At 44.7% G+C, this 60,948-nt stretch overlaps 1 protein-coding gene across 4 annotated transcripts; it reads left to right on the forward strand.

Moving 5' to 3' along the window:
• Positions 1-17,951: 17,951 nt before the first annotated feature.
• LOC117039365 (pre-B-cell leukemia transcription factor 3-like) lies at positions 17,952-57,623 on the forward strand. 4 transcript variants are annotated; one of them, XM_033136461.1, is made up of 9 exons: positions 17,952-18,160; positions 32,136-32,209; positions 47,640-47,881; positions 49,270-49,460; positions 50,699-50,834; positions 52,465-52,621; positions 54,488-54,594; positions 55,834-55,920; positions 56,799-57,623. In XM_033136461.1, the coding sequence occupies exons 1-9, from the start codon at positions 17,967-17,969 to the stop codon at positions 56,889-56,891; spliced, it is 1,281 nt and encodes a 426-aa protein (XP_032992352.1). In that variant the 5' UTR covers positions 17,952-17,966; the 3' UTR covers positions 56,892-57,623. The 4 variants fall into 4 exon arrangements, with proteins under 4 accessions (XP_032992352.1, XP_032992354.1, XP_032992359.1 ...); XM_033136463.1 differs by lacking the exon at positions 56,799-57,623 and adding an exon at positions 56,501-56,666; XM_033136468.1 differs by lacking the exon at positions 54,488-54,594.
• Positions 57,624-60,948: the final 3,325 nt, after the last annotated feature.

Consider the following 60,948-nt stretch of genomic DNA (forward strand, 5'->3'; position numbering starts at 1 on the left):
CCCACGAGCTCCATACACACTGCCCAGGTTTGTGCCCCAGGGAGGTCACTTTGGTGGTGCTGCTAACACAGCAGTTCAACTTCACCCCCAGAGGCTCACTCCACTGTTTGTCTAGACAGACAGATACCAACATCAACATTCAATATTGTGTGACTGAAAGTGTAGGAATATTTATATAATTAAGCAGAGTTTAAACGATCCCCTGTTTGAGTATATACAGCGACAAGCAGGTTGCTAACTCGTTTGAGTCCTATCCATAATTATACCTTCCTGGTTGATAATCCCTTTCTGTCCCTCTTAAAGAAAACAGACATGAATCTGAATCATATTAACATAAACTACTTTACTATCAGATTCAGGTTTACATAGTTGTTCCTGAAGGCAGGCTGAGGCTCAGGTTACATAACAGATAATCTATATACTAGATAGTAGTGAATCATGAGAAGACTGCATCCGAGCAGTTACTAGGTTAACACTCCTTGCAGCAACTGACCAACCAACCAACTGACAAAACTGCCTGCCACGTAGAGGCAATTAGTCCTCTCAGAATGTTGGACTTGACTGACAGCTTTATATCACACAGAAAGCTAGGTTGGCAAATTGGGTGATGGGTGGGGGACACTCCTCCTCTCTGCCTCTTGGAGCCATCTCTGTGCTTCAGTCTCCTCATGTAAATGGCTTGGAAGGGATCATTAAGTATATTCTTTTATTCTTAGCTCAAAGTCTCCAGCTTGTTTCGCGAATGCACCTGGAAACCTCTGACTTCAAAGCTGGAAACCAGGCAGTAGCTTATCTGTGCAACCAGTTCTGTTTGCTAGCCAGTGCTTGGATCTGAAAAGCCAGGAAGCTCCCCCCTGACTTCCCAGATAGTGCTGAGCTCCATCCCCAGGTTCTCCCCATTTCTGCCCTCAACCTGCCAGATTCCGTATTGGCTTCACCTGACTTGACAGGTTCTGGGCACTTCCAGGACTGTTGGTATTTCGGGTGGGATTCAATCACATACTGTACTGGTACATTCAGGTTGCACAGTTGAAAGTAGTTTGGGCACAACAAGCAAACACAACTTTTCCCAATGAGAAAGTGATGGGCCAAGCACTGAAAGTACAGGATAACAACTGGGTGACACAGCATCGTATCAGCTCTCCTCAAAGAAATCAGTAATCAGGCTGCAGCCTCAACCTCCCTGCAAACATTGTGCAAATAATTAAATGTGAAGGCTCAGTAAACAGGTCATCTGGAGGCTATCTCAGTTTTACTTCTTCCTGTCCTTTCTCTGCCTCCAGTTCCTGCCTAAGGGACAGTGTTTTTTTGCATCAAATGTTGGCAGTTCTACTCTGGGCAGCTGTGACCAAACCAGTTCAAGGTGTGATGGCTTTAGATCATGGAATTTTCTGGTAAATGTGTGTTTCTTCTTTTTCTGTCTTGTCAATGATTGTCCCTAACCCATTCCCTGCTAAGAAACAGAGAAGTTGAAGCTAAGAGCTGTTGTGCATTACTTAAAAAATAAAATCCTTTGACCTTACTTGGTTTTTCTTTCAATAAATGACACTTTTGTCTTACATAATCTGGGAAGGGCACATGGAACTAGATTTCTCTGCTTCTAAAGCCAGACACTCATCCAGTAATTCAAGAGATGCTTTAGCTGAAACCTTCATCACATTCTTGAGGATGAGTACATGGGAAAGATGTGGTCATAGAATCATAGAATCATAGAGTTGGAAGAGACCATAAGGGCCATCCAGTCCAACCCCCTGCCAAGCAGGAAACACCATCAAAGCATTCCTGACAGATGGCTGTCAAGCCTCTTTTATCAGTTCTGGGCACCAAAGCTAAGGATCCATAGAGCCTTCCCAGAGGATTGCTTTCTAACCTTTTTCCCTGTTATGCTGTGATAGTGCTACCCCTGATTCTGCAACATGAGTTAAAAAACCCTGCAAACATTGTCACAATGGGGATGGCATCTCAGCCTTTTAGGAACTATCTGCATACAGAAAGTCCCAAGCTCAGTTCCTGACATCTTCAGTTAAAAGGACCAGAAACATTTGAGAGTCACTGCCAAGACAAAGCAGACAACATCGGACGAGCTGAAGAACTATAGGCTGACTTGGTATAAGGCAGCTCCAGATAGGTTCAGCCCTAAAGGTAGAGAGAGGAAGTCCCCCCAAGAAAGTCTGAACACACAGCACACATTTAAAGTACATATATACTCAAGTATAAGCCGACCTGAATATAAGCCAAGGCACCTAATTTCACCACAAAAAACTGGGAAAACTTATTGACTCGAGTATAAGCCGAGGGTGGGAAATGCCAACAGCAGCAAAGGAGGAGGAGGAGGAAGGAGCAACCCAAAATGAGATTAAACAAATTAATATACAAGGTTTTCTGCCATTGCGGCCCCGCAAAACAGTGGATGTGTGATTTGTTTGGTGCAGGCTGTAGCCATGGATATGCTGTGTGAGCTGTTGGTGAATTTGGAGTGACCCAATGCAAAAATCCTGAGGATCCATGTGGCTCCGTGCTTTGTAACCCTGTTTCTGCACCATTGCGGCCCCGCAAAACAGTGGATGCGTGATTTTTTGGTGCAGGCTGTAGCCATGGACATGCTATATGATCTGATGGTGAATTTGGGGTGACCCAATGCAAAAGTCCTGAGGATCGATGGCCCAGGCAGCCTCCTTTATTGCTAGTCCCTTATCTTCCTCCAATCTCTTGCAATCAGCTGCTGAGCTGGACGCAGCCTCTCTCTCTCCGCTCAGGCAGCAGCAGCAGTGAGGAAAGCATGGAGGGTGGAAAGGGCAAGCGAGAGCCATGCTCGCTCCTCTCCACAGCTCCCCCTGCTTCTTCTGCTGCTGCTTCTCCGCCACGCGCTCCGATCCCTGCCCTTGCGAGAGAGGCAGGCGGTGGTGGTGGGATCAGCGGCCCAAAACGGGCTCCTCCTCCCTCCCTCTGCCCCCTGCCTCACTCGAGTATAAGATGAGGGCGGCTTTTCAGTACAAAAATGTGCTGAAAAACTCGGCTTATACTTGAGTATATACGGTCCATGGGGATGGGGTCAACTACTTAGTCCTGCCAGCAGAATCCCATGCAAGGACCTCTGCTAGTGCACAGAGCCTTTCCCCATTTCCCCCTGCACACCTCCCAAATTGGCTCTGGAACAAGGGAGGAGAAGGCAGATTTTTTTTGTCAGGCAAGCAGAAATGATTGCACTGATGGGGCCATCTGCTGAGTGCTACATTGAACTCCCCCCATGAGTTTCTCCAAATAATCCTGGCAGAGGCTAATGGTACTGGAAATTGTAGCTCTGTGAGGGGAAAACTAGAGTTACCAGGGTTCTTGGAGGAAATAATTTGCTTTAAACGTATGCCGTGTACACTTTGTAATGTAAGAAAAGTTTATTTGAATAGTTAAGCATTGCCATTGTGGGAATATGTAGGCTTTAAAGTTCTGGATCTTAATTTATTTTTTAGTTTCATGAACATTCTCAAAAGCACGGGTATTCCTTCTTTGCTGAATTTCACTCTCTCTGTGCTTTGATCCAACTCTTGTTGCAAGTTGTTGCAGGCACCTAGTGGCCTTGAATGGGAAATGACAAGCCCATCTGCATCCAATGTGCTCATTGCATTCAGTGGGATTAGATTAATTTATGCATCTGCACCTGATCAGATGTGTCTGGGTATCTTCCTTTGCCAGAATGTTTCAGAAGACATTCCCAAACTGCACAGGGAGCTCCTGCATCCCGTCATCTCTGATGATGTTAAGCCCCTATTCAATAGTGACACTCACACTGCCTGCGTGGAACAGCAGCAGGCAAGGAGCATACAAAAGGAACTAGAGAAAATGGGCAATTAAGCAACAGGTAGTCCTGAATGTCTCCAGTTACAGGTGGGTAGCCGTGTTGGTCTGCCATAGTCGAAAAAAAATAGGAAATTCTTTCCAGTAGCACCTTAGAGACCAACTGAGTTCGTTCTTGGTATGAGCTTTTGTGTGCATGCACACTTCTTCAGATACACTGAAACAGAAGTCACCAGATCCTTAAAAGGATCTGGTGACTTCTGTTTCAGTGTATCTGAAGAAGTCTGAATGTCTCCTTCATGGATCACTGCCTTGTCGTGGTGAAGGGGCTTGAATAACTCAGGGAAGCTATGAGCTATGCCATGCAGGGCCACCCAAGATGGACAGGTCATAGTGGAGAGTTTAGACTAAATGTGATCCACCTGGAGGAGGAGCTGGCAAGCCACTCCAGTATCCCTGCCAAGAAAACTCCATGGACAAAGACAACAGGCATATAAAAGTTATGACGCTGGAAGATGAGCCCCTCAGGTCGGAAGACGTCCAACATGCTACTGAGGAAGAGCAGAGGACAAGTACAAGTAGACTCAGAGCTGATGAAGCGGCTGGGCCAAAGCCGAAAGGACGCTCAGTTGCGGAAATGCCTGGAATCGAAAGGAAAGTCCAATGCTGTAAAGAAAAATATTGCATAGGAACCTGGAATGTAAGAACCATGAACCTTAGTAAGCTGGGTGTGGTCAAAAATGAGATAGCAAGAATAAACATTGACATAGAATCATAGAGTTGGAAGAGACCCCAAGGGCCATCCAGTCCAACCCCCTGCCAAGCAGGAAACACCATCAAAGCATTCTTGACAGATGGCTGTCAAGCCTCTGCTTAAAGACCTCCAAAGGAGACTCCATCACACTCCTTGGTAGCAAATTCCACTGCCGAACTGCTCTCACTGTCAGGAAGTTCTTCCTAATGTTTAGGTGGAATCTTCTTTCTTGTAGTTTGAATCCATTGCTCCGTGTCCGCTTCTCTGGAGCAGCAGAAAACAACCTTTCACCCTCCTCTATATGACATCCTTTTATATATTTGAACATGGCTATCATATCACCCCTTAACCTTCTCTTCTCCAGGCTAAACATACCCAGCTCCCTAAGCCGTTCCTCATAAGGCATCGTTTCCAGGCCTTTGACCATTTTGGTTGCCCTCTTCTGGACACGTTCCAGCTTGTCAGTATCCTTCTTGAACTTTGGTGCCCAGAACTGGACACAGTATTCCAGGTGAGGTCTGACCAGAGCAGAATACAGTGGTACTATTACCTCCCTTGATCTAGACGCTATACTCCTATTGATGCAGCCCAGAATTGCATTGGCTTTTTTAGCTGCTGCATCACACTGTTGACTCATGTCAAGTTTATGGTCTACCAAGACTCCTAGATCCTTTTCACATGTACTGCTCTCAAGCCAGGTGTCACCCATCCTGTATTTGTGCCTTTCATATTTTTTTGCCCAAGTGGAGTACTTTACATTTCTCCCTGTTAAAATTCATCTTGTTTGCTTTGGCCCAGTTGTCTAATCTGTTAAAGTCATTTTGAAGTGTGATCCTGTCCTCTGGGGTATTAGCCACCCCTCCCAATTTGGTGTCATCTGCAAACTTGATCAGGATGCCCTCAAGCCCATCATCCAAGTCATTGATGAAGATGTTGAATAAGACTGGGCCCAAGACAGAACCCTGTGGCACCCCACTAGTCACTTCTCTCCAGGATGAAGAGGAGCCATTGATGAGCACCCTTTGGGTTCGGTCAGTCAGCCAGTTACAAATCCACTGACATCCTGGGCATCAGTGAACTAAAATGGATGGGAATGGGCAAATTCAGTTCAGATGACTATCATATCTACTACTGTGGGCAGGAATCCCGTAAAAGAAATGGAGTGGCCCTCATAGTCAACAAAAGAGTGGCAAAAGCTGTACTGGGAAGCAATCTCAAAAATGATAGAATGATCTCGATACGAATCTAAGGCAGACCTTTTAACATCACAGTAATCCAAGTTTATGCACCAAATATAGGTGCTGAAGAAACTGAAATTGATCAATTCTATGAAGACTTACAACACCTTATAGCAGGGGTGGCCAACTCCCAAGAGACTGTGATCTACTTTCAGAATTAAAATCTGGCAGTGATCTACCCCCGTTTTTTTGGGTTCAGCTCAAAGTTGTTGACCTTTTTGGGGGGAGCACTGCCCAAATACCTTTCTTACGGGAGACAACAGAAACTTTTAGAGATTTCTTTGGAGACAGTTGCATAAAAGCACTCACAAATCTGTACGCCGCACAAACTCCTTTACCCACTCCTTTAACCTACCTATCAAGATTTCTTTTAAAATACATGCCTTCATCCTTTGTTAGTGTGACACCTGCATCACCATTTCAGTAACCAACTGTTCGATATCAGGCGAGTACTGTGTCAGGGCCAGCTTCAGGGAATCCTTAAGGTGCTCATCTGTCATGTTTGAACGTTGCTTACTCTCCGTCATTTTTAAATATGAAAATGCAGATTCACACAAATAAGTAGAACCAAAACATGAGTGTTTAAATTTCACTGCATCTTCTCAAATTTGGAAATTTCTGTCTAGGCACAAACTTCCAGAATGATTATTCTTCTGCACGGGCCCTCAGAAAAATGTCATGTTTTTCAGAGTTAATATCTCATTTTCAATAGATGTTTTGCACAATGTGTAATTTGTACTGATAATGACTACAATTTTTTAAATGTCCAAATCAGATTTGAATGGAAATGACATGTACTCTACAATTAATTCAATTTTTTGGAAGACGCCAAATCTTTTTTCTAACTCCAGAATACCAGAATCAATTTCGGCCACATACCATATTTTTCGCTCCATTAGGTGCACCTGACCGTAAGACGCAACTAATTTTTAGAGAAGGAAAACAAGAAAAAAAATATTCTGAATCAAATGTTGTACTAACTATTTAATAAACTACCAGTATATCAGAATAATATTTCAACAATGTAAAGTGAACAGTAGTCAGCGGTGGCATTAAGAACCACCATCACTGTCATTAACAAATGAGGAGAGTCTTTATCCCCTAAGGGGGGGCAGGCAATGGAAATATATGAGCTTCCCACATTGAGTCCCTTAGCTTTAAGGACTGTATGGTTTGGACCTACACAATTATTTTAATAAAGGCAAAAGAAGTGGGACTTTCTTCTTTTTTGTTCATTGCAGAGAGCTCTGGGGGCTTTCATATGAGGGAGGAATGAGGGAGAAATCTGATTCAATTTCCATTGAAAGTCAAACCCTTACTAGTAATTCACACCTTCCCCAAATGTTCATCTTGCTGCTGCATCCTCCTCCTCCTGAGTAGTAATAAATGCTACCGTACTTTCACAGAGGGAGGACTGGGGTGCGGGGTCAGGGAGGGAGATGCTCAGGCCCGTCTTAGAGGGATCGGCCGCCCTGGCGCAGCGATCCCTCAGCGCCCCCAGCCTGCCGCCTCTCTGCCCACCTCCCTCCCGCGCTGGCCGCCCCTCGGGAGGGGGGGTGTGCGAGCAGGGGATGAGGGGTGTGGCGTTGGAGCGGGCGCTCGCGCGCCGGCGGGCGAACGGATGGGCGCTCGCGCGCCGGCGGGCGAACGGATGGGCGCTCGCGCACCGGCGGGCGCGCGGGCTGCAAGCCGGCCACCCTCGCCTCCTGGAGCCCCAGCTGGAGTGCTGGAAGGTCGCGCAAAGCCCCGCACCGCTCCAGCGCTCCAGCTGGGGGTCCGGGAGGCGAGGGCGGGTGGCTTACAGCCCGCCCGCGCGCGAGTGCCCGCCTGCCCGTGGGGGCGGGGGCGGGGGCGGGTTGGGGAGGGGGAGCCCGGTACGTCGGCGGGCTCGCGGGGGCGCCCCTGGGGCGCCCAGCGCCCTGGTGCGCCGCGCCACCGGCCTCTATGGATGAGACGGCTCTGGAGATGCTGCCTGCACGGAGGGATGTCTGGGGTGCGGGGTCAGGGAGGGAGATGCTGCCAGCACGGAGGGAAGACTGCGGGGTGGGGTGGGGGAGGGAGGGAGGCTTGGGAAGGAAGCTTCAGGCTTCCATCCTAAGCCTCTGCAGGGATCGCTCTCCTCCTGCGGTGGCTTGGGAGCCATCTGGCAGGCGTGCAGGGAAAAGGGAGGCCACTGGCTTTAAAGCAGCAAAGGGACAGGAGCCGGCTTAAGAACTCTTTGCCAGCAAGAGGGAGGCGGGACCATCCTGCGTCACACACACACACACACACACACAGACACACAGAGAGAGAGAGAGAGAGAGAGAGAGAGAGGCCAGCTGTGTGTCGGCAAGAGGAAGGAGCTCTCCCTGGAGAGCTTTTTTCCCCTTTTTGGCTGCCGATCGCTAAGGAACCCAAGATCTACCTGCGATCGACCAGGAACTTCCTCACGATCGACAGGTAGATCGCAATCGACCTGTTGGCCACTCCTGCCTTATAGAAATGACACCAAAGAAGGATGTTCTTCTCATTATAGGGGATTGGAATGCTAAAGTAGGGAGTCAAGAGATAAAAGGAACAACTGGTAAGTTTGGCTTTGGAGTTCAAAACGTAGCAGGGCAAAGAGTTCTGTCAAGAGAACAAGCTGGTCATCACAAACACTCTTTTCCAACAACACAAGAGACGACTCTACACATGGACATCACCAGATGGGCAACATCGAAATCAGATTGATTATATTCTCTGCAGCCAAAGATGGAGAAGCTCTATACAGTCAACAAAAACAAGACCTGGAACTGACTGTGGCTCAGACCATCAGCTTCTTATAGCAAAATTCCAGCTTAAACAGAAGAAAGTAGGAAAAACCACTGAGCCATTAAGATACAATCTAAATCTAATCCCTTATGAATACACAGTGGAAGTGAGGAACAGGTTTAAGGATTTAGATTTGGTGGACAGAGTGCCTGAAGAACTATGGATGGAGGCTCGTAACATTATACAGGAGGCAGCAACGAAAACCATCCCAATGAAAAGGAAATGCAAGAAAGCAAAGTGACTGTCCAATGAGGCCTTACAAATAGCGGAGGAGAGAAGGCAAGCAAAATGCGAGGGAGATAGTGAAAGATACAGGAAACTGAATGCAGATTTCAAAAAAAAAAAATAGCAAGGAGAGACAAGAGGGCCTTCTTAAACAAGCAATGCAAAGAAATAGAGGAAAACAACAGAATGGGAAAAAATTCAGAGATCTATTCAAGAAAATCGGAGATATGAAAGGAACATTTTGTCCAAAGATTACCATAATAAAGGACAAAAGTGGGAAGGACCTAACAGAAGCAGAAGACATCAAGAAGAGGTGGCAAGAATACACAGAGGAATTATAACAGAAAGATATGGAGGTCTTATACACCCTAGGTAGTGTGGTTGCTGACCTGGAGCCAAACATCCTGGAGAGTGAAGTCAAACAGGCCTTAGAAAGCACTGCTAATAACAAGGCCAGTGGAAGTGATGATATTCCAGCTGAATTAATTAAAATTTTAAAGGATGATGCTGTTAAGGTGCTACATTCAATATGCCAGCAAGTTTGGAAAACTCAGCAGTGGCCAGAGGACTGGAGTAGATCGGTCTACATCCCAATCCCAAAGAAGGGCAGTGCCAAAGAATGCTCCAACTACCACACAATTGCGCTTATTTCACACGCTAGCAAGGTTATGCTTAAAATTCTACAAGGCAGGCTTAAGCAGTATGTGGACCGAGAACTCCCAGAAGTGCAAGCTGGATTTCGAATCGGCAGAGGAACCAGAGACCAAATTGTGAACACGCGCTGGATTACGGAGAAAGCTAGAGAGTTCCAGAAAAACATCTACTTCTGCTTCATTGACTATGCAAAAGCATTTGACTGTGTCGACCACAGCAAACTATGGCAAGTTCTTAAAGAAATGGGAGTGCCGGATCACCTCATTTGTCTCCTGAGAAATCTCTATGTGGGACAAGAAGCTACAGTTAGAACTGGATATGGAACAACTGATTGGTTCAAAATTGGGAAAGGAGTATGACAAGGCTGTATATTGTCTCCCTGCTTATTTAACGTATATGCAGAATTCATCATGCGAAAGGCTGGACTGGATGAATCCCAAACTGGAATTAAGATTGCCGGAAGAAATATCAACAACCTCAGATATGCTGATGACACAACCTTGATGGCAGAAAGTGAGGAGGAATTAAAGAACCTTTTAATGAGGGTGAAAGAGGAGAGCGCAAAATATGGTCTGAAGCTCAACATCAAAAAAACTAAGATCATGGCCACTGGTCCCATCAACTCCTGGCAAATAGAAGGGGAAGAAATGGAGGCAGTGAGAGATTTTACTTTCTTGGGCTCCATGATCACTGCAGATGGTGACAGCAGTCACAAAATTAAAAGGCGCCTGCTTTTTAGAAGGAAAGCAATGAGAAACCTAGACAGCATCTTAAAAGGCAGAGACATCACCTTGCCGACAAAGGTCCGTACGGTTAAAGCTATGGTTTTCCCAGTAGTAATGTATGGAAATGAGAGCTGGACCATAAAGAAGACTGATCGCCGAAGAGTTGATGCTTTTGAATTACAGTGGTGCCTTGCAAGATGAAATTAATTCGTTCCACGAGTGTTGTCATATAGCGGAAATTCCGTCTTGCGAAGCATGGTTGGAGGAAGCGCAGTTTTACGGGGGGGGGCCGCAAAACATTTTCGTTCTGCGAGTCGTGGTCATAGGAAAATTCATCTTGCGAGTCACCCTTTCTTTAGCAAATGCCTTTTATCTAGCGAGTTTTCCGTCTAGCGAGGTACCACTGTATGGTGCTGGAGGAGACTTTTGAGAGTCCCATGGACTGCAAAAAGTTCAAACTTATCCATCCTTAAAGAAATCAGCCCCGAGTGCTCACTGGAAGGACAGATCCTGAAGTTGAGGCTCCAGTACTTTGGCCACCTCACGAGAAGACTCCCTAGAAAAGACCCTGATGTTGGGAAAGATGGAGGGCACAAGGAGAAGGGGACAACAGAGGATGAGATGGTTGGACAGTGTTCTCAAAGCAACTAGCATGAGTTTGGCCAAACTGCAGGAGGCAGTGAAAGATCAGCATGCCTGGCGTGCTCTGGTCCATGGGGTCATGAAGAGTCGGACACGACTGAACGACTGAACAACAAGTCCTGTATGTATGTATGTATGTATGTATGTATGTATTTAAAATAAGAATGAGTACTGCAGATTCATGGTTCAGCACAAAGCCATGGACTGCTGGAATAATCCAAGTACACTCATTTTATGCATCAAAAATCTTTCCCTGTGGCTTAAATATTAATTCAATTTATAGAGGTTTGTGGAGGAAAGGTGTGGTTCACAAGGAAAGAGGGTGGATCTGCCTTCAAGATGTACAGGTTTGTGTACTTTCGTCAGTTGCCTGCTTCCGGCTTCAGCTTGAGAATGAACTTTCTTCTGTTGTGCTGACATGCAAGAATTCACTTGTTAATTATACCCCTGTCCATTTTGTATAAGCACAGGTGATTCATCACAGGACTAGAAGATAGGTCTCCCTGCTCCCTCAGCAGTATCCATGTGAACTATTGCCCTACAATTTAATTCCTTTTCATTTCATTATCCAGTACAGACATGATTATCTGTGAGCAGGGAAAAGGTGGTTTATGTATATCATCCCCACTCCAACTATGTGAAAAGGGTATAGCATTAAAAAAAAATATGGAAAAAACTGCCATACTTATTTAAAAGGAAATGTTATGAGTGTAGACAAAATGTTACTGGAGCCGGAAAGGGACTACCGTAAGTACTTGGCCATCATGGAGAGTGTGTCTGTATCTCCCTCTTTTCTGAGTCTGCACACCCTATAGATCTGCAGTCCCCCCACTCTGATCCTCTGGGGTCCATGCAGCCTGCTCTCAGGCACCCCTAGTGTCACAGAGCCAGCAGTAAATCACATCGTTCAAAGATGGACTCAACTCTTTATTAGCAAAACCAGGATCTTCACAGATTTTGCAGACAGGCCTAATGAGCATAGTAGCTCATCCCTGATAGGTCTTACTCCATGCATCACTTGCTGAGACTAAAAGTCCCTTCCCCGCACAACTGTCTTAAGTCCCCTCCTCTCCAAAGCTTTTTCCAAGTGATTGGAGACTCTGTGCTCAGCCTGTCATTGCTCTGCTCATTTTAGCTCTCTTCTGGTTCTGGGAGACAGGGGAAGGGGCACTTGTCACAGTAGGAGGGGGAGACACCCATGACTCTTCCCCAGCCAGACTTATCTCTGCCTCTTGACCTCCCTCCTCTCCTGTTTCAGCTTTTGCCTCTGAGTCTGGACTTCTCTCTGCCACAGACTCTCCCAGCTCATTAAGGCCTGTTCACTCTTCAGCTTCTGACAGTGTCTCTTCCCAGTCTTCTCCCTATTTTCCCTCTGGCCACTCATCATTGTCCCACCATCACTCCCTGGGCTCTGAATCTTCTTACCTTATAGGAGGTTATGATACATTTTAATAGAGCAAGTCATTGCTGCAGTCAAGTTTTGATCTTCCGCTTAACAGTGTGCTGCTCTGTTAGATGTGAAAACAGCTAGGTTTCATGCTGGATTTTTTCTTCCCCTCCCTCCCTACCCCGAGGGTAGGGATGGGCTCACAGTCTGCATTGGTTTCTGAAATATCTACACAGAGTTCATAGGATCAGATGTCTATGCTGGCACAGCAGCGGGTGCTCAGGCAATGTGTCAGCAACCTCCCCCAACCACAGCAATCTGGTTGAATCCTAAAATATATTTCTTCATGCTTCCCCCCCCCCCCGGGCCCCAGAGACTTCCCCCAAGTGTTAAGAAGAGGCAGGGTAGAGCAGCCTTCTTCTTGCCAGCTAGCTCCAAAAGCTCCTGGTTCTTTCTCTCTCTCTCCCTGGCCAGATTAACACTGCATCTTCTTCCATGGACACATCCAGGCAGGCAGGGCCGGATTTAGGTTTGATGAGGCCCTAAGCTACTGAAGGTAACGGGGCCCTTTATATGTCCAGCTGTCCTTTGTCAACAAACAAGCGATATTTTAGGGAGCAGGCTAGCATTACTTACATCATAGGAGCTTACACAACACAAAACACTGTTGCTGTATGTAGGTTTTATTTTATTTGGTTTTTATCTTTTATTTTGGAAAAGCACATCTTTTTCCCTTTGAGTTTTTTGGGGGCCCCCAAGAGAGTGGGGCCCTAAGCTCTAGCTTGTTTAGCTTATATGTAAATCTGGCACTGCAGGCAGGCAGGTGTCTTCATGGGTTCTAGCACAGCTTTCTCCAGCCTGGTGACCCCCCCCCCCTCTCTCTCTCACACACACACAGCATTGGCCATGCTGGCTGGGACAGATGAGAGTTGTAGTCCAACAATATCTGGAAGGCAGGGCATGGACTGGTCACCAGTGTGCATTATGTATCCTCAGCTATCCAAAATATAGAGAGCAGGTCCTATTTTCACTTGCAGAATATTATATTCCCAGGCAACAGGCAACCAGCTTCTGATATAGAAATGGTTTCAGCATAGCTATTATATAAATGAACCTTTTAGTATTTTTAACATCGACTGTGCAGCCTGTCATCAAGCTTACGAAACATCTTTGAAGAATATACTTTTAAGAGTTTTTCTGTGACATAAAACACATCTTATTACCCCTATCAGACAGCTAAACACCCTGCCTAGTTCATGATTCCTGTAGCTCTTGGCAGTGTTGCGGCTGCTACTTCATATTGCCTTAACATCAGGTGCTGTAATGCAGTGTGTCCCCAACCTTGGTCCTCTAGCTGTTTTTGGCCTACAACTCCCATCATCCCTGACCACTGGACTTGCTAGCTAGGGATGATGGGAGCTGTAGTCCAAAAACAGCTGGAGGCCCAAGGTTGGGGACACACTGCTGTAATGCACAGAGGAGTGTCAGGTTCTCTGCTTATATCAAGTGAGCACAATTGAATATATACATTTAGGTTGAAATTATGGCTATTGCTCTCTCTCCCACTCCCATGTAAAAAGCAATTTAACTCAGAATGTTTCCTCTTTGCGATACTCATAAATCTTGTATATGGAGTACTTTTGCTGAATCACTGTAACATTCATTGTCTAAATATGAACACAGCTTGCTTAACTTCCATTTTCAGTTGGATGTCAGCAGCCTGTGTTCAGGACTGCCGCTTTTACCATTTTGAGCTAAAAATCTGTGAATATTCATCTGTGGAAATTTCAAGGAATCAGCAGATGCAGTTGCTGAGCGAGTTCCCAGCACTCCCCAGGCTTCCTTGCAGAGGATAATGTTTGGTTTCCAGGCAGAGCGCTGTGCCTTCCTATTAATATTGGTGCATTTATTGATTGAACTGACTCAAGCTTCAAATCTACAGGGAAAACAATAACCACAAGTAATGTTCTCAATCAATCAAACCTTCATATATGTAGTAGTTAGCTTTTCCATTTCTACTATAATAACTGGGTCTGAGTTGGTATGAATGGATAGGAAAACAAACGAGCTTCTGTGTATTTATAAATGGGGATGTGGGACTGAATTCAAACGTTACCGAACCACACTGAACAGCAAAATGTACAAAATTTAATTCAGCACAGAATTAATAGGTTGAAAATTGTGAGAGCTGTAAAACATGGCTCAAATTTGCACTGACTATCTAGGCAAAACGGAGGAAGGGAAGAAAGAGAGGAAACAAGAAGACAGAAGTTGAGAGTCAATGAAAACAAGCAAGCCTTCATTGGAACTACAAAGAGCAGCACATTAATAAATAATGGTACTAGAAAATCTTTACAATTCTATATTTGTATAATTTTATTTACGATTTTTTTTAAATCTCACCTCTGCTGCCCAAATATGACACTCAAATGACTTACAACAGGTATCTGAAGAAGTGTGCATGCACACAAAAGCTTATACCAGAACAAACTTAGTTGGTCTATGAGGAGCTACTGGACAATTTATTATTATTATTTTATTTTTATTTCAACCATAACAATATGCTAAAATCATTGAGCAACAAAATGAACTAATGTCTCAAATCTTCCATTCTTGGGCAAGGTGATTGAGCGGGTGGTTGCTGAACAACTCCAGGCACACCTGGAGGATGCGGACCATTTGGATCCCTTCCAATCAGGATTCAGGCCTCATCATGGGACTGAAACTGCCTTGGCCGCACTGTTCAATGATCTCCGGCGGGCTAGGGACAAAGGTGAAAGCTGTTTCCTAGTTCTGCTGGATCTCATTGACCATGACATCCTTCTGGACTGTCTAGAGGGGCTGAGGACACTGTTATACAGTGGTTCTGCTCCTTCCTCCTGGGCTGTGTTCAGAAAGTGGTATTGGGGGACGAGTGTTAGACCCCTGGGCTCTCACTTGTGGGGTGTCCTCTCCCTGAGCCACTGGGGTAGCTAATGCTGCAGAAGACAGAATCAGAATTCAAAATGACCTTAACAGATTGGAGAACTGTGCTCAGGCTTACAAAATGCATTTCAGTAGGGACAAATGTAAGGTTCTGCACTTAGTTAGGAAGAAACAGATGCACAAATATAAGATGGGGAACACCTGGCTTACTAGCAGTACATGTGAAAAGGATCTAGGGGTCTTGGTGGACCACAAGCTTAACATGAGTCAACAGCAGGGGTAGGCAACCTAAGGCGCATTGTTTAACTGGCCCACAAGCCGCCCCCGAACTGAGCCGCCCACTTGGTGAGTCCCCACGTGCTGCGTTAAACCGGCGCAGTATGGCACAGAGACTTGGTTCCATGGTGCCGAAAATCGTGTCTGTGCAGATGCAGACACCAGAAATTGTGTCTGCGCAGATGCAGTTGCCGGAAATTGGGGGCACGCAACGCTTACGCACACACACAATCCAGCCCATGGAGGGATCTCTGCTGGCGGGAATCGGCCCAGGCGAGGTAAACCTTGCCGACCCCTGGTCAACAGTGTGATGCAGCAGCAAAAAAAGTCAATGCTGTTCTAGGCTGCATCAACAGAAGTCTAGTGTCCAGATCAAGGGAAGTCATAGAACTGCTCTCTTCTGCCTTGGTCAGGCCACACTTGGAACACTGTGTCCAAATCTGGGCACCACAATTTAAGAGGGATGTTGACAAGTTAGAAAGTGTGAATAGGGCAACCAAGATGATCAAAGGTTTGGAAACTAAGCCTTAGGAGGAATGCTTGAAGGAGCTGGGTATGTTTAGCCTAGAAAAGAGGAGACTGGGAGGAGATATGATTGTCATCTTCAAATGTCTTAAGGGCTGTCACATGGAGGAGGGAGCATGCTTGTTTTCTCCTACTCTGGAAGGTAGGACTCAAACCAATGGCTTCAAGTTGCAAGGAGATTCTGATTAAACGTTTGGAAAAAACTTTCTGACTGTAAGAGTTATACAGCAGTGGAACAGACTCCCTGAGAGGTGCTGGACTCTCCTTCCTTGGAGGTTTGTAAGCAGAGGTTGGATGGTCACTTTAGCTCAGATTCCTGCATTGCAGAGGGTTGGACTAGATGACCTTTGGGGTCCCATCCAACTCTTATGATTCAGTTTCTATGACCAGCATGGGAGGTAAAATACCGTGTGCAGAGCAGAGTGTGACTAAAGCTTAGAATGATGGAAACTGTATGTGTTTTGTGAATAAAGGCAGAGAGAAAAATGTGGTGCATGGGTCAAAGCAGGCATCCCCAAGCTGCGGCCCTCCAGATGTTTTGGCCTACAACTCCCATGATCCCTAGCTAACAGGACCAGTGGTCAGGGATGATGGGAACTGTAGTCCAAAACATCTGGAAGGCCGAAGTTTGGGGATGCCTGGGTCAAAGCATGGATTCCCAGAATATATATGCATGCACACAAAAGATTTTATTTATTTTAGGAAGCACAACTTCTATTGTGACGGCCACAACCTGATGGCAGAAGAGGTTGCATGAATTTTGCCAGACGGCCACAAAGCTTTCTTCTGCGGAGCCATCTGTCACAGGGTGAGGAAGTCAGAGTAATAACAAATAGAGAAAGAGCATCAAATCATCCAGAATGTGACACATACCTATCAAGCATCTTCCATTATGAGGAGCATCTCCCATTTGTTTTCATTTTCAAAAAGTTATCCTGCCTTCCCTCACTGGGCACGGAAAGTTCTCTCATTTATGCAGAACTCTGAGTGTATTTTCCAGGGTTCCTCGTGAGGGAAGTACACGGGTCCCGATTCTGCCCTGCATGGATGGCCTACGGCGCCTTGAGGAGGACAGGAAACCAGCGTCCTTCCTGGATCTGAGTCTTTGGCCACAGAAGATTGAGTTCCACTCCCAAGACCATGACGTTTCGCTGCACGGGGGGCGAGGGACTGGCTCGGCCACCAGCTGCCAGGCGCTTCTTTGGCGCCCATTGGGACTTCATGGTTGCTGCTTCCCCTCCTCGCTCGCCGCCTCCAGGCCGGAGACCAGCCGGGCCCGCCCTGAGGCCCCAGGAGGATGACGCCCGGCGGGGCCTCAGGGCGGCCTAGCGGGGCCTCGGGAGACCCAGGGAGGCAAGGCGGGGAAGGCGGCAGGCGGCGCCCGCGAGGAGGAGCGCCAAAGAGGCGCCCGGGGGCCCGCCGCTGAGCGACGCCGCGCTTCCCCTTCTGGCCAGGGCGACGCGGGGCGGGCGCGCAGGGGGCGTCCCAGGGCGGGGGGAGGAGGGCAACGTCGCCCAGGCGCGTCGGGCGAGACGACGCGAGGCGCTTGAGGCGCCTGAGGGCGAAGGCGGGCGGGGGCGGGGCGTCGCCGCGGGCATTCCGGCTGGCCAGCCACTCAGCGAAGGCGTCTCCTGCGCTGGCCCCGCCCCTTCTCCCCTCGGAGGCGGTGATGGCGCTGCGGCCGCCGAGAGACTGGCTTTGTCCCAGAAGGGGGCGGGACACTCCGAGGGAAGGAGGGGGAGGGGGAGGGGGAGGGGAGGAGGAGCAGCGCCAGCGCCGCCGCCGCCGCCTCTGCTGCTGCTGCTGCTGCTGCTGCCGCTTCGCGGGGCGACGGCCGAGGAGGCGGGGGAGGCGGAGGCGGAGCCCCGTCGCGCGGCGGGGGCGGGGCGCGCGCGAAGAGCCAGGGTCGCCGGGGCCTGCTCTCCGCCAGTCGCGCGTCGGGCGTCCGCCAGTGCCAGGGACGCCGGGGGGAGGGGGGGACCGGGCCGCGACACCCGCCTGAGGCGCCTCCGCTCGCCCTCCGCCCGGCCATGGAGGAGGCTTCCCGGCTCCTGGCGGGTCTGCAGGCCCCTCCGGGAGGCCCCGGAGAGCCCCCTCCGCACCGGCTGCCCGCCCCGCCGGGCCCGCCCCCGCCGCAGGCGCCCCCGGGGCTCCAGGACACGGGGGACATTTTGCAGCAGATCATGGCCATCACCGACCAGAGCCTGGACGAGGCGCAGGCCAGGTGAGGGGGGGGGGGGCGTCCAGGGCGGCTCGCGGCGAGGGAGGGGCTCGCGGGGGACCCCCGCCGGGGCGCCGCCTTGTCCTGAGGGCGGGCGAAGGGAGGCTGCCGCCCCCGAGGGAAGGGCTGCCGGGCTTGGGACGGGCGCGGCCGGGATGCAGGGGCCGGAGGGGCCACGGGAGACGGGGCGGGCCTAGGCCGAGCGGGCGTGGGGTGAGGGAGACGGAAACTTTGCCTTGGCGCGAGGGTCCCCCTCCGAGATCCAGCGGGGAATCCATAGACAAAAGGGTTGGGAAGCCCCCCCCCCTCCCGGGGGGAGGGAGGTTATGGCAGGAGCACCTGAGCTCTGAGGAAAACAGGAGAGGCACCGCGGCACCGAACCCCAAAAAACTCCTCGGGCAGTTTGAGTCTCCGCTTCTGTACGTCCTGAACCGCGAGCCTGCTCCGTTTATGCTCTACATCTGTAGGTGCACACCTGAAAATGTAATGTGTGAAGAGGCCCTCGGAGCTTGATGCTGTGATCTCTGTAGAGTCTTGGGTTGCTGACTAGCCTGATCTGGTGACAGATGGCGTTTCCCTTGGGATCTGGTGAAGGATCCCATAATCTGTAGTTGTCTCCCATGGTAGGTTGATCACCAGGTGACCTATGAGCCCCTGGATGTTAAACAAGTGGTCAGTGCCCCGAACAATGTGTAAATTAGTTTCCCAGGCAAGATGTGAACTAAATGGGACTTGGTAAAATGGTATAAGAAAGAGAGAATAATTCTTTGTCAGGGATCAGAGCCCAAGTTGGAGGATTGGTGCTATTTCTCTATTGCTCACTAAGGCAGTAGCAATTCTAGCATAATATATTGGGGTGGGGGAAGATAGTTTTGCTATTTAAACGGTACCATGGTCAGTACCTGTGGTGGGCAGGCCATGAGGCATCACAGCAAATGCCAGTAGTGAACTTGCAGCAAGTCTGGGCAGGTCTGCAAGGAACAGGGACTTTGTGTAAGTGTAAGCAAGCCTATGGTACGTTCAAAAAGGAAAAGATTGATAGCTTTGGTATCTTTGGATCAGATCCTTATATTGTGCTTCTTACTTGAGATATCCACTAATGAAAAATCTGGCCTACTGGTTGAATTTATTTTGTTGTTCTTTTTGCCTTTGTTGAGTGAGGAACCAAAATAAGATGGTGAATTATCTGTGGCCCCACATTTGTGAAGAATTTGTGGCCAGACAGCTATTAATGGGCAACTTGTGGAAGAGTCATCCCAAGAGAATGGTTTTTCGTTAGTACTGGCCTGTGGTGCATTGACATTGAGGAACATATTTGCATCCATTTTACAGATTACCTGCATTTTTTTTGCAAATGGCTGGCAGTATAGGGTAGGGAGAATAGAGACTGACTTATTTTTATACCTATGTTTATTTCAATACGTTACTTTGATTTTTGCATTGTCTAATGTAGGTCACGTGCTGGGGTGCTGCACAGGACCATGAAGTTGCATGGTCTTTGCCTTAAGAGTTTGCAGAAAATTATTTTGCAGTTCCATTGATTTAAGTGAAATTGATTTCAGTGTAATAATGAGTTTAAAATCATAAATTATATTTTTTCTGCTTAGTAAAGACACACAAATAGACTGGTCTGAAAGAGGAGAGGGAGGAACCCTTGCATCTTCTTGGACTCCTGTTTAGTTCCTCTGTGCAGTGTTATATCTGATCTGTAACCCCAAGCAAAATTGTGGCTCATAAACACAAACATTGCTCCACTCTGTTAAGACCCACTTCATGTAGCCAACTTGGTGCATTGAGAATGTGAGTTGGGTATACTATACAGCTGCCTTGCAAATAAGTTTACAAAAGTTACTAGGCTCAAAACATGTTTACTAACTTGTCTGCACTTGCCTATGTGAGTCATTTGTGGCCAAATGGCAACAAGAAACAATTTCTCATCCTGGTAGCCTGGAGTTGATTCTTAACTTGCTGTAGGTGACTGGGCAAGTGGCTACTTACAAGTGCTGTAAAGTGGCATCTGCTGACTATCAACTATTTGTCCATCCTGGATTGAGTTGTGACATTGTAAATGTGGGTTGAGTTGTAAGCTGAAGCAACCATGTAATTCATTCAGTGCATACAAAAGTCCTAGAGAACTACCTAAACCTATCTGCTCACAGGAACATCATCCTTAAAGTCACTGGTTACAATCCAGCACAGAATTAGTTGCCCTTAAGATATCTTGAGATTTTTGAGCTTAAGGCTGAAGCCCTAAGAACACTTTCTAGGATGTGAGCGCAGTGGAAGAGGGGATCACACTTCGGAATAAACACACACAGGACTGAGCTGTAAGTGTGTCTAATTCTGTGTTGAATTGAGGCATTAATGGCTAACAGAGATATGAGGTACATATAAATATCCTAATGGGTGCCCCGTGGAAGAGGGAGCCAGCTTGTTTTCTCCTGCTCTGGAGGGTAGAACCTGAATCAATGGCTTCAAGTTACAAGAAAGGAGATTCCAACTAAACTTTAGGAAGAACTTTCTGACAGTAAGAGCTGCTGGACAGTGGAAGGGACTCCCTCTGGAGGTGGTGGATACTCCTTCCTTGGAAGTTTTTAAGCAGAGGTTGGATGGCCATCTGTCAGGGATGCTTTAGCTGAGATTCCTGCATTGAGGACTAGATGGCCCTTAGGGCTCCCTTCCAGTTCTTTGGTTCTAAGCATTTATGCCACTGAATTTTCAACAGAATGCCATGTTCTGCAGTAATGGTCTAGTATTGTTATCCCTCTAAGTAGTAATATTGGGCTGGATTACTGCATTGCTGGGAGACAAAAGGTGCTATCTATGCTGAATTTTTGAGTGTTTATTTTGTAAACAATCTAAAAAGGAAGATTATGATCTAGTCATAGCAATCTGTAACACAGCTTTTCAGAGGCAATATTCTGTGCCTCCACCACTTTGATAGGTGCAGATGTAGAAAACATCTTGACCTGAATAAGAGGGTGCGTTTATGACAGAATTCTGTCTGAAAAAGTATCTTAGGACCTATCGTCTTTACTCATGCCATTGTGGTGATTCTGTTTAATGAGATGCTGGCTTGAGAAATGCATCCTCTTTTAGGAGCACAGTGGCCTCTCTGGTGTTTTTCTCATGGGACTAAAATTAATCATGGGAGGTAACAAGCTTGATATAGGAAGAGCACAGCAAAAGGAATTAGCATCATTCCAGTTACTCACTTTGCCCTGATGCTGCATGTAATTTGGTAGTAATTCTTCTGCATTGATAATAAAATAGAACACGTTGATTATTTAAGTGCAGGTGCCAAAATTCCAATTTGAAAGTTTGCTGCAAGAAACATCAGTGCATATGAAGCAAAATATTTGCTCTGTGCAGTGTGCAGCTCCATCATGAATTGAATTCCCATCCTGTTGATGTGGTGAAATCATCCAATGATAGGAGGACCCATAAACAAAAACACATACATGCAACTGTGGACCCAGGCTGGGTTAGGATGCCTAGGTGTATATGTGTGTGTACATCTCTGTGTGTACTACTGTTCTTTTGGTGTAACCCTGTGCCATGCTTACTCAGAAGTAAGTCCTATTGAACTTGGTATGCCTTATGGCCTAATAAATGGCCTTAGGACTGAAGCCTTTATGCGTTTGCAGCAGTAGCTCTGGGGTAATGCCAGGGTACAGTAGATACATTTGAGGTATACAGTATTGTGCTATGTTAATATTTCTGTTCATGTAGAAACATAAAAAGAACCTCTAAGGTACATTAAATTTTAATTTATTCATCTTGACAGCTTAGAATCTTCATCTGTGGCACCGTAAAACAAAGTAGCACTCTGTATATTTGCTCTCTTTCAAAACGACTTCCCAGTTTACATTCTAAATTATCACTGGATACATATTTAGACGTTCTCTGCTCCTTCGTGCACTGGTGTGTTCCCTCTTTTTCTCCTCCGTTCATTCATGTGCCAGTTTCCACATTCCTGTGATCTGCTGGGCATGGCGAAATGCAGAAAGGATTAGCTGCAAGGTACAGCACCATGAGTCATAGTGTTGTACTTGTGCAGCAATACACCAGGATGCTCAACTAGTGCAGTAACTTGAAAAGCTACATGAGCAGGTACATGCAGACAGGCACCTGTCCTCAAGGGTTGCTTTTAAAGATGATTACAGGCACATACTGTAATGTGGGCTGACTACACCACTACAAGTCTCAGTGTTACTAGAATGCTCTAGTGCTGCTACATCTTATAACAATTTGTTACTGTTCCCTATGAAGTATTGTGAGTATTAGCAATAAGAAATTCAGCGCTGAAAACAAAGCAAGAAATCTACTGTTACTGGTTCTTGCACTTCCTGGTTAGTAGCAACTCTGCTACTGGGGTGGGGGGCATCTTTATGTTCCACTTGGCAACCTTATTGCCTCTTTGACAGCAGTCAAGGCCAGCCTTATTTATCTGAGTCTTGGAGCAAACCTTGCTTGGTAGCAGTCTGAACCCTCTGCTTGTATTCAGAATGTTACTGCTTGTGTTGCCCTTGGAGACCTGCACTCTGCCAGAGAAAGTAAAGTTATGTCGTGTACTTGGATCTTTGCATTTGACTTTTTGTGCAATCACAAACTACTACCTTTCATGTTCAGCAGGGTGCCACCTCTTCAAGGAACAGAATGTCAATAGAAGCAGGCAATTTGTGCCATGTTTTGTTAAGTCTGTTAGGCAGGACTGGGCTGTATGACTGCTGTGAGCTGTGGAATGTTTAATGGATTTACTCTAATGTAAGGTTGTTTCTTTTTCTTGTTTAAAGAGTCTGCCTTCCAGGGTGGCAGATACCTAAGTAGACTGGTGTATAACATTTTAAAAACATCATTAAATTTCAAAAGTCACTGTACACAAAAACAAAGTATGGATTTGACATTGAATCAGGGTGGATTTGATTTAAATCAAACTGATTTACGTAAATCACTAGTCAGTAAGGCTCAGGGTGGATTTTTTTTGATTTAAATTTAAATCAGTTTGATTTAAATCAAATCCGCCCTGCATTGAACTAAAGCTGAGGTGGCTGTTTGGACCCCCCCCCCGGTTGTAACGTAGATTTGTTTAAAATGTTACGAGGAAAACAGCTTCCTTGGTGGCCAAATTTCTTTTTCTAGCTCTTAAGCGTCATAAGACTAAAATTGATTGCATTGACATGGGTTTATCTGTATAGCTTCATGTTAGTGTTGGCTATGTTTTATTCTAAAGTTCCTCTAGATGTTATAGATGTTTTAATTTTGTATGGATAAATGTATTTTTTTCTAACTGATGGTCGAATAAAGGATGATGATGATGATGATTTGTTTAAAATGTTTAAAATCTGTTGATTAAGAAGCCTAACTTACTCAACCATTTAAAAAGAAAAAAAAGTAGGGCAGGTTACAGAAGAAGTGCAGATAAAACCACAATAAAAATAAAGCAATAAACTCTAAAAGCAGCAGATAAAAAGACCAGCATAAAACCAATAATCAGGGGTACAGTTTCACATTCGAAAGAACTGTGAAAATAAAAAGATATTCAGTGCAGAAATTATATCAAGGTAGGTGTCAGTCAAACCTCCCTGGGTGAGGTGGTCCCTGCTTGCAAGTGCTGTAGAAGGGCCCCAATATATCAGTCATTGTACTGTATCAGCAGACTCGCTTGGAGATGCAGTAGATGATTCTTCTGTAGTCCTAAACCATGAAGGCCTTAAAAGCTAAGAACTGGCCCCATGGATTGTGCCTAGAACTGAGTTGGAAGCCAGTGCAGCTGTTTAATCACTAATGAGAGATGTTCTGCCGCCTAATTCCAGTTGACAGTCTTGCAGCTGTGTTTTGAATTGACTGTAGTTTGCAGACGGTCTTCGAAAGCAGCCCTGCATGCAGTGCATTTAGTAATTTTGCAGCAGGAGTAAGTGGGCTGGCTTCCTGTAGAGTCTTTCAGCTATGGAAATTGTAGAACTATGGGATTAATGTAGAAGTCCTGAAAGAGTATTTTCCCAAGAATGAGTAATGAACTTTGGCTACCATTGAGTATTTAAACAAGTTCTGGAGAGTTTAATTTATGAGCTCAGTATTATTCATTGACAGATCTCTATACTGAGTTTATGAAATCTGATAGCGATGGTTTATTTGTATTTGTCATTGCTTGCTTAGTGCAATAATTTTATTTAGCCAAATGATGACCATGTAGCATGAAGGCCCACTTTCCCCTTTGTATTTTCAAAGTGAAATTCTATACATGTCTGCTCAGAAGAAACCCCCATTGAGTTCATTTCAGTGGGACTTGCTTCCAGATACAGTGGTACCTCAGGTTACAAACGCTTCGGGTTGTAAGTGTGTGTAAGGTTGCAGCCTCAGTTGCTCTAAGTGTTGTGTCTCTTCTTCCAAGAGTCTTGGGGCCAATTTATATATTCAGAGTGTTGGTGGAGGGGTGCCTGCTTAAATGCCTCCACTTTCCCCATCTTCTATACATATAGAAATAAATCCCAGAGAAAGCTTTGCTGAATCCATCCTCCTGGCATGCTAGATTTGTTTGTACAGGAAGCTCTTGGGAGGGGGACATGAAAAACACAAATTTCAGCCTGAAGTAGTTCTGCCCATGAAAAGTATCAGCATATGATTCTGTTAAATATATCAACACTGGTGGTACAACTGGACTCCGCCACTTCCAACTTTCTATGTAAGAAGCTCCCTGCAAATGGTGAACTACCAAGGAGAGGAATTCTATGCTAAAACATTCTCACTGCTGTGCTAGTTCCCATACAGAGAACCTACTCTACATGAGAACCTTCAGAAATGTCACTCCCTTGCTCTTCTGCAGTCTCATGTGGTGCAGTCTGAAATTCTTACCCTGCATAAAAGAGAGGCTGGCTTTTGGTGTATTGTCACTGATCTGCTGTGACTGCTCCAACTTGGGAATTTTTTTAATGAGATGTGCAAGGCTGCACTTAGAGCTGCAACCTGACATATCCTGAAGGTAATTGGGTTGTAGTGCCAGTTAAATCCTCCCACTCCACCCCATGATGACCCGCTTCCTGGTTTGAAAATGTATGATGTATTCTAAGTGCAAGGAGAGTTGGAGCAGAACAGCTAGACTGGGACATGGTAACACCCCTTGCTTATTCAGTATGAATAACAAAACAAAACAAAAAAAATTCTTTCCAGTAGCACCTTAGAGACCAACTAAGTTTGTTCTTGGTATGAGCTTTTGTGTGCATGCACACTTCTTCAGATACACTGAAACGGAAGTCACCAGACCCTTAAATATAGTGAGGGAGTGGGGAGGGGTATTACTCAGAAGGGTGGTGGGAATGGGTGATCAGCTGATAGGTGTGGAAAACCTGTTGATGACTCTTAACAACTCTTGCAACAATTGGTCTTGCAGGGAAAGGCAAGGGGTGAGATGGCTAAAGATAGCTTTGTCATGTATCTATATATATATAAAATGCAAGTGTCTCTGCGTCCAGTCCGTGTGTCTCTGGGTTTGCGCTACTGCGCATGTGCCCCAGGGACACAGCGATTGGATGGAGAGAGATCGGGCCACGAGCAGCGTCGGCAGTTGAAGCGGGGCGGTTGAATCAGAACGCCGGCGCTGCAGAGGATGAGGGGAGGCTGAGGAGGGAGGCCACGCTGCTACTGTCGCCGCTGAAAGCCGAGCCTCGAAGGCTAGCGGCCCAGGAACAGCACAGAGCAGCCCGCCCCGTGCAGCGCTGACGTTCCGCTTCAACTTTGTCGTCGTCCCCACCCTGCCAGTTTCCCAACTGAATCCCAGTTGCTGAGGGTGGAGGCGGCGCACACACAAAGGGGCTTTGCCTCGCCGCTGCCGGGCGAGAGGGGACCCCCCTCCCGCCCCACAAAGCCCGGCCCCTGGGTCCAGGGATGCTGCCCCATCTCTCTCTCTCCCTCCCCACCCCACACTCTCACCCAGAAGGGCTCGGAGCCGGTCGGGCCCCTGCAAAGCCGCTGGACGTCCATGGCGGGCGTCAAGGTCGGGGCTTGCCCAGCCTGGCCGGCGAAAGCTCTGCCTCGCTCGAGGGAAAGGAAGAGTCTGCCGGGGAGGAGGAGCCGCCGGCCGAGCCGGGCCAGCGCTGATTGGGCGGAGCGGCCGGGGGCGGTGAGGGAGAGGCTCCCCTCCGGCCCAGGAGGAGCCGCCTGACAGCGGCGACCTAGGCACACCCTCCTCCTACTCCTCCCCGGCCCTCGCCCGCCTCTCTTCCCGCGAGGCGAAGGCCCCGGTGGGGGCCTCTGACAGACAGGGAGGGCCGGGGGAGGAGGCCACGGGCGCCTTGCTCAGAGTAGGCCGCCTCCCGCTGCAACTGGCCGCGCGCAACCGACACCCTCCCGCTGCTGCTGCTGCCGCCCTCCTCCTCTTTCCGGGTCTCGCCCAGGCAGCTGGCGGTGGAGGAGGAGAGCCGGCAGCGAGGGAGGGAGGCCGGTCGGCTGAGGTGAGACCGCTGGCGGCGGCCGCGCTGAGGGGAACGCACCGTTCTAGCGCCCGTTATTTTAACGGGCTGAAACCACTAGTAATGAGATAAGAATCCAATGTCTTTGTTCAGACCAGGTTTCTCCATGGTTTTAAGTTTGGTGATTAGTTGCAATTCAGCCACTTCTCTTTCCAGTCTATTTCTGAAATTTCTTTGTATTAAGACAGCTACTTTGAGATCTTTTATAGAATGTCCTGGGAGATTAAAGTGTTCTCCTACTGGTTTCTCTGTCTTGTGATTCCTGATATCAGATTTATGTCCATTTATCCTTTGGCGTAGGGTTTGGCCTGTTTGTCCAATATAGAGAGCTGAAGGGCACTGTTGGCATTTGATTGCATACACAATGTTGGAAGATGAGCAATTAAATAGTCCTGAGATGGTATGTTTGATGTTGTTGGGGCCAGTAATGGTGTTGTCCGGTTTGTCCAAACATGGCGCCCACCTGAAGTGGTGCTTAAAACAAAAGGGCTGTTAGGCAGCAGACTACAGCTGATTGTATTTGCATGTGATATGTAGTTTTGGCCTTAATAGAAAACAATATAAAAACAAGGAGGTGTGTTGCCCTTTGGTGCATTACAGTGGTACCTTGGGTTACATACGCTTCAGGTTACATACTCCGCTAACCCAGAAATAACGCTTCAGATTAAGAACTTTGCTTCAGGATAAGAACAGAAATTGTGCTCTGGTGGCGCAGCGCGGGGTCCCATTAGCTAAAGTGGTGCTTCAAGTTAAGAACAGTTTCAGGTTAAGAACGGACCTCTGGAATGAATTAAGTACGTAACCAGAGGTACCACTGTATTATATTCATGGAATATGGTGAAGACCAATGTTAAAATGTAGTAGTTGTAGTTGTAGTAATAATAAAATATTTATACCCTGCCCATCTGACTGTGTTTCCCCAGCCACTCCCAATGTCCATCAAATAGGTTAGGCAATTTAATTATCATAAGTAATATTTGCTACCTGTCCTTCACAAAAAGTCCCAGAGTGGGGTGCAATAAGAATACAAACTTAACGGTATCAAGACCAAAAGGCATTAAATACCAAGCCAAAGTAAAGAATGCAACACCAGATAACAGAAGAGAAACCTCACATTCCATCCATGAGAGCCTGGAAATTAAGTTAGATTCTTAGCAGAAATAGCTACAGTCTGTGGACAAGACTGTATGATGAAGGTGGCCCTAAATGCATTGGATTCTCGAGGGCTGGACATTACTGACAGTGAAGCAGCATAAGAGCCACAGCCACGTGTGCCTCTGAGTGCACCTGGTATTCCAAATCTAAAATTGTGATGGCAGTATAATCCACTATGAATCTGATTTTATTATTATGAGCTACTTTGAGAATCCGCATGATTGAAAAGTACACAGATATTGTATAGCAAAATAAAAATTGCCCTGTTTGTTCTGTAGCGTTATATTTTAAAGCAATCTCTGCTGGCTTACTGTTGGAGATGAGACATTTAGCAGTGGGCTGTTGGTTTGACCTGAAATTTGTGTACCCAATAATCCAGTGATTTTCAAACTGTTTTCTGGGCAACCGTGAGATTTCTTTTCCAGAATCTTATCTGGGGTTCCTCAATGAAATGTTCAGTAACAGAAAAGACAGTTTGCCCATCGCTGATGTTTCCCTGTAATTAAGGGTCTGTTTCAGAGCATGCACTTGCTCTTCAGGTGACCATGCAGGTGACCATGAGGCCCCATGGACTTGGCCAGTATCTCAGGAGCAATGACTGCCCTAGGAAATGTCCCAGAATCCTCTGCAAGTGTAGAGTGGTTAGGCAGACCATGGCAGAAACGTGGAGTTCTTTGACAGACAAGCTGTTTCTTGAAAGTTTGAAAACCACTGCAGTAAGCTATTGCCTGTTTCCCACATGCCGATAGATAACAAGATTCCAGGAGCCTGTGAGGCCTGGCCATTGACCAGGGGAGGAAGTTGTTAGGGCAGCAGGTTTGTATTTATCACCCATGCAAAAGGAGTACCTGCAGTTCCAGTGTTCCAAGGAAATGAAACTCCTGCTTGCTGGTATGTGGAGGTGACCTCAAAAGAGAACTGCTTTGAGCTGATGCTGAAGTTGCCAGGTACCAGGTGGAGCGAGGTGCTTTGTGAAGCATTTGTCAAAAAATGGCACATACAGGGTATGAGAAAGGGCATTTTAATATAGGGGCAGCGCTTTTGTTACCACCAGAGACCAATCAGTCGCTTGTCTATTTTTCTTGGCTGCTTCTGTGCTTGGGTGGCTTTTGCACGGGGAATGAATCTTTGGAGAAAACATTATAATCTTAACTTGGATCTTGAGATGTGAAGGCCTGGGAAAAACAGACCCCCCCCCCATTTTTTCTAGATTTCCCTCTCCCTTCTAGGCCTTCACATGTCTACTTGTAACTCTTTTGGATACTCTGTTTTGAAGGAACATGATCCATGTACAGTTTAATCTTGTATTTGAAGAATTTTTTCATAGCTTGTGCACTTATTTCTTAGACAGGTGGTTGTTTCATTAGAATCCATGTCTTCTCACCTTGCCTATGGATAAAAATAGAGGTATATGCCATGACTAATAAATAAAAAGCCTCCATTTATTTCTTAGGATGTTGTCCATTGATATAAATGCAGCAGTTCCTGCTCTAGAGAGACATGTTCATGCAGCCAGGAGCACAGCTGTAGTGATGGTAGATATCATCAGAACAGTGCACTTGGTTTCTGAATTCTTTGTCCAGGAAAGCGGAAAGCAAATATGAATGCTTGCTTCAGAAGAAAACTTGCATTTGGATGTAGCTTAAGATAGTGATGGGAAACTGGTTGCCACATGCTGCTGGACCACAACTCCCATAATCCCTAAGCATTGACCATGCTGCCTGGGACCGATGGTAGCTGCAGTACAACAACCTTTAAATGGCTACAGGTTCCTCGTTTCTGTTGGGCAGATAAGGGTGGTGGCAGCGTTCATAACCAACCAGGCGCCAGTGACATTTCATGACCGGCAACTGGCCTTTTGCGAGCAAGTGGAGTTGTCTGGTAGCACCTAACATCTCCATCTGGCAGGCTGCCACTGCTGTGATGCCGAAGACATGCCTCTTTTGCTGCTGCTCTGCCCCACGAATCAGCTGAGTCATGCAGCAGCAAAAGATGCTCACATGTAAAGAAGCTGTTTGCTGGCTGCTTCCTTCCACATGCTGCTTTGCCTCTCCTTCCCACCCCAAACATGTAAGTTCAAATCTAGCACACTACTTTGCATAACAGATTTTTTAAATTTGTTAATAAAAAAATCTTTTTATTAGTCTTTCTTCTTTCTTTCTTTTTTTAAATAGAGTTACCAGCTGGGTGGATCAGGGGAATGCTGTGGACATAGTGTACCTTGATTTCAGTAAGGATTTTGACGAAGTCCGCCATGATATTCTTGTGAGGAAGCTGGTAAAATCTGGGTTGAAAGAGGTAACAGTTAGGTGAATTTGTAGCTGACCAAACCCAAAGAGTACTCATTAATGGTTCCTTGTCATCCTGAAAAAAAGTGACAAGTGGGGTGCCACAGGGTTATATCCTGGGCCCGTTGTTGTTCACCGTCTTTATAAATGACTTGGAGGAAGGAATTGAGGGATGCTCATCAACTTTGCAGATGACACCAATCTGGGAGGGGTGGCTAATGCTGCAGAAAGCAGAATCAGAATTCAACATGACCGTAACAGATTAGAAAACTGGGCTCAGGCTAACAAAATGAATTTCAGTAGGGACAGATGTAAGGTTCTGCACTTAGGCAGAAAGAACCAGATGCACAAATATAGGATGGAGGACACCTGGCTTACTAGCAGTATATGTGAAAAGGATTGAGGGGTCTTGGTGGCCCTCAAGCTTAACATGAGTCAACAGTGTGATGCAGTAGCGAAAAAGCTAACGCTATTCTAGGCTGCATCAACAGAAGTCTAGTGTCCAGATCAAGGGAAGACATGGTCTTCAGACCACACTTTGAATACTGTGTCCAATTTCAGAGGGATGTTGACAAGCTGGAAGGTGTGCAGAGGAGAGCAAACAAAATGATTAAGGCTTATGAGGAACAGTTGAAGGAGCTGGATATGTTTAGCCTGGATAAGAGGAGACTGAGAGGAGATATGATAGCCATCTTACAATATCTCAAGGGCTGTTCACATGGAGGAGGGAAAATGCTTGTTTTCTCCGGCTCTGGAGAGGAGGACCCAAACCAATGGATTCAAGTTGCAAGAAAGGAGATTCCCACTAAACACCAGGAATAACTTTCTGACAGTGAGCTGTTTGACAGTGGAACAGACTACCACAAGAGGTAGTGAACCCTCCTTTCTTGGGGGTTTATAGCAGAGGTTGGATGGTCATCTGTCATGGATGATGTAGATGAGATTCCTGCATTGCAGGGCATCGGGCCACATGACTTTTGTTTTTTTGTTAATTGTTTTTTGACCAGTGTGGTGGTTGTGTGAGTTATTTTGCAGTTTGTGTATGAGCGTCAGCTCAGAGACATCGCCAGGCCCTTCAGAAACTAGCAGTGCAGGAGGCCACCACTCCACAAGAGCCGGTGCCTGCAGTAGAGCCAAAGAGCTGCCTGCCAGTGGTGCTGCTGTCTGGCTGGTCTCTGGCCTGGTGGTGATATGTGCTTACATCCCTGTTTAATAGAAAACACTTTGCAGGTAAGAAGGCTGTTCAGGGCTTCATGGCCCAATGGTCTGACTCCGTGTAAGACAGTTTCATGTGTTCATTTGCTCCTGGGGTCTCCAGGACACAGCATGGCAAAATAGAACACAATTGTGCTCTCATATTCAAGCTATAAATGCTGTGTAAGTTGCCAGAACTGCTGGCACAACTTTCTGATTTTGGTGCAGAACACCGGTGAAATTGATAGTCTGGTTTGGGGCTCAGGTGGGAGTGACATTTATTAGTGAAGAACTAATAGCAGGCCTCCTGGGCATCCCCTGAATTTGCCCCCCCCCCCATTAAATTTGACACCCTTGAGTTAGAGGGTCTGTGAAGGCTTTAGCAGCTGTATATCAATTGTAGTGTTTGGTTTTAAGACTGGTAGAGTGATCTTTCACTCCTGTGTTTTGAGAGTGAATAATAGATTGGGATTCTGACAGTTCTGTGGCTTTGCTGGTGCAGAGTTAAGCAGCAGGATGCTTAAATATTCCTTTTGTGGTTTTACACAGCGTCCCTCATTTTGAAGCAGGCTGCCTTGTTAAAGGAAGTGCAAGAATGCTAATGTGGAATGCAGCCTTGAGGCTTCCCATATGCTATTAAAATACACAAGCATCTGTATAATTATACAAGTTTAACTTTCCTGGTGCTTAGCTAGTATAGGCAATAGGGCATTTTAGACTGTAAATGAACCTTGCAGAGCAATTTTCTGGTGCAATGTGGACTGTGGCTTTTGAATGGAATGTTTTGCCTGTTTCTTCCGTTATACCTCCCCCCCCCCCTTATCTGTTATATTCCTTTGCCATTCATCCTGTTTCCCCCCCTCTCCTTTTCAGGAAACATGCCTTGAATTGCCACCGAATGAAACCTGCTCTCTTCAGTGTGCTATGCGATATTAAAGAAAAAACAGGTGTGTTGGTATTTTCATACAAAATTTGTTTCTGAAAACTAATCTTTCTGACACATGGGCCGCTGCAACTGTCTTTAAGTGCTAAATTTACCATTAATGCCTTCCAGCCACAAGCTGATATCAGTGAGACTTAGGGGTACATGTCCTTTCTTTATGGAAAGATAAAAAAATACATAATTACAAGTGCACAGAGTAAGATGACACACAAAAAAGAAGAAAAGAGAAAAGAAATAGGACCCATTTAGAAAACAAAACAGAACAGACTTTGGGGTACATTTCTGCAGAGAGTCGCTGTTTAAACCTCGTTGACTTCATTAGGATTTTAGCAGCCAAACTTTCTGTGTAGGCTTGTGACCTAAATTAGTAAATTGAAAATATCCAGGCATTCTTGTAAAATATTTGTATGTTGTTTGATCTAGTGTATGTACTAAAAAAAGATGAAGGATGGCTGTTTGACTATTTAAACACATACACCCCCCAATGTTACATGTATGCAGTACCGTATATTCCGGCGTACAAGGCGACTGGGCGTATAAGACGACCCCCAACTTTTCATGTTAAAAAACAGAGTTTGGGGTATACTCACTCCATGGTGGCTGAGGTGGCAGTGGCAGCAGCAGCAGGCTGGCTGGAGTGGCAGGGAGAGCCTCCCCTCTCGCCGTACAGGAGCCCGTTGCACTTGCCGCCCATGCCCAACTCGGGCTCCATGGCGGCTGAGGTGGTGGCAGCAGCAGCAGCTGGAGCGGCAGGGAGAGCCTCCCCTCTCACCGCACAGGAGCCCGTCGTGCTCCATGATGGCTGAGGCGGCGCACGCACGCAGCCAGTGGCAGGGCGGAACTCCGCGTTGCGTGACGTTGCCGGCGGCGCCTGAAATCTATACCTGCCGTATAAGATGACCCCTGACTTTAGAGAAGATTTTCTGGGATTAAAAAGTTGTCTTGTACACCGGAATATACAGTACATTTCTCATTAGCCAAGATGTCAAGGGCTAACATCATCCTCCCTTCATGCTAACTTTCTAGAAGCGAATGGCTTTTGCTTGACGCCACCCAGTGTTATCAGCTGCTTGGTGACAAACACCATTCATTTCTCAAGGTTTCTTTCTACTTTGATGACCTCCGTATTGTATTTATTCTTCAGAATTGATTGTATTTGGATTGTAGAAAAACCTCTTTTATGGGATAGGCAACTTGTTGAACACTGAAGACCACAGTGGAAATGTCTTGCTCTAGAGAGCTGTGGCTAATTTGAATAATTTAATTTCTGCATAATGAATGTAATTTGCATAACATTCAGAATAACATAATCAGCATGGTAATGGCAGGTGATGCTTTTTGTGCTGGGTCTGGCATGCGACCATTACAGTAATCGTAGATGTCATGACACAAAGATCTGTGAATGGCAGATAATGTTGACTGTCAACCTGGACTGGCGGGCAGTCTTCTAAAATTCATGTGGACTACACATCAGTAAATAATTCATGCATGCTTGCGGATGAGTACAACATATTTTCCAGCCTATCTCCATATTCCTGTATGCCAGAGCGAGGCATGAGCAGTAGATCTGGCAAACACTTCACCTAGAAGAAATTTTTGTTTGTCCCCAAGCAAGTGGCTACCTGCAAGCTTAGGACTGTGGTTGAGATTGTCTTCCAACCATACACGATTAACATGCAAGTGATCTTGGTATATGGACCAGATGCAAAAGAAGCCAGGACTTCTTTACTTCCAGTACCAGTAATTGTATAGAAGAGGGGATTTTAGCAGGAGCGTTCGGTCATGCAGGAGTGAGAGAAGCTGTACCTTCTGAAACTCTCACTTTTGCACAACTGCCAAAGGTACAGGGCCTTTGTCTTTCTTTGCACCTGCTTACCCAATAATGGATATAGTTTCTGATTTTGACTCTTTAGTCTCTTGGACCCACAGGCGCCACATCCTTGTGTTTCAGTGCTGCACAAGCCTCCCTCAGATGAACAGGAGTGGTATCCTTAACTGGCAGGGGAGATTCCTTGATCATGAAGGAGGTTTTCCCAGGGTGAGGCTCTGCCACACTCAGGGAAGCCCCAAATGGGTTGTCTCAGACGGTTGTCTTGTGCTCATGATGGGGTTGTGCTGTCTGGTTGTGTTTTGAGTTGTTGTTGTTTTTTTACAATCAAACCAAAGGAGAGGATTAGGTGTAAAGTTCTGTAGGAGACAGAAGTCTGTGGTAATCTACACTCAAAGAAAAGACGCTGATGTGGGGAAAGATGGAGGGCACAAGGAGAAGGGGATGACAGAGGATGAGATGGTTGGACAGTGTTCTCGAAGCTACTAACATGAGTTTGGCCAAACTGCGAGAGGCAGTGAAGGATAGGCGTGCCTGGCGTGCTCTGGTCCATGGGGTCACGAAGAGTCGGACACAACTAAACGACTGAACAACAACAACAACACACTCAATGGTGACAGTTTTACTGCCCAATTTAACCATTTCTTTGTCCACACACCTTTTTCCAGTTGAAGTGGGGAAGCTTTTCCTTTCTTCAGTGCAGCTTAAAGTTCAATGAAGCCACATCTATTTACATGATAATAGTGGAGAAAACAAAAATAAGGACATAATATTTAAAGAGGTCTTTCCCTAACAATAAGGCACACAGGTGGCGCTGTGGGTTAAACCACAGAGCCTAGGGCTTACGGATCAGAAGGTCAGCAGTTCGAATCCCCGCGACGGGGTGATCTCCCGTTGTTCGATCCCTGCTGCTGCCACCTAGCAGTTTGAAAGCACGTCAAAGTGCAAGTAGATAAATATGTACTGCTCCAGTGGGAAGGTAAACGGTGTTTCTGTGTGCTGCTCTGGTTTTTCCAGAAGCGGCTTAGTCATGCTGGCCACATGACCTGGAAGCTGTATGCCGGTTCCCTCGGCCAATAAAGTGAGATGAGCGCCGCAACCCCAGAATCGTTCTCGACTGGATCTAATGGTCAGGGGTCCCTTTACCTTAACCTTCCCTAACAATAATTAATAATAGCACTGTGTTGATTCTACATTATACGGTAATTCATTAATCCTTACATGAGCTATGTAAAGTAAACCAGCATTATTATCCCCGTATGACAGAGGCCAAGAGAAAGTAACTTGCCAGATACTGTTGACCCCTGGCTGGGGTGGGATGGGACACAGCAACTTCTCAGCTGACAGTTTATTCCTTAGGCTGGAGTGTGTGTGTTACTATTCCCTGTGTTAGAACACTCATCCTTCTGTCCTCTCAGTTGACAGGTTCTGCAGGTTGTTTAAGTTCTTCAAAGCCTGTTTGATCATAGACAGCAAGGGGATAAAAGAAAACAGTGTAATGGAAAATGAAGAATTGTACCTCCGTCAGTTCTTTTGAAAGCTAGTATCTGTCTCTATCCTTGGTTACATTTGCTTTCTGTATATGATACGAATTAGAAACACATCCCTGATGCTCAGAGATCAATTGCTCATTCAAGGTTTTAGTGACTAGATTTTCAGTAACTTGAGAATTCTTTTTTTATGTTGCATAACCCAGGGCTGTAACTATACATGTTCAAAGTAATGGAAAGACTAGGAGAAGAGGCTGCTCTTTGTGGGGTTTCCTCTAGTAACTACAGATATATGTTATTGGTTACAGTGATATTTCCTGGGCTAGAAAAGGCTTAGGAAACATTGCAAAGAGCAACCTGAGCATGCTTGCTCTGTGTGTAGCATATTCTGTTTTCTTTTAACGGCAATTGGCCTTTATGGTAACAGCTTTTCAGAACTAAGAGAATGCAGCCTGTTTTATCTTTTACTGGGTTTGTTCTCTCCCTTTCCCCAGCTGAAAGAGCATGGATTTGCATCTTTTTGCATCTTTTAAAATGTGCAAGTTGAAATTCATTTCAAGTTGAACATATTTGTACCAAGGGATTGCAGCCCCATAGTTACGCCGGATTTGTTTAGGTCTCATAGGTTTTTGAATGTCTGATGGCCTGTCTGTTCCTTATTTAAATTATGGGGAGCAGATGTTACCGCTTCAAGCAAACAAAGACCTGGTCATAGTGTAGCATCAGGGTTGAGGCTCTGTTTTAACGATTTAGGGACACAAGCTTGTTCTCAGTTCTGAATCAGTTTCAAATATTGAGCCTTCTTCCCTTTTTTCTTCAGTCAGGTGCCAGCATGCTTACAAGAACCAATGGTAAACTCTGAGAAAAATTGGCGTTTCTCTCACTAAATGTGATGATTCTCTGCCACTATGTGCATTTGGTCAAGTATATATTCTAGGCCACCTCCTGTGTTTGAATTTTTCTAATTTTAAGACAGACAGCTGATCAACAAGGGCACTTAACACTATTCACATTTGTTGGAGGGGTCCTAAGAGTGCCCTGATCCTTGAATATACAAGTTATTGGCATCCCCCATTGTCCTCAGACCACTGTCTTTAGTAGGGGAATATTGAAGAGGAAGAGTTCTAGAATAATTGCAGAAGGTGGTGCTAAGGCAGAAATGGCAACATGAACCTTACCAGAACTACTAGGTTTTAAATTCTTCTGCCCCCCAAAATACTCTCTGGAGAACAGGATAATCCTGGTGGTACAGATGCCCCCCCCCCACTGATGCAAAGAGCATCAACAGTGGAAGAATAATGGAAGATGTTGTTGTTAATGCTGTGCAGAATATGCAGTGGAGAAGAGGTTCAAAATGGGAACCTTGGGAAGACAATGTTGTGTCACTCGTCACCACTAGAAATACTTCTACCACATGCTCACATTTGGCCGGTGCAAATTCAGTACAGTATTTAAATCCCGACTTGGCTGTGGCTGAGAGGGGCAGGAGCAATTCAAGCATCCCAGTGGATGACGGAGCCAGAACTGCCTCTCATATTCCCAGAAAGGAGGGTAACTCCATCCTGCCCCCTCCGGTGAGGATTCTTTGTCACCAGGGCTTGTCCTGGATCAGAGCTGGGTGGGGGAGTCTGCTCTTTCTCCTTGGCAAGACAGACAAACGGCCACTACCACGGACCATAAATTGAAGAATTTGTGCTTGAACTTGCATTTTGCTCCTCCCACACATTCCTATTTATTTATTTATTTATTTATTTATTTATTTATTGCCATCTGATTTTTGTTAGCAGCTCTGAGAGCCTTTTTGGCTTAAGGGTGGCGTATAATGCTGTTAATAAATAATCAATAAATAATTAACTAATAGTACAGAGAGGGGCCAGGGATTTTCAGTAATTATTGCTATGTTCACTAGTGTGTCCCTTTTGAAGTTCTGCTCCATTATTAATTGCAGTGGTGTAGGTAACGTTTTTCCTTGACATAAAATGTGCATTAGCAGAAAATTTGTCAAAAGCAGTGTAACAATGCTTGCAGCTGCCACAGAAAGGTGTGACTGAAGTTACAATTAGAATAGTGTATGGCAGAGGTTCTCAACCTTTTTGAGTCCACGGCTCCCTTGACCAAGTACATTCTTTCTGTGGCACCCCTGTGGGGCTCAGAAGTCCAGTTAGGTCCCCCCTTGCCTGCAGAGCTGGCAGCCTCCCCTTTTTCAAACACCCTCCCTTGTAGAGTGTTCTCTCAGCCTCCTCTTCCTCCTCTCCCCTCTCCTTGGGTCTCCTCTGGGCAGCCATTGCTACCGCCCCTGGTCTCTGAGCTGCCACCCCTCAATAGAGGTTCTCCGTCACACTGCCCCACAGGGGCCTGGGAAGCACCCCCTGGCCAGCCCCAGAGGCACCATTCGCCTGCAGAGCTTGTAGCCAGGGCTGCTGCAACAAAGAGCTGTGCAAGCCTTCGGGAGGCAGAGATGTGAGAGGGCATCCGAGGAGGGAGGGAAGGAAAGAGGGACAGAGGCCAGGGTTGCCTGTGGCACCCCTGACTATCATTCAAGGCACCCCAGGGTGCCATAGCACACTGTTTGAAAAACACTGGTGTATGGAATAAAAAAGGCAGCTATGAAAAAGTGGGATAGCTCTGGGAAGAGACTTAATTCCCCATCTCTTTTTCTGCTGTGTCACTGACAGTTTAAAGTTACCAGTGTAGGACAAAATCGTGAAAGAGATGGCCGGGGGGGGGGGCGGGCTACCATTGTATCATGTCACACAGCAGCTCGGCAGCCCCTGCTCCTCCCACCAGGGGCTGCTTCCCTTCTGCGGCTGGAGGAGGAGGAGGAGGAGGAGGAGGAGGTACCACGCGTTCCTGGCTCACATGACTTCCGCAAGTCACTGCGGCCGCACTTCTGGAAGCCACCAACACACTTCCAGAAGTGCCCTTGTGGTGCCAGCTTCCAGAAGCACAGCAGCAGCCTGGCACAGCTCATGGAAGCAGCAGCAGTAGCAGCAGTCTATCAACCGGGGGTTGGATTTTTGGGAGGGCTGAATTCACCCCATCCACTAGAGGTTGGCACCCCTGGTAAAACACAATATAGTTATACTTCTTTTTAAATAATTTTTATTAAGTTTTTGAAAAGTTTTTATACATATAAAACATAGCGATTTCAAACATTAAAATACAGAGTTCTTTCAAACTCTTAGACCTTCTTCCCTCCCTCCATGGGTTCCATCTTTAAGATTAAATTTACTGCACCTTTTACACTTATCTAGCTATTATATAGGGATGTGGGTGGCGCTGTGGTCTAACCCACAAAGCCTAGGGCTTGCTGATCAGAAGGCCGGCAGTTCGAATCCTCGCGGTGGGGTGCTCCGGTACTGCTCCGGCGGGAAGGTAAATGGCGTTTCCGTGCACTGCTCTGGTTCGCCAGAAGCAGCTTAGTCATGCTGGCCACATGACCCAGAAGCTGTCTGGGGACAAACACCAGCTCCCTTGGCCTATAGAGCGAGATGAGCGCTGCAACCCCAGAGTCGTTCGCGACTGGACTTAATGATCAGGGGTACCTTTAGCTATTATATAATCATAATTACCATTAAAACAATTCCACATTACAAGTATCTTTACATCCCTGCCAAAGATTTTAACTACAGTTACAGGTAGGTAGCCATGTTGGTCTGCCATAGTCAAAACAAAATAAAAAATAAAAAAAATCCTTCCAGTAGCACCTTAGAGACCAACTAAGTTTGTTCTTGGTATAAGCTTTCGTGTGCATGCACACTTCTTCAGATACCAGCAAAGATTTTAACTGTTTACAGTGGTCTTTTAAGTAAATTACAAATGTACTCCAGTCTTTCGAAAATATCTTCCTGGTTTCTGATCTTCCCTGTCAGTTTCCCCATTTCCACATATCCCATCAATTTCATCTGCCATTCTTCTTTTGTTGGTATTTCTCCTTCCTTCCATCTCTGAGCTAGTAGCATTCTTGCTGCCATTGTTGCATACATAAAAAGGCTTAAACCGCTAGTAGGAATCTATTCCCGTAAAATCTTAGTTGGCAGCTCCTGTAACTGTGGTCATATTCCGAACCAAGCCAAGACAACACTGAGGCATTGGATGGAGCCAGAATACTTAAGCTGCTGATATATATGGAAATTAGCTCATTAAACTATCTTCTTCTCAGTGTTAACAGCAGCAGCTGAGGTTTATAAGGAAGGGAAGACTCGGCCAAAGCTGCTGCTGCTCAGTAGCACTAAAGACGAGGAATCTGAAAGGATGCTTCCCTGTCTCTCATCCTCCTTGATTTTAATGGTGTTGGGATCAGAGGGTGTGTTGCGGTCCGGGTGCAAAGTAAGTGGGGTTGGGTGCTCAGGCCTGCAGAGGCCTCAACCTGTTCTACATGAGCAAATTAAGGATTGCCATTCAAATACTTAATTCAGGCTTCCTAAGCCTCGGCTCTCCAGATGTTTTGAGACTACAGTTCCCATCATCCCTGACCACTGGTCCTGCTAGCTAGGGATCATGGGAGTTGTAGGCCAAAAACATCTGGAGGGCCAAGGTTGAGGAAGCCTGACTTAAATATTAGCGTTGCCACTTAAGCTCAAAGGGACGCGGGTGTTGCTGTGGTCTAAACCGCAGAGCCTAGGGCTTGCCGATCAGAAGGTCGGCGGTTGGAATCCCCACGATGGGGTGAGCTCCCATTGCTCGGTCCCTGCTCCTGCCCACCTAGCAGTTTGAAAGCATGTCAAAGTGCAAGGAGATAAATAGGGACCACTCTAGCAGGAAGAGAAACGGCGTTTCTGTGTGCTGCTCTGGTTCCCCAGAAGCAGCTGTGTCATGCTGTCCACATGACCCGGAAGCTGTACGGCAGCTCCCTCAGCCAGTAACGCGAGATGAGGGCCGCAACCCCAGAATCGTCTGTGACTGGATCCAATGGTCAGGGGCCCCTTTACCTTTACCCTTACTTAAGCTCAACCTCTGAGCTCCCTCTCTTCTTCCAATTTCTCTTGAGTTGAAACGTTACCAGGTCCTTTAACCACAGTTTGCCAGTGCTGCTGTTTTTATTGACACTTGTTGCCGTTTTCCTAACACTAGTTGAACCTTATCTTTCTTGGTCCCTAAAGAGAACTCGACATTTCGGCAGGGCTTAACTTCAGTTGTCTGAATCAGCTTGATCATCCGGCGTCTGCCTCTTGAATATTTCAGTTAATCAGTAGATACATTTTTCCTCTCTAGTAGTTCCATCATAAGAGAGGACTATGAGCCCTGCTGCTCTGTTGCCACATGGAAGAGAAAAATCTGGATTGGAAAACAAGCCTAAACAAATGGCATATCATTCTTGTTTTGGCACCGGTGCTCTCGTACAGTTCATTACAGCACCGCAGTGTGTTAATTAATGATATGTAAATATATTGCAATGATTGCATTTGCATATTGAGTGAGGCCTCAGTACCTTAGGTTGTGATGTGTTTTAATTAAGGGCTAATTAGAAATGATGGGAATTTCACTTGGCTCAGTCTAATTATTTTCCATTTTGATGAATATGTAGAGAGTGTTATGATTAGCAATCAGAACAAACCATGGCATGTTAGTGGATGTGGCTGCCCAGGTTCTCAGGGGTTTATGGGGCTGAGAATTGTCCATTAAAAGCATTCATAAAAATTAGGGCTGCCAACCAATAGAAAGGTTTCTTTTAGTCAATTTATTGTTGTACTATTACTCATTTAATTGATTAATTAACTGATTAGGATAAATATTAAAGTAATTCGGTTCAAGTGTTATTTTGAGGCCATTTAACAAAGATAACCGTTTCTCTCAGCTAATTAACAGAGACAAATCCATTCTTTCCTTGGAAAATAATTTAAAGTGCATTGTCTGAAGGAAGAGAAGCTCTTTTACATGGGAACTTAAGTTACCATGCAATTAAAAGTCCACACTATAACCTGTGACTAGATTTTGAAACCTGTTAACTCTTTTGGATTTAATAAAAATTATTTATGACTAATAGAGCTTCTGAGAGCTTCTTTTTTAAAAGGTTTTATTGAAAAAAAATCCAGCATTAAAATATACAGACATCTATTGTGGATATACATTTATACATTTTTTCATATATTAAATAAAAATATTCATACATAACTACATTCAACTTTATTTGTGTTTCCTCCCAACTGTAACATCTTGAATTCCCAATATTCCATCTTGCATACTATTAATTTAATTTGATTCTTATCTTTCTTTTACTCGTTTTCTTAAATGTTGTTTGGTATTTTGATATTCATATTTTTTGTTTGTTTTGTGTTCCTTCTTTTTATTTTTATTTTTACCTATATTAATCACGGAACTTGTTTCATTCTGATAGAAGATCCAGTTTTTCAATATAATTTTGTATATATTCTTTAAAGACCTTCCATTCCTTCTCCATCCTGTCCTTTGAAGCCCTTCCAATATTTCCCATTAGCTTAGTCAAATTATGGTATTCTATTAATTTGGCAGGCCATTCTGTTATTGTTGATATCGTGACACTTTTCCAATTTTTTGCAACAAGCAACCTGGCAGCCACTGTTGCGTACAAATAGAGCACCTTATCCATTTCCTTTGAATTTTTCGGCACTATACCCAATAAGAAACCTTCTGGTGTTTTAATAAACTTTTTTTTTTTTCATTTCATTGTAGATTAAATCCCAGAATGGTTTAATGCCTGGGCAATTACACCAAATGTGAATTGGGGTGCCCCTGGCTGAATTACTTCTCCAACAAATGCTGCTACAGTTTTTATTCATTTTGGCAATTCTATCAGGTGTTAAGTACCATCTATGTTGAACCTATGTTGCTTTTAATATATAGCATTTGGTGAATTTCATATCTTTAAGCCACAATTTCTCCCATTGTTCAAACATTAAATTTTACTAATATCCTGTGCCCAATTATTCCTATTCCTATTCCTATTCCTATTCATTTTATCATTGATGCTTTGATTAATTCATCCTTTGTTTACCATTCCAAAATCAGATTGTATAATTTGGATATATATTTTGATTTTTCTTGAATTAAACATTTTTCAAATTTGGAAATTTCTCTCTCAAATCCTATCTTTTTATCTTTCACTAATCTGTGTTTAATTTGAATATATTGAAACCAATCATAAACATGAATTTTAATTTCTGAATAATCTTTTAATCTCAAATCCCCATTGACTTCATGCAGCAGTGTTCTTCTATACGTAGCCCAGTTTTCTCTCATGTTTGGTTTTTTAACTGCTACAATTTCTAATGGTGAAACCCACCATGGGGTTTTTGGCTCTAGAATTTTCTTCTCTCAAATTTTGTATATTGATTTTCTGATTATATGGTCTAAGAAACCTTTGTGTACTTTTAACTTTTTTATCGATTAAATAGGCATGCCATCCAAATCTTGTTTCTGCTCCCTCTAATTCCAATACATCCAAATCCTCTAATTTTACCCATTATTTCAGCCAGGTCAGGCCCACTGCATCATGAGATATCTCCAAATCTGGAAGGCCAAATCCTCCTCTTTCCTTCTTGTCAATCATAATTTTGTGTTTTATCCTCGGTTTTTTCCCTGCCCATACAAATTTAGCCAGATCACTTCTCCAATTATTAAAACATTTTTCTCCTCCTAATATCAGAATACCTTGAAATAGGAACATCATTCTTGGTAATATGTTCATCTTTATCTATATATATAAAATGCAAGTGTCTCTGCGTCCAGTCCGTGTGTCTCTGGGTTTGCGCTATTGCGCATGTGCCCCAGGGACACAGGGATTGGATGGAGAGAGATCGGGCGCGAGCAGCGTCGGCAGTTCAAGCAGGGCGGTTGAATCCGAACATCTGCGCTCCAGAAGGACGAGGGAGGCCGAGGAGGCAGGCCACGCTGCTGCTCTCGCCGCTGAAAGCCGAGCCTCAAAGACTAGCGGCCGGGAGCAGCGCAGAGCAGCCCGCCCCCTCCCCTCTCTTCTCCACCTCACCGCACACCACCCCCTTGCAACGGACGCCCTCCGACGGCACCCGGCCGCGGCGCCTCACGCTCTTTTCCCTCTCTCCGTGAGAGAATCACCCACCGGCCAGGTGTCGGCGGAGGCGTGGCGCAACCGGCCAACAGCGGCGGACGCCACAACGGCTCCCCCATCGCCCTCCCGCGTCGCCGCCGATTGAACGGCCGCCGAGCGGCCCGATCCCGGGGCTCCCGCTGTGCTCTAGGCCCAGCGGGAAGCCCCAACAACAAGCGGCGGCGGCGGCAGGGCCCTGAGTCCTCCCGCGCCGCCCGCATCCATTTTGGCCATCGAGCGGCCTGCTCCCGGGCTCCCGCGGCCCGCCAGGCCCAGCGGGAGGCCCCAACGACCCACGGCGGCGGCGGCCGGGCCCTGAGCCCTCCCGCGCCGCCCGCGTCCCTTCGGGCCGCCAAGCGGCCTGCTCCTGGGCTCCCGCGGCCCGGCCGGCCCAGCGGGAGGCCCCAACAACAAGCGGCTGCGACGGCGATGGGACCAGCCGGAATAGCCCCTCCCTCCTCCATCTCCTCCCTTCTCCGCCTGGTGTTCCTTCTCCTCCTCCCTTCACACGCCCTCGCCCTGCACAGACCCCAGCGCCAAGCGAGCGTCCAGGCTGGCAACTGGCGAGTCCCCCGGTGGGACCATTAGCAGAGCGCGTGCCTGACACCCCTCGCAGCGGCCAAGCAGAGAGGAGCGAGGGCTCCAGCCTCTGGAAAGCAGCCGCCGCGCGGACGCCCTAGCACCGGCCTCCTCCGTCCAGACACCACCGGGTGGCGGCTGTGGCCTCTGGCGCAGCCAGGACTGCCCGGCAGGCAGGCAGGGAGAGACCCGCTCGGCAGCTCCGTCGCCCCGCCCTCAGCGGCAGCAGCGGAGGGAAAATGAGCCGACCGGCGGGCGGGCACCGGCACACACACCCTGTCCGCCGAGGCCTCCCACCGCAGCGCCCCTCTCGCGCCTGCCGGCCTGGAGTCCGCGTACAAGAGGCAGGGAGGCAGGCTCCCCCCAGGCCTAGGGAAAAACCCCACTGCTGCCGCCGTTGCCTCGCAGGCTGGGCCGGCGATCCCTCTGCCTGCCTGCCACATATGTTCTAGCGCCCGTTAACTTAACGGGCTTAAACCACTAGTTACTGATATTCTCCCCAATAAAGATAAATTTAATTTCTCCCATATTTCCAGATCTTTTTTTACTTCTTTCCAAATTTCCCTATAATTCTCATTGATTAAATCTATAATATTTGGGGTCAAATATATTCCAAGATATTTTCTTTTCTTTTTTATTTCCAATCCAGTAATATTTTGTAATTTTATTTTATCTTTCATCCATATTTTTAACTAATATTTTTGTTTTCCCATAATTTAGTTTAAACCCTGCTGATTTACCATATTCATTTATGCAATCCAGTGTTCTAGGTATACTTTCAAAGGGGTTTTCCGTTGTAATCATAACGTCATCAGCAAAAGCTCTAATTTTGTATCTTTTCTTTCCAACTGTATTTCCTCTTATTAGACTATCTTGTCTTATTTTCGTTAGTAGAACTTCTAGGACTATTATAAATAGCATTGGCGATAAAGAGCAGCCTTGTCTTGTACCTTTAAATATATTTATCTCTTCTCCAAACTCTCCATTGATAAATATTTTTGCTTTCTGCTTATTATAAATTGCATTAATACCTTTTTGGAATTTTTCACCTAATTTCATCTCTCATAGGGAATAAATGAGAAATATGAGGCAGCAACCTTGGCCTGCAAACACATGAAAGAAAGCAACTAATGTGGTGTAGAAGACAGAATTATATTGGGATGACTCTTTTTTCCAAACCTTTGTTCTTTTTTAGTAACATTTTATTAATTTTCCAAAAATAACAAACATAAAAAACAATAAAAATACAAAAACAAATTGACTTTCCTCTAATCCCTTCCTTGGTTCAGTTATTTATCAAAATTCTGCATGTTCATTATTAAGTTTCTAAAATGTTTAAATCATCTATTATCCATTCATGATAACATTACAAGTATTTTTAAAACCCTGCTAACATATTAACCTGTGTACATTGCTGCTCTATATATGCAATAAACATCTGCCATTCTTCCTTAAATTCATTATCGTCTCTTCCTCTTAATTCATCATCAGTTTTGCCATTTCAGCATATTCCATTCGTTTAACTTGCCAATCTTCTTTAGCTGGGACAACATCTTCTTTCCAATGTTGGGCTAGTAAAATTTGTGCGGCTGTTGTTGCATATGTAAACAGATTCTTTTGTGCTCTTGGTAGATCCACTCCTATTATACCTATTAAAAAAAGCTTCTGGTTTTTTTAACAAAGGTTATCCTAAACACAAGGACGCGGGTGGCGTTGTGGGTTAAACCACAGAGCCTAGGGCTTGCTGATCAGAAGGTCGGCGGTTTGAATCCCCACGACGGGGTGAGCTCCTGTTGTTCGGTCCCTGCTCCTGCCCACTTAGCAGTTTGAAAGCACGTCAAAGTGCAAGTAGATTAATAGGGACCGCTCCGGCAGGAAGGTAAACGGCATTTCTGTGCGCTGCTCTGGTTCGCCAGAAGCGGCTTAGTCATGCTGGCTACATGACCCGGAAGCCAGTAAAGCGAGATGAGCACCGCAACCCCAGAGTCGTCTGCGACTGGACCTAACGGTTGGGGGTCCCTTTAGCTTTACTTTATCCTAAACATTTTCTTCCTTTCATTATAAATCATTTCCCAATATTTCTTAATAATTTTGCAATCTCACCACATATGAAAAAATGTCCCCTCTGCTACTTTCCATTTCCAACACTTGCTTTCCTTAGTTTTATACATTTTTTGCTAATTTAACTGGAGTTAGATACCATCTATACATCATTTTCCTATATGCTTTTCTTTAATCGCCACTCATGCTGTAAATTTTATATCATTCTTCCATAATTTTCCCATTCCATCATCTTAATATTATGTTCCACATCATGTCCCCATTTAATCATGACTGACTTGACCTCTTCATCCTTCATTTCCCATTCCAACAACAGATTGTACATTTTAGAAAGTAATTTCATTTCATTTTCTGTTATTTCTCTCTGAAAAGTTGAGATTTCATACGCAAATCTTATCTTTTTATTATTCTTAAACATTTCATTTAACTGAAAATATTGCAACCAATCAGTTACATTCTCTCTGATTTCATTACAGTCTTTCAATTTTAATAGCTTTTCTGTTTCCATTAACAACTCTCTGTACGTTGCCCTGGGTCACTTTAGACCAGGCATAGGAAAACTCGGCTCTCCAGATGTTTTGAGACTATGATTCCCATTATCCCTGACCACTGGTCCTGTTAGCTAGGGATGATGGAAGTTGTAGTCCCAAAACATCTGGAGGGCCAAGTTTGCCTATGCCTGCCTTAAACTACTGAAGATAAATTGGAATGAGGGAGAATCATGTACAGTATACTACTTGGAGGAAAGGGGCAATGAAAATGTAACCCCTTCCTCCTCTTCAGCCTCTATTTTCCAGGCTCATTTTTTTAAAGGCTCCAGTGTCTACTGGGCATATGGGTTTTTTCCACCCATGGAAGAAGGTGTCAGTTTGAACATTTGTATTACACAGCAGTCAACGGCTGCTACAGGTTTCTTCTAGACGAGGAAATGGCACAAAACTGCTCTACACCACTTCCATTTTAAAAAGTGAACCTCTGGGACACTTGGCTTTAGAGAGGACTTCAGAGAACAAGGAGGAAGCTGAGGAAGGAGTTCCAAATGACAATGTAAAATAGTCAAGAATTTGTTGCCCATGTTGAAGTTTGCATGAGGCTACGCTCTCCATTGGCCTTTGAATGTGTTTGATGTGTGCTTCCGTGTGGAAAATGCAAATTGTTTGGGATGCTACTGACCACACGTGTCTTCCTGCTTCTTTGTTGTTTTTCTGGAGATGTGCCACCTCCTCTTTAGCCTGAGCTCCCTCCTTTGAGTGCAATTGCATATGAAGCATAAATAAATTACTCAATCTTTGTTCGCCTTTTGTTTGGGCGCTATGCATTCTGAGGTCATGGTTGTTACTGTATGTGCAAAGAGATCATGGGGCGAATAAACTCCTACTTTGTTTTCTCTGCTTCTGAAATAATCCTCTGCTCCCTATTTATATTTATCCAGTGTTAAGTATACGTGGTATTCAGGAAGAAGATCCCCCTGATGCTCAGCTAATGAGACTTGATAACATGTTGCTGGCAGAGGGTGTCTCCGGGCCGGAGAAGCGGGGAAGAGGAGGACCTGCGGCCATAGCGGCAACTTCAGGTGGCTGTCCAAATGACAATAGCATTGAGCACTCTGACTACAGGGCCAAGCTGTCACAGATCCGACAGATATACCACTCTGAGCTAGAGAAATATGAACAGGTGATCTTTCTGCATGGAAGAGTTTTTATCCTCTCAGTTAAAAACAATTGTTTTTCCTTTGCGATCACAGAGCAGGGGAGTATACACCCAACTTTTGACTGTGCTGAAGTAAAAGTGTTAGTCTATTCTCCATAGACTATGTGGTTGCAAATATTGGTACAAGGAACCATGTAGGGGACGAAGGGAAGTCTGGAGATTCAGAGAATCTCAGAGTATGGTTATTTAAACAATCTTGTTATAAATTTTTATTTGTAAAAACAAATTAAAATATTAGATGGGGGAAAAGAAGAAGCAAAAGTGTTAGGGGGCATAAATTCATTTAGGCTGCAGTCTTGTGTCCTTTTGTGAGCTTTTGTGTAGCTTCAGGATTATGACCTTTCCTAATTCTTGGTAGCATTAAATGTGGCTGAGTCAATAGCTTTGGATGGGCATTCCTCTTTGGAACTGCACCACTTTGCCACAGACCAGTGGTTTGCAGAGATAGCTTTCTTTCTTCTCTAGAAGCAAACACCAGCTTCTGTGTTTCATAGGGGAATTTTGTACAGAGGTCTTCAAAATTATTCTTTTTCTCACATAATTTCTGTGACTTTCAACAGAGCACAATCTGCTTTTTGCAGAGATTGGTACAGCTGATTGGCATTTAAGTGTAGATATGGGCAAATAAGGGGACAGCAGGTGGCGCTGTGGTCTAAATCACTGAGCCTGGGGCTTGCCGATCAGAAGGTTGGTGGTTCGAATCCCCACGACGGGGTGAGCTCCCGTTGCTTGGTTCCAGCTCCTGCTCTACCTAGCCATTCGAAAGCACATCAAAGTGCAAGTAGATTAATAGGTACCACCTGAAGGTAAACACCTGAAGCGGCTTAGTCATGCTGGCCATATGACCCGGAAGCTGTCTGCATACAAACGCCGGCTCCCTCAGCCTATAGGGTGAGATGATCGCTGCAACCCCAGAGTCGTCTGTGACTGGACCTAACAGTCAGGGGTACCTTTACCTTTATCTTTATGGGCAAATAAAAATAATTACAAAACAAATTGGGTCAAACCTAAACGTATGCAGCAATACAAATATATTAGACAGTGTAAAAAAGAATTTGAATACCTGCCTATTAATAATTAAATGTAACGCCCCTCTGCAGTTTTTTTAAAATCAGACCTGTGTAACATAGACTACGGAATATGCTGTTTCTACATATTAAATCTCACAAAGTCACCTAAAGTATATTTTTAAATATTATAATCTTGTATTAATATTTAGACTGCATGTGATGCCAAGTTATCTCCCCCTTGTCTAGTCTGTTGTGTAATTATCACTCCCATTTATTTATAAGTTTTGAATTAAATGTGACCTTTGCTTCAGTAAAATATGCCTCTCTGCTTCTTGTTTCCAGGCTTGCAGTGAGTTCACCACCCATGTGATGAATCTGCTCCGAGAACAGAGCAGGACGAGGCCAATTTCACCCAAAGAAATTGAGCGCATGGTGAATATAATTCATGGAAAGTTCAGCACCATTCAGATGCAGCTGAAACAGAGCACCTGTGAGGCTGTGATGATCCTGCGCTCACGGTTTCTGGATGCAAGGTAAAACATGATCAAGACTCAAGGGAGACCCTTCTTGTGTCCAGGATCTTGGTGGCACAGAAGGCTGTACAAAGAGTGACACTGGGCACAATGGAAAAAGACAATATCGAACCTGGTAACAATGCATAGGCAATAAACAGTGGCAGCTATTGGCATCTATGGTTTAGGTAAAGGTAAAAAGGTAAAGGACCCCTGGACGATAGAGTCAAAGGTTATGGGGCTGCGGCACTCACCTTGCTTCAGGCCGAGGGAGCTGGCATGTGTCCAGCTTTCCAGGTCATGTGGTCAACATGACTAAACTGCTTCTGGAGCAACGGGACACTGTGACAGAAACCAGAGCACATGAAAATGCTATTTACCTTCCTGCCACAGTGGGTACCTATTTATCTACTTGCATTGATGTGCTTTCGAACTGCTAGGTTGGCAGGTGCTGGGACATCTAAGGTTTAACAATAGCCTGTTTGGGGTGCAGTCCAGCAAATTCACCCATGAACTGTGGTGGTTGCTATTTTTAATTATGCAAGTTGCATTTATATACTTTGCATTGGAAACATCAGGTTTAGGCCCAATTTTATGATTTCCTGGGATCTGCCTCCTGTATGGGGAGCCATCTTTTGCCAGATGCTTCTGCAGTAGGAAGAGTCATCCCCTTTCTCCAGACTGACCCATCTAACCCAGTATTATCTATTTTAGTAGCAGATTTCCAGGGGCTTCACTGGGGCCATTTCTCAGCATCAGTTAACTGATTATTTTCACTGCCACCCTGGAAGTTTTATTCAAGGGTAGAATTGAAATAAAAAAACAAATTGTGAGGGCTTGAGCCTAGGAACTTCTGTATGTAAAGCATGTGTTCGACCGCTGAGATATGGTTCCTTGCTCTTTGTGTATTCCTGCTCTGAAATGTATTATCTGTTATCTGAAAGTGTTCTGTCTTGAATTTCAGGAAGTTGTACTTTAGATTTTGGGGGTATTCAGGGATTTAATCTGTCATATCACTTTGTAAGTACTTTTGATTGTATTTAGAGCAGTCTACGGTACTTAATCTTGGCTGCCCTTTCAGTCCAGACATAGACACACACACACACCCCTCATGCCATGCTTGCTCCGTCTTCCCATTTGGATAAAATATTTCCACTGTGTGCTTTCCTGCAGCCCCTGTTGGCTCTTCCTTAAGCCCTTGGGCCAGCACACACTGTGCTCTGACATCAACTGTATGAATAATTTCAATGTGTTCCCAGGCGTAAACGGCGGAACTTCAGCAAGCAGGCAACAGAAGTCTTGAATGAGTATTTTTATTCTCACCTGAGTAACCCTTACCCCAGTGAAGAAGCCAAAGAAGAGCTAGCAAAGAAAGGAGGCATCACAGTCTCACAGGTAGGTGGTGGCCCATCTCCAGTAAATGTGGTTGTCTGTTTTTCAACCATTTGTGTAGGCAGTTGCTTGTTTCTGACTGTTGCATCCTGTAGACAGGTTTTCCTATTCCCCCCCAAAGGTTTTCCAAATTTTGAAGAATTTCATGTAAGTTTTCTTCTTTTTGAAAACCTTTAATCATTGTATAAAAGAATAAAACAACAGTTAAAAATGGCAAGAAACTATTGTCTAGATTCAAGTAACCCAGTGCACTAGCAGAAGCCAATGCAAGGGCTTCCTCTTGCTGCCCCACCCCTAAATCCACTCAGGGGTGGGGGTGGGGGGCTTGGGAGAACCCCTAGAACATGGTGCCAGGGAGGAAAGCGGAAATTGTTCATCAGCGCAAGCATTTCTGCTTGCCAGATAGAACAGTCATGTTAGCACAATGTTGAGTTCCACCCTGCATGGAATGTACCTATGAAGTGTAAATTCTATTTGTAAAGCAATATATTTAATGGTTATATCAGGTGATTAGTTTGATTTTTGTTTTCATTTAAAGAAATATCTGATGTAAACACCAGTTCACTGTTGACAGAAGAGATCCTTAAAATCTCTTAGTGAGCAAAATAACACTTTGAATTCCCTCTCAGCTGTTCTTACAGTATTACCAAATCCAGTTCTTTCAAGCCTTTTCTGTTTTCTTTTTGTTACTTTAATCAAAAAGCAAACCTGACCAGGATGTTTTTATAGAGTCAGTCTTTGCCACTCAACCTTTTGTCCTTGAGAAATTTTCTGCTGGTCTGGCCGGCTATCTGGTAGTTTTACCATTTTGCAAAGCTTGGAAGCAGCACGCAGACTCAGCAGCACACAGTCAATCTCTGCTTGACATCCATCAGGTTTCAGGGTCAAAATTTTCTGTGACAAAAATTTGGTTAAGAACAACTTTTGGAGCCTATACAGATTGAAATAAAATCTGTTGGTTTACAGAGTGACCTATGCCAATCATTTGTTGTTTCAGTTAGTAGGAAAGTTTTTCTTAAAAAGATTTTATTAAGACTTTTCATAATACTTTACAATAAAATAACGAACTAATCTAAACAAAAGCAAAGAATCAAAAGAGAAAGGGGGGGAATAATATAAAGTCTTCCTTCTTAGGTTGTTCCACCCAGAAAAAGGTGAGCCCTTGCAGCTCTCACCTGGGAGCTGTCCTTTCTTCTCCCAGCCTCCAACCCTGAGAGATCATCCCTTCCCTGCCAGATATAAATGTATCAAATAAAATAAGTAAACTTGCCAAAGAGGTTGGCAAAGGAATTGTATAAAGCAGTGTTTCTCTACCTTGAGTCTCCAGCTGTTTTTGGACTACAACTTCCATCATCCCTAGCTAGCAGGACCAGTGCTCAGGGTGATGGGAATTGTAGTCCAAAACCAGCTGTAGACCCAAGATTGGGAAACACGGGTATAAAGTGCTATTCGTGCTAGTCCCAAAGTATTTGCCATTTTGCAGATGGACCAGTGTCAGCAGCTGGTGTGTGCACCCAGAGACTGGAATTATGCCTTTATTTTGCACACATTGGGAACAATCTTTGTCTCCTCTCTTCTGTTGATAGCTGCCTATACACTAATTTTTCACACATTAACTTACTTATTGTTGCAGGTCTCAAACTGGTTTGGTAACAAGAGAATCCGGTACAAGAAAAACATGGGGAAGTTTCAGGAGGAGGCTAACATTTATGCAGCCAAGACAGCAGTGGATGCAACCAATGTGGTGGCCCAGGGCAACCAGACAAGTTCTCCACCCACCCCAAATTCTGGTAAGTGCAGAAATCCTGTCTCTAGAACAGGATTTCCCTGGACACCTGCTGGGGAAACCTGTGTGCAGTGGAAGAGCCTCTTCTGTGCTGTTCTGAAGTCAAAAAAGCTCCAGAAATGAGAATAGACCTCATTGGCCTTGTTTGGAAAGTGGCTTAGAATTGCACTGCATGTCTAAATCCTTCTGTTTCCCCCCACATGTTTTGCCTTTTCCTGCCTTCCAAGAGCCATTCTGGTTGCTATATACAACTGCAACTTCCTGAATAGCAGTAAACCTCTGGGTGAACCAAGATGGACTGGAGCATTTCCAGTTCCCAATATGTTTTGAACCAGTTGTTCTTCAGGTTATTTTACAAATGGAAAGTGCTAGAGAAAATACTTAACAAGCATTTCTGTTTTCTTTGACGAGCTTGATTGCCATCTAGACACAATAAGGCTTGTCAAAGGGCAAGTCAGTGTATTTTTTGAGTTACTTTTGCTCACTGATTTCTATTCCCTCTGAAGAACAACTTGTTTGAAGTATCTTGGGAACTGGAATAGCTTCATGAAATCTTCGTACACCCACTGGGTTTGAGTTCTTGTCTGCACATTGCTCCGTATTACATTTAATTTCGCTTTCGCTTTGTCCCTCATCATCCCAGTACTAATTTTCATGTCTTTCCCATGCCTGCCCCTGGACTGTAGCTAATCTTCCTTGCTGGATGAGACAGCCACATTTCTAGGTGGGCCTTCAAAGAAATAAATGGGAAATCAATTATTTCTTCAGAACCACCATAAACATATACAGCGGTACCTTGGGTTAAGAACTTAATTCGTTCTGGAGGTCTGTTCTTAACCTGAAACTGTTCTTAACCTGAAGCAACACTTTAGCTAATGGGACCTCCCGCTGCCGCTGCGCCATCAGAGCACGATTTCTGTTCTCATCCTGAAGCAAAGTTCTTAATCTGAAGGGTTATTTCTGGGTTAGCGGAGTATGTAACCTGAAGCGTATGTAACCCAAGGTACCACTGTAATTGTCAGTTCACCAAGTACAAGACCGTATCATATTTTCTATTGAATGGTAAAGTTCATAAATTGTTAGTAGCACAAGCAAATATATTAGGTTAATCATGAATATGAATCATGCTGTGGGTGGGTGGTATTTGTTAGGAGAACAGTGCAGGGGGAAGTCTCCCTCCTTTCATGCTGTGGTTCCAATCTGAAATGGAAAGGATGCTTGGGCTGCCTGCTATATCTCTGTGCAAACAAGGTTAGTTTATGGGCGAGAGGGTTCTCTACCAGTTTGTGTAGGGAGATCTTTGTTTTTGCCAGTCAGGGTTTTGGGGGACTGTTTCCATCTGTATGTGTGCAGTCACCCTTTTCTATCCCTGGGGATCTCCCCTTTATGATGGAGAGTACGGGAGGGTGCTTTGAGCAATGGCTATCGGGGAGATATGCTGGGGCATATTCCATGGTGTATGCTTGGTTCACGGGAGGTAGTGGCCAGGCCTGTGCAGCCTCACCACCAACCCATGTAAAAAGAGATTGTATCCTATAACACACACATGCAGCTGTGCATTGGAAGGAGAGATCTTATGGGGAGGCGTTTTTCAAAAACACATATGAATCCCTGGAAAACTTCCAAGGAACCTCAGGATTCTCATGGACACCATTTGAAACCACTGATTCAGAGTTAACAATGGGATGGGGATGGACAAGGAGATGGGACTGTGAAACTTTTCACTAAGCCCCCGAAGTGGAGCACTACAGAAAGTTAATCATGGGATCAGGTGCAAAACACAGCAGCTCCTTGTGCTAATGTCTTGATAAAATTGCACAAAAATGAGCAGGTGCAGACATACCATTAGGTAACTTCTTTTCCTCTTCAGGTTCCTCTGGGTCATTTAAAATGACAAATTCTGGAGATTCCTTTATAAACCTGCAATCACTCACTTCCTACCAGAACTCGCCAGTGGGAGCCAATGTGCAGTCACAGGTGGGTGTGCAGAGAAAACTGTGTGACAAATCCCCTGCGGTCTTCGGCAGGCAGACATTTCCATCCAAGTACTCAAAGCACCACATTTATGAATTACTGGATTTTAAGATCTCTTGGGAATTTTGCAATAAGATAGTCACCTGTAGGAGTGACTTAATAGGAGAAAGATTATTCCATAATTTTTTTTTATTTTTTATTTTGCTTCTTGGGCCAAGTCTAATTTTCCCAGTCTTTGCTCAGGCAAGGAAAGATTTGCTTGTTCTGTTCTAAGATGGAGTTGGCAACATGCGCTCCGGTAGTGGGGCAGAAAGGGTTGGGATGGGATTGGCCCATAGTATATGTAGGGATGTGTCTGAGAGGGTAGGGCTAGTCACACACACATTTGTATAGGAGGACTTGCATGTAAGGCTTAGAAAGACTTGAGCATAACTTTTTTTGTGCAGCAGAGTTGAAAAATACTTGAATATAGCATATGAAGCCAAACAGCTGCCAAGAAATGATGGTACTCTGTGACACCACCGGTAGCATGTGTGGCAGGAGAGTAACAGTACAGTGGTGCCTCGCAAGACGAAATTAATTCGTTCTGCGAGTGCTGTCGTATAGCGAAAATTTCGTCTTGCGAAGCACCAACGGGGGAAGAGCGGTTTGAGGGGGGGGAATCGCGGAAATTTTTCATCTTGCGAGGCAAGCCCATAGGAAAATTCGTCTTGCGAGACAGCCTTTCGCTAGCGAATGCCTTTCGTCTAGCGAGGCATTCGTCTAGCGAGGTACCACTGTACTGCCAGATAGTTCATTACTGTAATTATACACACCCTGGCTTTAGAGCTCCTAATGAATTAGATTCGAGATGAAAAGGCAGCACTCATGTAATGCAAGTGTGAGGTACTTTGTGAGGCTGTGTCATACATTTCTAGAGCAGGGGCACTTGAGGACTTGAGTCCTGGGCCCAGAGTTTCATCCATCATCATTTTTTAATCTGCCCAGTCTGAAAGCAGCCTCCATGCTCTGAGCATAGCACACAATTGTGTCACAGTGCTGGAGAGATGACACAAATAAAGTTAGAAACAAGAGATTTAACTTGCAGCCATTGCCCCAGCTGGATATGGTAACATTTCAAGCATTCCATTGGAGGCCACATAAATGGCGGTGGGATGGTGGTGCTTTAGGCGGCGACCGAAGGATCTGCATAATGGTTTGAGCAATTTTCTCTCTTTTGCCACATTGGTTGTATTGTTACAGATGGATTCCTTACACCATGTCATACACCAGGCAGGAAGATATGACAGCATCGTGGGGAACCCTCTATATTCGACGCAGCGTATTGATGTAAGGAACTTCTGGTTTTGAAAGTGAATATCTTAAGCTGCAGAAGTCTGACTGGGCAACGAAGGTTAATGTGCTCACCTCTGCAGGTGTATTTAAAATAATACTGTACTCTGCTGCGGCCTTAACCATGGTGTTGCTAACACCCTGCCACAATGCAGCACTGCTCCAAAGAGAAGGGGAAATAGGTAGCCTGCTTCCAGCCCTTGTCAGTCAGGGGATCGGGCGGGGGGGGGGGGGACCCGGCCCTTTTAATTTTATCCCTTTTCTGTGTCATTCATGGTACAGTGAAGACCAGGACCCAAAGTGGTTAGGGGATGGTCAGAGAAGATGGCTTAACTACCTAGCCAGCTTGGCCCAGTGGATTAGAAGGAAAGAACCATGCCCCCTCCCATTGGAAGAGAGAGCTGTCAGTTGGAGGAAGAGACTGCAAGCGACAGTGAAATCCACCCCTGGCCATGGATTGGTTCTGCTTGTGGGAACGGAAATGTGGGAGTGGCTGTCACTGCACATAATGTTCCAACCTTTGCTCTGAATTCTGTTTGATAATACAGTCATAAGCAGTAAAATTTTATCCATTTAGGTAAGTTAGCTGGAGAAGTTGAGCAAGAGCAAAGGAATCCCATTTGGGGAACAGGAAAAGCCGTGAAACAAATGCAGCGGAAGCAGCATTCACACAGTACTTTGCCTTCTGTGCTCCAGAAAGTGAACTGCAGTGCCAAGACTTCTGTTCTGAGGTTAAGTCTTATGGAACAAAGTATGTGTCTTGTACATGGCACAGTGATCTCCCACTGTGATGTGGGAAATCACAATCAGAATGGTTTAGGATGCAAGTAACACCTTGTGGACTTAACAACAAAATGCATTTATTCCCTCTTCAGGCTAATGGCAGCTGGCAGGATGCTACTACCCCCTCATCAATCACTTCACCTGCCGGAGATCCCGGAAGCATTAATTCAGATGCGTCTAATTAAATTTTTTAGGACCTGTTGAGGAGAGGAAAGAGGTCGTTAGTGTAACTTGTCAATGTTGCTCTTTTTTGCCAATACTTTTGATTCTACAACTTGACACACACAGCTAATTACCTCAGACAAAAGGAAAAAGAAAAAAGAAAACCAATAGAAGATTGTGATTATATATGGACACCTCTCTACCTCTCGGCATGATGTGCTTGAGTCTTCTGGCTTCTGCCCTTTGGATTTTAAAGGAACTGGCTTCATTTACCAAACCAAATTCCTTTTTTAAAAAGAAATATCACTTTTATGCTTACAAGTCTGAAAGTGTTTCTCCAATGAACTTTGGAATTTGTCTCCATTTTTCCAGTTTAAAAAAATAGCAACTGATTTTAATTTCTATGTGTTTTTATTATAAAAATTCTGTTCTAGATGCTAGTTACTAACAAATAGCCCCTCTTGTATTGTAATTGTATGCGTTCTCTGTATTGTAATTTTGTATAGGAAGGCTTTTTCTTTGAACTCATTAACCAGAACAGGCCATTGCTTTACCAAAATGATTGTTGGACTTTGCTCTCGAATAGAAATTTCATCTTCTGTGTCACTCTCATGTAGTTCTAATTTAATGTCTTAGAGTAAACACAGACTTCCCTGTGAATAGATTTTTGTGCATTTAGAAAAATGTTAATAGCAAAGTCCACCACTTTCAGTTGAAATTTTATCAAAGAATAAACTTCCAAAGTCCTTTTTTTCTTTTCTGCCTCTTTCGAAGCCTTCCTTCATGTTTGTCAGCCAACAGCTTCCTGGAAGGTGGATGTAGAAAAGAAGGAAATATTTTGCCCTATAAACAAATAGAGTTACCTATGAAGGTGCTTGGACAGATGAAGGTACCGTTGTTCCTGTGTTATGACACATGGGCGAAGACAGATGCAACATTTGGCAGAGCAGTAGAGTGTTTGCTTCAACCCTCTTTTTCTTTTTGAAACTGAGCTTTGGATGCTTGTGGGGAAATGATTCTGAACTCTTTTTTTTTTTTGCAAATTCTTTTTATTTTCATCAAAAGAAATAAACACTCACAAGTCATCATACAAATGTTCACAATGTTACATAAACTCCGCCGAGTTTTTGGACTTCCTTCCTTCTTTACTCTGGTTTTCTAATTTTTCATCTTTCACTCGCTTTACCTTCTTTTATACATGTTTTGTTTTCTTATTGTAGTTATATCTCTTACCATATTTTCCCTCTGCTGCAAGATTTCTTTCATACCTGTAAATGCCTTCAGATTTTATATTCTTTCATATAGTTTATAAATTTACTCCACTCCATTTGAAACCTCTGATCTCTTTGCTCTCTTATTTTTCCAGTTAATTTCGCCAATTCTGCATATTCTAATAATTTCCTTTTCCAATCATCTATTGTAGGTACTTCTTTTACTTTCCAATTTTGCGCCAGTAACATTCGTGCCGCAGTGGTGGCATATAAAAAGAATTTTTGGTCTTCCTTTTTAATCTCCTCCCCTACTAAGCCAATTAGGAAGGCTTCCGGTTTTTTAATGAATGTATATTTAAGTATTTTCTTTAGTTCATTATAGATTGTTTCCCAAAACTTTTTAACCTTTTCACATGTCCACCACATGTGGTAAAATTCTCCATCTTTCGTTTCACATTTCCAACATTTTTTATCATGCTTCCTGTACATTTTTGCTAATCTTACCGGCGTTAAGTACCATCGGTACATCATTTTCATGATGTTTTCTTTTAAGGTTATGCAGGCTGTAAATTTCATATGCTCTTTCCAAAGTTTTTCCCACATTTCCAATTGTATGTTATGACCCACATCCATAGCCCATTTCACCATTACCTCCTTCACTTCTTCATCCTTTGTATACCATTCTAGGAAATAGTTATACATTTTTGAGAGTAATTTCTCCTTTCCTTCTAATATTTCCATCTGGAATTTCGATTTTCTAATGTCAAAACCACCTCTTCTTTTATCCTCATTGAATAGATTAAATACCTGGTGGTACTGGATCCACCCAGTCAAGTTTCCTGCCACCTGGTCATACGGTTTTATTTTCCACCCTTTTTCTGTTTCAATTAATAAATCCTCATAAATTATCCAATTTTCTTCTTCTGTATAAATTTTTTTTATTGTCAATATCTCTGTTGGGGACAACCATCTAGGTGTTTTCCTTTCTACCAAATCTTTATGCCTTTGCCACACCTCATACAGTGGTTTTCTGAATACGTGTGCCAGAAATTCTTTATGAACTCTCACTTTGTCCTGCCAGAGGTAGGCATGCCATCCATATCTGTTGTTGAAGCCTTCCAGGTCTAACAACTCTTTATCTTTCAACACTATCCATTCTTTTAGCCAAATCATGCACGCAGATTCATAATAAATTTTTATATCTGGCAGTCCAAACCCTCCTCTCTCTTTTTTATCTATCAATAATTTGTGTTTAATCCTCGGGCGTTTGCCCTGCCAGATAAATTTTGACAAATTTTTCTGCCATTCTTTTAACTGGCTTGTTCCCTTAATAACTGGTACCATTTGAAAGAGAAATAAGAGTTTTGGTAGAACCATCATTTTAACACTTGCTATTCTTCCCCACAGTGATAGGTTTAATTTGTTCCAAATTTCTAAATCCTTTTTAATTTCTTTCCATGTTGGGTCATAATTATCACTAAATAAATTTATATTTTTTGGAGACAACCAGATTCCCAGATATTTTACCTTTTTAACGATCAAAATGCCATATTTTTCTTGTATTTCTTCAATTTCCTTTTTATCTAGATTTTTAACCAGTATCTTTGTTTTCCCTTTATTTAGCTTAAAGCCAGCTAACTTTCCGAACTCCTCCATCACTTCTAACACTTTCCCCAGACTTTGTGTTGGTTCCTCCAGTGTCACCACCATATCATCCGCGAATGCTTTCACTTTAAATTCTCTTTTACCGATCTTAATTCCCTTAATATTTTTTGTATCCCTTATCTTATTTGCTAAAATTTCCAAAACGATGATAAATAAGAGCGGTGATATCGGGCAACCCTGTCTTGTGCCTTTTGTTATCCCAAACTTATCTGTTAGTGTGCCATTGATCACCAATTTTGCCGTTTGTTCTTTGTAAATGGCCAATATCCCATTCATGAATTCAGCTCCCACCTCCATCTTTCTTAAAGTCTTTATCATAAACTGCCATGATACATTGTCGAATGCCTTTTCGGCATCGACAAAGACTAAGGCTGCTTTCTTGTCTATTTTTAGATCCAAATATTCAATTAGATCGACAATTGTTCTAATGTTGTTTTTCATTTGGCGTCCAGGGAGGAACCCCATTTGATCTTTATGAATTATTGTGTTTAAAACTTTTTCCAACCTCCCTGCCAATATGTCTGTAAATAATTTATAATCTAAATTCAATAATGAGATCGGCCGATAATTTTTCACATTCAACAAATCTGTGCCTTGTTTGGGGATCAACGTCACAAATGCCTCTTTCCAGGAGTCCGGAACCTTTCCACTGGTTAAGATCTTATTCATCACTTCCAATAATCTTGGTATTAGTTGCGGTGCCAAATCTTTATAATATTTAGCCGAAAGGCCGTCAGGGCCTGGGGCTTTCCCCCCTTTTAATTTCTGTATTGCACATTTCAATTCTTCCTCTGTGATTGGGGCATTTAGTTGTTCTTGGTCTTCTCTTGAGATTTTCTTTGGTTTATTCTCTTCTAGGTATAAGTCCATTTCTTCTTCCTTCTCTTGCTCCCTCTGGTATAAGTTCTTATAAAACTCCTGAAAAGCGTTTCTGATTTCTTTTGGATTATCTGTCACAACTTCTTCTTTTTTAATTTTATTTATTATGTTCTGCTCTTGTCTTTTTTTAAGCTGCCATGCTAATAATTTTCCTGATTTATTTGCATGTTCGAAATTCTTTTGCCGCAGCCATTTTAGCTTCCATTCGATCTCCTGGTTTATTAATGTATCAAATTGATTTTTTAATCCTTTAATACGCTGTTTCAGTTCCTCATTTCCTGGTTTTACAATTAATTGCCTTTCTTTGTCTTCTAGGTCTTTTAGA

This window comes from Lacerta agilis, chromosome 2 (genome assembly GCF_009819535.1).
Source record: "Lacerta agilis isolate rLacAgi1 chromosome 2, rLacAgi1.pri, whole genome shotgun sequence".
Taxonomy (NCBI): Eukaryota; Metazoa; Chordata; class Lepidosauria; order Squamata; family Lacertidae; genus Lacerta; species Lacerta agilis.

Excerpts from the sequence above, each read along its gene's own strand:
- LOC117039365 (XM_033136461.1), top strand. The coding sequence starts at position 17,967 with ATGGAGGAGGCTTCCCGGCTCCTGGCGGGTCTGCAGGCCCCTCCGGGA. Across the intron at positions 18,161-32,135 it reads CTGGACGAGGCGCAGGCCAG|GAAACATGCCTTGAATTGCC; the intron begins GTGAGGGGGGGG and ends TCTCCTTTTCAG. Across the intron at positions 32,210-47,639 it reads CGATATTAAAGAAAAAACAG|TGTTAAGTATACGTGGTATT; the intron begins GTGTGTTGGTAT and ends ATATTTATCCAG.